General features: G+C 31.3%; 3 protein-coding genes across 8 annotated transcripts in view; 2 read left to right on the forward strand and 1 right to left on the reverse strand.

Moving 5' to 3' along the window:
• Window positions 1-45191: 45191 nt before the first annotated feature.
• Window positions 45192-49367, reverse strand: LOC131602405 (ubiquitin-conjugating enzyme E2 20-like). 6 transcript variants are annotated; one of them, XR_009284076.1, is made up of 7 exons: window positions 49135-49367; window positions 48954-49029; window positions 47765-47953; window positions 46649-47544; window positions 46141-46539; window positions 45981-46040; window positions 45192-45885 (listed from the first exon to the last, which is right to left on the reverse strand). XR_009284076.1 is itself a non-coding variant. In XM_058874510.1 (7 exons), the coding sequence occupies exons 4-7, from the start codon at window positions 46512-46514 to the stop codon at window positions 45839-45841; spliced, it is 264 nt and encodes an 87-aa protein (XP_058730493.1). In that variant the 5' UTR covers window positions 46515-46539; window positions 46649-47544; window positions 47765-47953; window positions 48954-49367; the 3' UTR covers window positions 45192-45838. The 6 variants fall into 6 exon arrangements, 1 of the variants encoding a protein (XP_058730493.1); XR_009284077.1 differs by having other exon boundaries at window positions 46649-46843; window positions 47189-47544; window positions 48954-49367; XR_009284079.1 differs by having other exon boundaries at window positions 46141-46204; window positions 46778-46843; window positions 47114-47544; window positions 48954-49367.
• Window positions 49368-56217: 6850 nt separating this feature from the next.
• On the forward strand, window positions 56218-59163 carry LOC131602407 (long-chain-alcohol oxidase FAO1-like). The gene is made up of 4 exons (XM_058874511.1): window positions 56218-56530; window positions 56632-56904; window positions 57147-58218; window positions 58336-59163. Exons 1-4 carry the CDS (start codon window positions 56327-56329, stop codon window positions 59034-59036), a joined length of 2250 nt encoding a protein of 749 aa, XP_058730494.1. The 5' UTR covers window positions 56218-56326; the 3' UTR covers window positions 59037-59163.
• Window positions 59164-66114: 6951 nt separating this feature from the next.
• Window positions 66115-72089, forward strand: part of LOC131602408 (uncharacterized) — a 7688-nt gene continuing 1713 nt past the window's right edge. Inside the window, exons 1-11 of the mRNA XM_058874513.1 lie at window positions 66115-66429; window positions 66522-66662; window positions 66766-66857; window positions 68131-68227; window positions 68862-68905; window positions 70100-70188; window positions 70429-70520; window positions 70609-70755; window positions 71423-71570; window positions 71699-71775; window positions 72000-72071. Coding sequence (XP_058730496.1) covers window positions 66319-66429; window positions 66522-66662; window positions 66766-66857; window positions 68131-68227; window positions 68862-68905; window positions 70100-70188; window positions 70429-70520; window positions 70609-70755; window positions 71423-71570; window positions 71699-71775; window positions 72000-72071 — 1110 coding nt within the window. The 5' untranslated portion in view covers window positions 66115-66318. The remainder of the gene's footprint in view (window positions 66430-66521; window positions 66663-66765; window positions 66858-68130; window positions 68228-68861; window positions 68906-70099; window positions 70189-70428; window positions 70521-70608; window positions 70756-71422; window positions 71571-71698; window positions 71776-71999; window positions 72072-72089) is intronic.

Consider the following 72089-nt stretch of genomic DNA (forward strand, 5'->3'; position numbering starts at 1 on the left):
CTTTACCTCCATGCCATTTTCAGCTCAAGCATCATTTGGACCTGGTTCTTTTTTCATTTGGTTCTCCTCTATGAAAGGAAAATTTGGCTTAAGAAAAATCACAAAACGCACGAATAAATTGGATTTGGCCTAAGCATGAACATGGTGACTTGACCTCTACATTTTGGTAAATGACCTGAAACCAAAACTCCACAAAAAGTTAACTTGGGACCACTCAAACCATGTACAATTCGCTCCTTACACTAAAATTCATTTACCACAATACAAAATGACTTGTTTCAAGACGTTAGTCATGCTTTCACCCTTGCTTCACATGCTCGGAAAATCAAAAAATTCTAGAATGGATTCACACGATTGGGATCTGATTTCACACATACCTTGACCTTATTGCTTTCCCAATAAATAGAACATAGTTTCCCCTTCATTTGCAAGCTTCAATAGCCCCAAAAACTCTCCTGAAATCTCAATCTGATACCTCTAAAAACAAGAAGTTGGTTCCTCGATTCAAGCGTGTTTTAACTTCAAATCTTCACCCAAAAACCTTCATCGGTATCATCTGAAACTACTCGAACCATTACAGAAGTTTGAAACACCTTGCAAGCACAAACTCCATTTCATCATTTTCAGACCTTAAAGCTCACTTTGAAAAGGTAGATACGAGTTAATTCACTGCAAGATAAAGCTACCACTCTATTTGTCTTGGCTCAGTGATTAAAAGCCCTCTATTACTTACCATTTATTCATCATATTAACCATTTAATTTAACTTTGAAGAACTAGGGATCTTCGTTTTTTTCTACAAATTATGTCCACTTAGAGCCACTCAATGGCTCCAATGTAGAGAGACATGAATGATGATGTGTTTAGTATGATAAAAATTAGGGATGTACATAAGCCCCCAAATCACGAGGCCTAAAAGGATGAGGTGTTTTGAGTTTATCTCGGATTACATAAACTTGACATAGGCTCATTCTGACCGAGTAAGCTCCCGTAAGTTCGTGGTCTTTATGAGGAATCAATTTCAAAGGGATTCACCCTAGCGCATACTGAAAGATTTATCACTTTAATGAAGTTAGAAAAAACCACGACTTTAATGTCCCTTGGAGTCATAGATCCTGGTAGGTTCCAGACATAGAGAAGTCGGAGAACCTCAATAGTATCTCGATCCATTAACGTCATAGAACTCGGCAGGTTCTAGACATAAGGAAGGCGTGATGTGTTTTATTTATTTGATAAATAATTGATTCATTTGAACAGGGATCAAAATAGAATGTCCGACCCTATGTGAATCTCAGTTTGCTAATGGTTTTAAGTTAATGATTCATGTGCTTCAGTGGGTTGGGCTCTATTTCCTGAGAGATCTCGGCGTATAAAACATAGTTCGGCCAGCCCCGTTTTGATCGACATATGGTCGGGAAACTAATCAAGCCTCTTAGGGTCAGAGGTATCTCGGTCGAGATGCTAGAAATATATTAACTTAACTCTTTTTACTTATCGGTCATAGATGCATTAACATAATCAGGGAAGACTAAAGGTATATTAACATGACACTTTTTTACTTATCAGTCAAAGGTATATTAACATAACCGGCCCAGAGGTATATTAACATATAACCTTTTACTTATCGTCCATAGGTGTATTAATTTAACCGGACCATAGTTATATTAACATATCACTTTTTACTTATCGGTCAGAGGTATATTAACCTAATCAGGCCAGAAGTATATTAACATAACACTTTCACTTATCAGTCAAGGTCACTACTACAAATAACACATCTAACATCGGACGCGAAGTGCATTATACCTTGGAATTAGAAGTGAGGTAAACAAGGTTGTCATAAAAAGTAAAGATTTATCACCTCGATGTTTAAAACACTGATGTCTAATTTTATTAGCGCATGAGTTCAAACCTCAGCTTCTTCACTTTTATTATTTACTAGATCTCGCACCTTTTTTATCTCAGTTTATTAAAACAGTTGAGGGGTTATTTGTTTTTTTATAATAAAACTCGTTGCATTGCTTACACATAACATTAATAAAATAATTTGTTTACAAACTAAAGTATTTATCCAGAATATTACATTTTTTACACACAAAAAATTAATTGTCCATGAAGATCATATGGTGGATTTTCAATCCCTTGATATTCTCCAAACAAAAAAAGGGTATTCTTTATGACTTTTGCTTGCTTTTGTTTCTGATATGAAGAAAAAAGGTTAGATAAATAAATAAAAAAACTGCTCAAATAAATACTTAAGAACACAAACCTTAAACCCAGATAATCTTATCCTCTTGCAATCCACCGTACAGAACTATTCATGGAAAACACTCTTGCAAACCTTACACTCTTCATGATGTTGGATCTTCAAATCCAAGATAGTTCTGGAAAACAAAAAAATGGTTAGATAGACTATTGCAAATCTTAAATTAGAGGATAGTTTCAAGGGTTTATGATGTTTCAGAATGATTTTATAATGGAAGTTATTTATGTTTCACGCAGATCACTGATGGTAATGTCTTAGACGGTGATAGTCATGAAACAGACGACAAAGATTTGATTAAGGGCAGGTTAGAATATTTATTTACAAATTAAAAATACAATTAAAATAGAGGTTCCAATGTTTCCTCAAGTTTTTGGAAAACCGACGTGTTACAACATTTATTTACATATAAAAAATACAATTAAAATAGAGGTTTCAATGTTCCCTTGGTATTTTTGTAAAACCGACGGGCTAGAACATTTATTTACAAATAAAAAATACAATTAAAAGAGAGGTTAGAACACCGACATGACGCACATGAATTAGAATCATATAACTAGAATAACAATGATCAGTTATATCCAAGTCGTAACGTCTCTTTTGGATTATTAAGGAGATTTTTGAGCTATTTAAACGTATTGTTGTGTCTTCAAACATTGTTTCAAAATGTTTTCCTATTTTCAACGTCTCATTACCAACTCTTTGTTTCTTGTTTCCTTGTTTCAAAGTCCTATTGTTTCAAAAATAGATGCAAATGTGTTGTTCGTTATCAATGAAAAGTATGTAGACTTCGATTGTTTTGACCTAAGGAAAGTTGTTAACAAACAGAGGTTGAACGGTTAATCTCACATTCTTTATGGCCCCATATACACTAATCTCGTTAAAGAGTTTTGGATGAATACCTCTGTTGTGTCAGTTGGTCATCATGAAGTCATCCAATCCAATATCAATGGCTCTCATTTCTTCATTACTCCATCACCGATTGCTATGACAATCAACTTTCAAGAGACAGGTTGTTGTGTTGAACATTATGAACATAAAAATGTGTATTCAACCCAACTTCACTAAATTTATGCCAAACAAAATAAGTTCTCTAGTCCTTCTTCTCTACTCCCAATTACAAAATTTTGGTTTTAACTTCTGAAGGATAGAAAAACACTTAGAAAGGGGGGGGGGGGGTTTGAATAAGTGTAGTCTAAAAAATTGAACGATAAAAACAATTTGCACAGTTATTTTTATCCTGGTTCGTTGTTAACTAAACTACTCCAGTCCACCCCCACGGAGTGATTTACCTCACCTGAGGATTTAATCCACTAATCGTGACAGATTACAATGGTTTTCCACTTAGCCCACGACTAAGTCTTCTAGAGTATCCTGATCACAACCTGATCACTCTAGGAACAAATGCTTAGACACAAGCTAAGACTTTCTTAGAGTATCCTGACCACCACGTGATCACTCTAATTTCAACTGCTTAGACACAAGCTAAGACTTTCTAGAGTATCCTGATCAACACTTGATCACTCTAGTTACTTACAAATTGATGTAATCAAATAAGAGTTTTACAATGCTTCTGAAAAGCTATAATCACAACAGTGATATTTCTCTTAACGTTTAAGCTTAATCTCACTAATATATTACAACAACAATGTAGTGAGCTTTGATGAAGATGAAGTTTCTGAGCTTTGAGTTGAACAGCGTTTCAGCAAGTTTTTCAGAATAAGTTCGTTCAGAATTGGTAACCTTGCTTCTCATCATAACTTCATACTTATAGGCACTTGAGAAGATGACCGTTGGGAGCATTTAATGCTTTGCGTATTCTGTACAGCATTGCATTTAATGTTTCACGCTTTTGTCAACTACCTCGAGCCTTGTTCACGCTGTGTCTACTGACGTTGCCTTTAATAGCTTCTAACGTTCCTTTTGTCAGTCAGCGTAGCCTGCCATCTTGTACTTGCTTCTGATCTGATGTTTGTGTTTACAACGTTTGAATATCATCAGAGTCAAACAGCTTGGTGCAGAGCATCTTCTTGTCTTCTGACCTTGAAGTGCTTCTGAGCGTGATACCATGAGAACTTCAGTGCTTCTGCTTCTGAACTCAAGTTCTTCTGATGCTTCCATAGACCCATGTTCTGATTCTGCCCTGACCATCTTCTGATGTCTTGCCAGACCATGTTCTGATGTTGCATGCTGAACCTTCTGAGTCAAAGCTTCTGAGCGCTGATTTGTGCATACTCTTTATATATTTCCTGAAAGGGAAATTGCAGTGTATTAGAGTACCACATTATCTCACACAAAATTCATATCCTTGTTATCATCAAAACTAAGAATATTGATCAGAACAAATCTTGTTCTAACAATCTCCCCCTTTTTGATGATGACAAAAACATATATAAATGATATGAATTTGCGATCAGAAAGAGCAGGCGGCTAAAGACAATTACACAGCTATAGCATAAGCATGTGAATATGTCTCCCCCTGAGATTGACATTCTCCCCCTGAGATGAATAATCTCCCCCTGAAATTAATACTAGAAGAATTTTATAAATAAAAGACTTCCCTGAGTATTTCAGTAGAGACGTTCACATATGCTTGATCTTCAGAACATTCACGACTTCTGATTTCTGCTTCCATAGGACAGCTTCAGAACTTTGAATTTCTTTAGATCCTCAGAACAGTCACAGCTTCTGATTCCTGCTTCCATCAGACAGCTTCAGAACTTGAATTTCTTTGATCTTCAGAACATTCACAGCTTCTGATTTCTGCTTCCATCGGACAGCTTCAGAACTTGAATTTCTTCTTACATCACTTCATGCTAGATTGTATCAAAACATTGTTGAATGTACCAGAGAATCATCAGAGCATCTCTACATCCTGAAATGTTACAGAACAAAACTAAACGACAAAAGTCAGCATGAATGAGTCAGAACATAGAATATGTTTTAGAACACATAAAATGTATCAGAGCCACATAATATGTATCAGAACACATAGGCATAATGTTTCAGAGCATATTCTATCATCAGAATATCTGAACATTCTTCCTTCTGATTCTGAAGCTTCATACCACTCAGCTTGCTTCAAGGATCCAAGAGTATAGAATTGCTTTTCCTCATCTTGTTGCTTCTTATGTTGATCTTTTAAATATTTTCTTCAATTCCTGCAACAACACAACTTAAAGCATAGAATTTTGCAAGTTCTGTTAGTAAAGCAACTGATTAAATCAAATCATTTATCACATATTTCTCCCCCTTTTTGTCATAACATCAAAAACATAAAAGATTCAGATTCAGATGAAAAAGAAAAAGAAACACACGGAAGAAAAAGATGATTTTCATTGATGTTCAAGCAAACAAGTACAGAAGTACACGAAGATAAGGAAGAGAAGATGCACAAAACAGATGCAGCAAAAGCAAAAAACAAAACAACTAAGACTCAATCTAAGATGACCCTAGCTTTGATAAGATCTTGGCCAGCATCTTTTGAACCCCATTGTTGTGCTCATTCTGCTTTTTTGTGAAAGCTTTAAACTCAGCATTGACTGAGCTTTGCTCATCCTGGTTCTTCTGAAGAACTTCCAGAGTCCTTACAAGACGGGAAGGTTCATCAGAAGAAGCTTCACAGCTTCTATCCAAAGGGATGGCATTGTGATCTGTAGCTTCCAATGGATAGATCATTTGCAGGGATTTTCTCAACAGGAACTGATTCAGCAACATGATCTTCTACATCTGCTTCTTGCATTGAAGCATCTCCATATTCTGCAGCTGGAATCTCAGAATCTCCATTCTCAAGTTCCTGGAGAATGGCAGCTAGATTCCTGGGGGCAGAAGGACCTTCAACTTCTGGTGGGTCAACAACTTCTGGAATGACCAAGCTTGGGTCTTTCTTAGAAGGGTTTTCCCTCAAAAAGTCAAAGAGAGTCTTGAAATCCCCGTTCAGAACAGGATATTGAGGTCTCCAGACCATAATTTCCCTGCAAGGATTAGCTTCCAATGCAGCAGCCAGTCTTGCTACTTCCAATTCATCCACAAAGGGCTTTTCTTCCAAGATATATCTTCCTTCGAGACGAGCACACCAGAAGTCTTCATAGCTTCTCAAAATTCCACGAGGCCGTGGAGCAGCTTCTACGCAGGCTTCCTGAAGTTCTATAAAAAGAGCATCTGATTCTCTGCGTAAGATTCTCCAGAACTTCCGCATAGCGACGTCATTCAAGCCAGAACTTTCAGCAATTCTGAGAGTATCAAAGATACTTCTGAGATTCCTCTTTAACTTTTCAAAAATTACACCAATAGGGTACAAACGGCGGGATTTTATTTTGGTTTTAGAAAAGGCAGGGTTAGGGATGGAATAAGGTTGAGGCTCTCTATCCAACCTATAAGAAGATTCTGCTTCAGTATCAGAATCTAACACTACCAATTCAGCTTCAGGACGAGGCTTGGGAGTGTAGTTGCAATCACGGAGCAGTTGCTCATGTGATGCAGAATCTGGAAAATCAGAACCACTTTGGTTGTTTTGAGAGGTAGAAGGAATGGGTTCAAAGTTGGCATGGGGAGGAGGTTGAGAGATGGAGATATTTGTGTGAGGTGGAAAGAGAGTTTGAAGGGGTGGTATATCCAGAACAGGATTGATGGTGGGTGGAGAAGAAGGAATGGTTACAAGAGAAGATGGAGGTGTAAGAACATGGACAGTTATAGGTGATTCTGATGGGGCTTTTTCTGGTTCAGGGATATGGGCAACCGCTATTGGTGCAACTTCTGAAATACCAGCAGGAGTAGAATCAGGTTCAGAAATACATATACCTTTGGTTGCTTTCTGAATAGCTTTGACCACAGCCTCAGTCTTCTTCTGCTTCTTACTCTTCGGCTCTTCAACAATCTTTGTTTTGCCGCTAGAGATCTCTCTCCTTCTGACGGTCGCCAGAACTTCCTGCTGATTCACAGCCTCTTGAACAACATTTTCTTCATCGGAGTCTTGAATTATCAGCTTCCTTTTTTTGGTTTTCTCCTTCTCAACAACTTCAACAATCTCAGCATTGTTATTTGACTTCTTCTTCTTCTCAGCTTCCTTCTTATTTTTCTCAAATTCAACAGAAACAGCCTTAACAACCTTTGCAATGACTTCATCTGGAACCACTTCTTTCTCAGTGGCAGCAACAACTTTCTGAACTACCTTCACCTGATTAACAGAAGGATGATCAAACTTTCTTTTGGTTCTTCCTTCCTTCTTGCTATTTATTTTAACAGGAGCACCTTTCTCTTGACCTTTAAGACTTTTATCCTCTTTTTGTGACTTCAGATACTTAGTTCTGACTTCTGGTACCTCACTATTGAAGAAGGTTTCAAATTCAGCTAGAACGGGTTCTCTTCTGATTCTTGTTCTAGCAAGAGGTTGGGGAGTTTTGATGATATTATCAATCACCTTCATCTTCTTTAAAGTGTGAGCATTCAAGCAACTCCCAGAGGTGACAGCAAGGTCTTTGATAATACCTTCAGTTTCCAAGTTCTCAACAATCTTGGAATGAACCAGAAGATTTGTGATGATTCTACCAAAAGGAATAGTGGTGCAACTTTTTTCTCTGAAGGCATTTCTGGAATCCTTCACAGCCTTCCACATATGGTTGAAGATAATGTAGATAGCATCAACCTTCTTCTTAGTGGCAATGCAATACAGAATGTATTTTTGCTCATTGTTGACGAAGTAAGAAGCATGTGTTCCTTTCCTGTGATAGAAACACCCAAGAAGAATCTTGGTCCAGATTTTGTAGAGGTGTCTCATGTCCTTGACATGCTTTGTTTCATTTACATCTGTGTAGAGAGTAGATAAAACATCTTTCCATTCAGCCCTCTGATCGATTTCAAAAACCCCTTCAGGGTTTCTCAAATCAAACATCATTCTTAGGATGTTCTCAGTTACTACCACAAACTTTCCATGGACGAAAGACAAGATGGATTTAGGGGCGACAACTGCATGCACCCAGAATTCTTTGACGAGATCTGGATAGACTGGTCCACAGAACTCAGCGAACAGTGAAGTCCATCCTTGAAAGATGACATCTTCTTTAAGATTATATTGGTGTTCTTCAATGTTATCAAAATCAACCATGAGTTCACATAGAACTTCCAATTCATCCTTAGGAATGGAGCACGCAACAACTGGAGTGAGTTCCTGATTTTCTTCATCTTGAATATGGAGAGGAGCAGATGAACCAACATTTTGAGATGAAGAAGCAGCCATTGAAGCAAAATGAACAAATAAGAAGAACAAATTCTGGGTTTTCGTTTAGGGTTTTAGAAGAGACTAAGAAGTTTTCAAAAGAAAGTATGCAAGAAGAAAGAGAGAATGAGAGCGAAAAAGATAAATGATATGATTTGAAAAGAATATATAGAGACGGATTTAAAAAAAATGCAATAAAATTTTGAGAAAGAACAGTTACAGAAACAAAAGAAATCAATTACATTAAATGATAAGTGACGTTAGGTGAGAGAACGTGGTAAATGAAATGATGTAACACAGTTACCTAGGTCGGCGTCTTTTCAACTGCACGCTTTGTACTAACCGTACATACACGTGTTCATCCTCAGAAAATAGATGACAGCTGTATTTTTCTGAAAGGACTTTACGCCTTCTGATTCTGATCACTGCTTCTGATTGTCATTCTTTAGAAATGATCTTGTTCTGATAGCATCATCTTTCTTCCCAAGGATCACATCTTCTGAATGAGCTGAAGCAAGTCTAGGTGATCTTCTGACTGTTGGTTCTTCAGAAATCCTGAGGTTCTCTAAAGATGCAGCAACTTGATCTTCTGATCCATTGCTTCTGAGACTTCCAGCTTCTGCAGCTTTGCTTCTTGGTTCTACAGCTTCTGATATATCAATATCTATATCTGCAAAATTCTCAAGCTGCTTTGGTTTTTCAAGACCAAGCTTATCATCAAACCTGATATTGATTGATTCTTCTACAATCAATGTTTCAGTATTGTATACTCTGTAGCCTTTAGAGCGTTCAGAATATCCAAGAAGGAAACACTTTTGTGCTTTAGAATCAAACTTACCAAGATAATCTGTAGTATTTAGAATAAAACACACACATCCAAAAGGATGAAAATATGAAATGTTGGGCTTTTTGTTCTTCCACAATTCATAAGGAGTCTTATTTAGAATAGGTCTTATAGAGATTCTATTCTGAATATAACATGCAGTGTTTATTGCTTCTGCCCAGAAGTGCTTAGCCATATTTGTTTCATTGATCATGGTTCTGGCCATTTCTTGTAGAGTCCTATTCTTTCGCTCTATAACTCCATGTTGCTGTGGAGTTCTAGGGCAAGAGAAATCATGGGCAATACCATTTTCTTTGAAGAACTCCTCAAAATATCTGTTCTCAAATTCGCCACCATGATCACTTCTGACCTTTATGATCTTGCACTCCTTCTCAGATTGGATCTGAGTGCAGAATTCAATGAACACTGAATGAGACTCATCCTTGTGTTTCAAGAACTTTACCCATGTCCAGCGGCTATAATCATCTACGATAACTAATCCATATTTCTTCCCTCTGACAGATGCTGTTTTGATTGGGCCAAACAGATCAATGTGCAAGAGTTCTAACGGCCTTGAGGAAGAGACAACATTCTTAGACTTGAATGCAGGTTTGGAGAACTTGCCCTTCTGACATGCTTCACAAAGAGCATCTGATTTGTATTTCAGATTAGGGAGTCCTCTGACCAGATTTAGTTTGTTAATCTGAGAAATCTTTCTCAAACTAGCATGTCCTAATCTTCTGTGCCAGACCCATTGCTCTTCAGAAATAGACATAAGGCAAGTCACCTTCTGCTTCTCAAGATCTGAAAGATCAATCTTATAAATGTTGTTCTTTCTCTTGCCTGTAAATAGGATTGAGCCATCCTTCTGACTTACAGCCTTGCAAGACTTTTGATTGAAGATCATATCATAACCATTGTCACTTAATTGACTTATGGATAATAAGTTATGCGTTAATCCTTCTACAAGAAGTACATTAATTATGGAAGGAGAGTTACCAAGACTTATGGTTCCAGAGCCAATGATTTTGCCCTTCTGATCTCCTCCAAACTTGACTTCTCCACCTAGTTTAAGCACCAGGTCTTGGAATGTAGACCTTCTTCCCGTCATGTGTCGCGAGCACCTAGAGTCCAGGTACCATGACATTTTGCTTTTTGTCCTCTTTGCAGCCAAGGATATCTGCAACAGAAATTATCTTCTCCTTAGGTACCCATAATTTCTTGGGTCCATTCTTGTTAGTTCTCCTCAAGTTCTGATTGAACTTGGGTTTAGCAAAATATTTAACAGGAGGAACAACATGATATTCTTTAGGTTTGTCAGCATGATATTTCTTAGGATGTGTCACATGCTTCTTAGTGTGAACAGTGTTAAACTTCTGTGTATGTGAAGTGAGCCTAATATCATGTGCATGGCCATATTTGAACGGATCATACAATGGCTTGTATGTGATCTTCAGATCATCAACAGGTTCAAATTTATGTGAGGTATCACCCTCATAGCCAAAACCAAACCTTCTGTTTCCAGAAACACCATATATCATAGAAGCAAGATGACTTCTGCCAATACTTCTAGATAAGAACTTTCTGAAGCTCGAGTCATATTCTTTCAGAATATGATTCATGCTAGGAATGGAGTTTTCTGTTTCAGAAGGAGATCCATTATCTTTGGATAGATTTAAAACTTTTTCCTTCAATTCAGAATTTTCCAATTCCAGCTTCTTAGTTTCAAATTCAAACTGCTTCTTCAGCTTTTTGTATTTGATACTAAGATGAGCCTTGAGTTCCAGAAGTTCTGTTAAACTGGAAACTAACTCTTCTCTAGATAGTTCAGAAAATACCTCTTCAGAATCTGATTCTGATGTAGATTCTGATCCATCAGCTTCTATAGCCATCAGCGCGAAGTTGGCTTGTTCTCCTTCAGAGTCTGATTCTGATTCTGATTCAGAATCATCCCATGTTGCCATAAGACCTTTCTTCTTATGAAACTTCTTCTTGGGATTCTCCTTCTGAAGTTTTGGACACTCGTTCTTATAATGTCCAGGCTCATTGCACTCATAGCAGACGGCCTTCTTCTTGTCAGATCTTCTGCCACCAGAAGATTCTCCACGTTCAAATCTCTTTGAACTTCTGAAGCCTCTGAACTTCCTTTGCTTGCTCTTCCAGAGTTGGTTTACCCTTCTGGAGATCATGGACAGTTCATCTTCTTCTTCAGATTTTGATTCTTCAGGATCTTCTTCTCTAGCCTGAAAAGCGTTAGTGCATTTTTTAACATTAGATTTTAAAGCAATAGACTTACCTTTCTTTTGAGGCTCGTTTGCGTCCAGCTCTATTTCATGGCTTCTCAAGGCACTGATAAGCTCTTCAAAAGAAACTTCATTCAGATTCTTTGCAATCTTGAATGCAGTCACCATTGGACCCCATCTTCTGGGTAAGCTTCTGATGATCTTCTTTACATGATCAGCCTTGGTGTAGCCTTTATCCAGAACTCTCAATCCAGCAGTTAGAGTTTGAAATCTTGAGAACATTTTCTCAATATCTTCATCATCCTCCATCTTGGAGGCTTCATATTTCTAGATTAGAGCAAGAGCTTTAGTCTCTTTGACTTGAGCATTTCCCTCATGGGTCATTTTCAATGACTCATATATATCATAGGCAGTTTCCCTATTAGATATCTTCTCATACTCAGCATGAGAGATAGCATTCAGCAAAACAGTCCTACATTGATGATGATTTCTGAAAAGCTTCTTCTGATCATCATCCATTTCTTGCCTTGTAAGCCTTACGCCACTAGCTTTTACTGGATGTTTGTAACCATCCATCAGAAGATCCCATAGTTCACCATCTAGACCAAGAAAGTAACTTTCCAGTTTATCTTTCCAGTATTCAAAGTTTTCACCATCAAATACTGGTGGTCTAGTATAACCATTGTTACCATTATATTGCTCAGCAGAGCCAGATGTAGATGCAGATGGATTTGTTGGAATTTCACCAGCCATCTTCTACTGAAGCGTTTTTCTCTTCCTGAATCTTTTCTAAACACGGTTAAGTGCTTGCACCTTAGAACCGGCGCTCTGATGCCAATTGAAGGATAGAAAAACACTTAGAAAAGGGGGGGGGGGTTGAATAAGTGTAGTCTAAAAACTTGAACGATAAAAACAATTTGCACAGTTATTTTTATCCTGGTTCGTTGTTAACTAAACTACTCCAGTCCACCCCCACTGAGTGATTTACCTCACCTGAGGATTTAATCCACTAATCGTGACAGATTACAATGGTTTTCCACTTAGCCCACGACTAAGTCTTCTAGAGTATCCTGATCACAACCTGATCACTCTAGGAACAAATGCTTAGACACAAGCTAAGACTTTCTTAGAGTATCCTGACCACCACGTGATCACTCTAATTTCAACTTCTTAGACACAAGCTAAGACTTCCTAGAGTATCCTGATTAACACTTGATCACTCTAGTTACTTACAAATTAATGTAATCAAATAAGAGTTTTACAATGCTTCTGAAAAGCTATAATCACAACAATGATATTTCTCTTAACGTTTAAGCTTAATCTCACTAATATATTACAACACCAATGTAGTGAGCTTTGATGAAGATGAAGTTTCTGAGCTTTGAGTTGAACAGCGTTTCAGCAAGTTTTTCAGAATAAGTTCGTTCAGAATTGGTAACCTTGCTTCTCATCAGAACTTCATACTTATAGGCACTTGAGAGGATGACCGCTGGGAGCATTTAATGCTTTGCGTATTCCGTACAACATTGCATTTAATGTTTCACGCTTTTGTCAACTATCTCGAGCCTTGTTCACGCTGTGTCTACTAACGTTGCCTTTAATAGCTTCTAACGTTCCTTTTGTCAGTCAGCGTAGCCTGCCATCTTGTACTTGCTTCTGATCTGATGTTTGTGTTTACAACGTTTGAATATCATCAGAGTCAAACAACTTGGTGCAGAGCATCTTCTTGTCTTCTGACCTTGAAGTGCTTCTGAGCGTGATACCATGAGAACTTCAGTGCTTCTGCTTCTGAACTCAAGTTCTTCTGATGCTTCCATAGACCCATGTTCTGATTCTGCCTTGACCATCTTCTGATGTCTTGCCATACCATGTTCTGATGTTGCATGCTGAACCTTCTGAGTCAAAGCTTCTGAGCGCTGATTTATGCATACTCTTTATATATTTCCTGAAAGGGAAATTGCAGTGTATTAGAGTACCACATTATCTCACACAAAATTCATATCCTTGTTATCATCAAAACTAAGAATATTGATCAGAACAAATCTTGTTCTAACAACTTCTAGTGGCAAATCTCCTCCCAAGGGAGAAAGACCTGGAAACGCTTACTTGGCGTGACAAGCATATCTTGTTTTTCTCATACCTTATGGAAGAGTTCTTACTAATCTTTTCCATAAGTTAGGGATAGTTAGGTGTAATATTGAAGTTGAGTGGACTGAGAAGTTTGAATTTGTTGAGTAGTTTTCTTTGTTGTGTTGTTTTTTTATTATTATCAATGAAATATTTATTTTTTCTATTATTGTTTATTCTTGTTTATTGATAACAAAGTTTTAACTGCGGAAACAGGGATTTGAGGCGAGGTTCTTATAGCTATATTACCTCAGTTCTCAAGAAAACCGAGATAACAAGTTTATTAATTTTTTATGGATAAATAAAGGCACTAACTTATAGTTGTGTTACCTCAATTTTTTATAACACCGACGTAATATGTTGTTTATCTTATTAACAAAATAAAACATTGCACTCCCAAGACATATCCTCTCAGTTTTTAGCATGTTGGAGATGAAAGTTTCATCATAAAAAGTATTATTCGTTGTAGTGGGTATATTAATCTAACCGGACCAGAGGTATATTAACATATCACTTTTTACTTATCCTTCAGAGGTATATTAACCTAACTGTGGTGCCCGAGGATCCTGATGGATCTTGGCGTGATGAGACCAGAGGCATCAAGTGGGTTCTCTGCTGGTGTGTAGAGGGCGACCTCTTTCACTTTGGATGTAGCTCTCTTTTCTTGCATATCTATGTACAAATTTGAAAGAGATGGGGCGCCTCCCGCCCATGTAGGAGAAAGGAGAGACATCCATTATTAACAAAGAAAAAGAGTTATAACCGACTATGACATTAACTCGTCTCATATCCCGCCTCTTGATTTTGCCAACAATATCGCTTAATAAATATTTTCTTTCAAGGCTATCTTTAAGTGGTGTAGTTTGATTCTTTTTTCCTCTTTGTGGGCGACTTTTGTAATTTTAGACTTTTGTCCAATCACTCGGTTCTTCTTTTATAATTACAATCATGCTCGACTGCTTATAGAGGTGTCATGTGATCACCTAACACACCTAATCAGCACGCCGAATATATTTGTGGGTTTTCTTGCAAAATCATGATCAATAAAATATTTTACTAGGGCAATAGTATAATCAATTATAAACCATTTGTGTACAGATAATACATTTTTTAAAATTCTTACCATTTCCGGTATCAAAAAATGCAGAGTAACTCTTGTTACTTATGTGTAAGAGGAATAAACTTACATTGGAAAAATATCATTTGCTCTATTTGCTGTTAACTGAAAAATTCATTATGTTCAAAGAGCGAGTCTAAAAGTGAATCCCAAAATCCCAATTGTTTGACTTCAAGTTTTACTATTGGGAGCTTGCTCAATAATTCAATATTTCATCTCTATATAAATTTTTTAATACACTATGTTAATCGATCGGGCATATTTCCACCCCTATCCTCGACTAATATTAATCACTGGTAATTAGTTTTACTAGTATACTATTAGGCGAGATACCACGTAACTTACGCTTGTGTACATAGCTCATGAACATTGTTCCAAATGAATCACATAAATACTCCAGAGTCATTATCTCTTGCATACTAATTTTATGTTGAAAGCCAACACATGTTTCAGTGTATATAAAATTGTGGTAAGGTGATTTACCAAACCAAAGTTTCTCTGGGCATTACTTAATTATTTGGAGATTTAGAGTAATCGATAGCAGGCTCTATCCGTGCTATCGGGTGATCACTCCAAACCAAGCCAAAAGAAAAAGGTATACTCCCTTCGTTCCTTTTTAAGTGTCGTTTCAGAAGATTTTTTTCCTATTTAAGTGTCGTTTTATAATTTAATGTTATAATTTGTCATTTATACCCTTATTTTCTCAATAACTCAACCTCAAATTTTTCAATTAGTTATTGGAAAAAAAGAGTGTATGATTGAATTTATTTAGAAAGAGAAAAATAAATAAGGGTATAATAGAAAAAGTAACTCTAATAATCCACTATCTTGGTTGAAGAGCTTTTTGCTAAAACGACACTTAAAAAGGAACGGAGGGAGTAATAAGGGAGTAATAAATACCAATTATATAATTATATAATTTATGGTTCTGGGTGATGATCCTCTATAGTTTGATGTTCAAATATCATGCTCCAAAGAATAAATCTATTCGTAATTATTCAATAATTCACACTATTTCAAAGTTCATTTACCAATATAAGGGAATGAATGTATCGATCATCAAAAACTTCTAATTTCATTTAATAAATTCAACAGAAATTTAGAGAAATGATATGCGGTACTTGTTGTTAGAGGACGGACATTCGTGACTGTATTCTACCGCGGCTAGGAGTGGAAATAGGTTAGGTTAGCCTTTAGAAGGCCTAAGCCTGACCTATTTAATAAAAGAGGTTTTTAAAAAAGCCTAAGCATGTCTTCTTTATTAAATAGGCCTGGTCTGACCTTAAGTATGCTAGGCTATAGGATCCTGTAGGCTGGCCTGACTTATTTCCAGTCCTAGCCGCGGCAGGGGCATCTGTTGACGTGTTTGTTGGATTTTTTGTTTTGTTTTTATGTATGTTTTTTTTCTTCAAATTTCTGGTTTACAATAAAGTGAAGGGCTGTTTTGAATGATGAATAAAAGAAAATTAAAGTACAAAAAATAAAGAATACAAAGATGTATAATGATTCTCCTTTTCAACTAACGATACATCTAGTCATCTCACACGCCGTGTAAGAGGTTTCAATTATTGTTAGATCTTTGTACAAGTCTCATACAAAGACTTCTCCTACAATCTTCTAACAACGACAAAGAAGCACACCACTTTCTTAATTTCCAACAACACCAACAACTATGATAGACTTTGAATCAGACCAATTCAAAGAACCTTTTTACAACAATCACCGACAACTTGATGATCACACCAAATAACAATTGTGAACTAATCAATACAAACAAAATATAGAATTTGAATAATTTGAAGACTCGACTTGAATTTCAAAAATATGACAAATTGATATTTTCTCTTTCTTTTAATCACAATCCAAACACATATACTTAAGTGCTCAAAATAATATGAATGAAACTTCTTTCAATGAAAAGAAAGTTATGCACAAAGTTTCATTTTTTATGGAAATATAAACACTTGAAAAAGTTGTTTGAACTATGTAAAAATGATGTATGAAAGAGATTATTTGAATATTAATGTATTTTGCCTTAAATACATTCTAATAAATCTCTATGACTTGATGCAAAAATTTGAGACATTTTCATAGAGATTTGCAATTGTTTAGAATAACAATAATTCAAAAAAAGACACAATTTGAATTCTGTACAGGGCTTCTTAAGTCGGTTAACGAATACCTAATTTAACACGTTCAGAATAATTTTCGAATTTCAAATAATTTTTCAAATTTCAAACAGTGTCAGATTTTGTTAAATCAGTTAATCAGACCTAGCTTAAAAAGTCATGGCAACTTTAAAAAAAAAAATCAACTTTTTATGCCTTTGCTTCAAAGATCTTTATGCATGATAATTTAGATACTTTAGAGATGAAAATGTATAAAATATTTCGAGCATATAAAGTGTATACATAATGAATTGCAATTGATTACCTTAACATCAAGATCAATTTTCTTTACTTCTAAAATATCCATAAGCTTAAACCAAGCAATTGAGTTCGAGTGATAAACGAGCTTCTGCTAAGGACGAAGTTCGGGGAATACCGAGTTTTATTCCTTGTGGGAATAATACTTGGCCAGTGCCATGACCTCTCGGCACGAACTCTGGATTACTAGGGCTCATTCCCCTAGGAACCAGAGTGCATAAAGCAAAAAAAATTCCATAAGCTTATACATTCTTAATTTTAAATTTTTTTCTTCTTTAATAAGATTTTGTCTTCTTTGATAAGATTTTGTCTTCATCAAAACTAAACTAAAATAGATGATGAAAATCTTCTTCACAACCACGCCCTTTTTTTCGTCCATGCTCGCTATCTTAAGCTTTAACGAACGCGGGACAAATAAACTCCAAAGAGGTAGTGCCCGCATAGTCGTCCCCTGAATCATCACATGGACTCACCATGATAGGCGCCTTCTAATCATTGACAAAAATCACGTCAACAAAATCAAGTTGACGGATTTGTCAAGATCAAAATCTGCAAGGGTAGTAGGAGGTGTGGCATCGCCGTCGGAGGATTTGAGTTCGCCAGAGTCACGATCACCGATGATGCATGTGAATTTCCCAAGAACTTTTGGGAACAACATGGTGGAGAATAACACATGTCTTGTGTTGGAGAATTCCCTTTGTCATGGACGATGACTTTCTGGGTTGAACTTATCATTTCCGAGAGAAAATGGTATGAAAGGTGTGGCTCGGGTTAGTTTTGCAGGGTCCCACGGTGGGCGCCTAATGTTCTTACAAAAAATATCATTTGGTTAATCCCCTGAAGCTAGTCCGGAGGGATCACAAAAGTGTGTGTTTTGGAAGGGATGAGCGACCACCATTGTTGGTGGTTCAAAGTGTTCATGTACCTCCCTTTTTTTATGTTATACATTTGTTACCATTGTTATGGCCTTCAAGGTTTTCGTATGTATACCTCGTTGTATTCCAAACAACTACCCCATTTCTTCTAGAGTTTAGTCTCTCCTTGTATACTGCATGCTTCCCCCTCCATAGGATTCTGGAAGTTCTTAAAATCGTTACTGATTCATTAACCTCGTAACGTTCTAAGTCATAAATATGCAATTAATGACGAACATTATTTAGCCACCACAATTACTAATGTAACATCTGCCACCTCTCTCATTACCATTGAATATAATGATTTCGGCGAAAGTCAAACAACCGAACAGTTTCTGGATAGGCATAACGTGTGCCTGTTTAGTGGATTCTCCAAAGATCGACCAACACGGGTCCGAGATGTGTGAAGCATCTCTTCCTGGACTGAAATACAAGAGTCAGGATATATCCCGAATAATGAAGATATCCCAGCCTCAAATTTAATAAATCATTCTTTCTAATGTCTTGGTCAAATCACTCATCCATATATGAAGAGTGATATATTTACTCCAACAGTAAGTGTAGAAGAGTTACTCCAAATCTTAATCATTGATTATCATTAATCTAACGACTTTAATTAATTTTTTATATAGAAAAATATTTTCAAATATAAATAGATTAAATTATCAATTAAAACCGTTAGATTAATGAAAATCAATGGTTAAGATTTGGAGTAATTCTTCTACACTTACTCTTGGGGTAAATATATTCCTCCTATATATGTTCTATATATGATATGTCCTATATACGAGGGTATATCATATGATGATGCAGTTTTTTATATGAGAATGTGAGAATTGATAAGTTATATGAGAATGTGAGAATGAATAAGGACCATTAGAGTAAAAAATGAATGGTTGAAATTAAATTGTGACCTTTAATAAATCATGTGTCATTAAGAGGAAAGAGAAATTATTAATCAAATTTAAAAAAATATCTTTTAATCTCAACCATTAAATATAAATCTAATGATTTTTACATTCTTTTATATATATATATATATATATAGGAGGGATCAAATTACACCCGAAGAGTTACACCACGAGTTACACTCGTTCAATAACTACATCTCGAATTAATATTTTTTAAATTCAACCGTTGGATTGAAACATAATATCGTATAGATCATACCTATAAAGTTTGAGCTTAATCTATAATGATTTACTATGTCATTGAATTACATCAAAATTAACGTTATATGAAAGCTCATTTTGACGTTAATATTTGGATATCTTGATGATATAGTAAATCATTATAGATTAAGCTCAAACTTTATAGGTATGATCTATACGATATTATGTTTCAATCCAACGGTTGAATTTAAAAAATATTAATTCAAGATGTAGTTATTGAACGAGTGTAACTCGTGGTGTAACTCTTCGGGTGTAATTTGATCCCTCCTCATATATATATATATATATATATATATATATATATATATATATATATATATATATATATATATATATATATATATATATATATATATATATATATATATATATATAAAAGACATCGGCCAATTCAATAATTGAGAATCCAAGTTAGATCTCTAAAAGACATTGGCCATCTCTAAAAGACGTTGGCCAATTCAATAATTAATCTTATGAGTGGTTCATTGGCCAAAGTTGAAGAGATACATATTATGAAATAAAAGCTTAAACTATCAATTAGACTACTATCAGTTCCACTTGCTTCTATTATTGACTAATGCTAACTAAATTAAATTAGTCTCTTGCCAATTAAGCATCAGATTTGACCTGTAGTCACTGTTTTTGTCATTCCTCCAGACTCAATTATTAATGGTCTCATTATTTAAATTTGTTTTGATGGCTATATTATTACCAGAATCAATGTAACAGGCTTTTCTAATCATTTTACTTCTTAAGATTATAATTTGTGTTTTTAATTTAATTAATAACATTAGTTTTATTAATATTAAACTTTTTTTAATTTTTCAATATAAATTTTATTCATTTTTTTTATTAATTAATTTATTAAAAATAATCAATCTTGTAAATCCATTTAATATTTATCTTTGTGTCATTTAATATTATAAAAACTAACTAGACTTAAAATATTTCTAATTTTGTTATTTTCAATTTTAAAAGTCATCTCAATTTAAATTGTTTTATACCTATAAATTGGTAGGCTGGCCCCGGTTGTTATGCCAGGAGCGAACATTATTTTAGAGGACAAGAAATTAGTTGATAGGTCATAATGGATAAACTAAGAGTCTGTTTGATAAAAATAGTGGTTGACTGATAAGGTAGCTGATAGCTTATAACTTATGACTGATGGCTAATGACTGATGACTTATAGTTTATAGCGGATGGTTGAGACTGATAACTTATAAGTTTATTGAAGTGTTTGGTAAAATTAACTATTCAATTAACTTATAAATGTAAAATGACATAAAAAAATATTTAATATATAATTATTTTATTTTAAATTAAAATAAATTCTAAAGGTTAGAAATGAATTTTAATTAAAATAATAAGGATAAAAAATGAAGAAAATATAATAAGCTATACGACATAAGCTAAAACGCTATTTTAAATAGCGTCTGGAAAATAAGCTATAAGCTAGTAAAATAAGCTATAAGTTCGTGATGAAAAGACCGTAACCAAACGGGTCTAAATTATCATATGAACATATAAGACATAAGCTATAAGCTCGAAAACATGTCTTATCAAACAGAGCCTAATTTATTAAGCTATTTATAATATTTTAAAAAATTAATAGTGCAATTAACTTATAAATATTAAATAATAAAAAATTTAACTAAAAGTTAATTTTTTTTTAAATTATGTTTTTTGTATCTGACTATCCAACTTGTCCAATAAAACATTTGGACTCTTCATTCTTTTGAATTACCCCTGTATTGGACTTTAGAGGATGGGGCATCAACTTAGTCTAAAATAGTAGCCCTCAAATCTTTGGTAAAATCGAGGTGTGGCCTATCATTTCAACTTGTTCTTCGACACGCACTTTGTATTTCACATCCTTGAAATTGAATTTGATTATGGAGAATTTTAATTGAAATCGGTTTTGGACTTTTAGTTTCTCAATTTTCTATGTCCGAGAGTATAATGGAACTTTAATGATCTTTGTCACCCTTTTGTTATATCACATCAGGCCTACTACTTTGGGGATCATGGTTTTATAAGTAGGTGTGTCGCAATTATTTTATTGGAATCGTAAATACCATTATGACTTGGTGATTTGGGTGGTGTAACATTGGATGATATGACATTAAGGTATTGGCGAGTACACATTCTCGTGGATCCCTTGATTATAAACTGTTGGGTTTCTTCTCCTTACACCTTTCAGGTTCAATCTAAAGTGTATATCACTACTACAAAAATCACATAACACCTTGGATGCGAAATGCATTTAACCTCGGTTAAAAAAACTAAGTAACAAAGTGCGTCATGAAAAGTTGTCACTTAACATCTCGATGATTTAAAAATCCAGAGGTAAAGTTATATCACATGGGTTCAACCCAACAACACCACTTTTATTATTTTCAAAACTAGCATATCTCATCTCTTGGTTTATTAGAAAACCGAGGGGTAAGGTTATTTCTTTTTAAAAAAAATATATATTACATTGTTTATCCAGACTATTGTATTGTTTAAATAGAATATTAAAATAAAAATCAAATTTCTTAGAGATCTAGATAACAACCAAGTTACCCGAAGATCTATATTTTAGATCTTCAAATGATTAAATCTTAGGGAAGATCAAATGTTGGGTGCAAGATTATTCTCTACGGATCTTGCATATATTTGTTTCTGATGAAAAAAAGGTAAGATGATTAAAATCAATATTCAAATATATGATTTTTGGCTCAAATAAATATTTAAGAAAACAAACCTTAAACCCAAATAATTTTCTGCTTTTGCAATTCATCATAGAGAATTTTTCCAAGCGTCTTTAAGTTTCAAGCGCTTCATGTTTCATTTAGATTAGAAATGTTAATATTCAACATAGTTTTATAATGGATGTCTCTTAGGTTTCACGTGGATCATTAATGGCAGAGTCTTGAGCATTTATAATTATTAAATGGACGACAAAGATTTGTTTAAGGCCGCTGAAAATCCTGAAAAACGCTTAACGTATCCCTCACTTCAAATCAAAAACCGAGGTGAATAAGCTTTTTTTTTTGTATTAATTGTTTGCACATAATATTAAAATAAATTATTTACAACAAATCTTCGATGATATCCAAATTTTGTTGCATACCCTTTGTTCCCCCCAGGAAACTCCATAACTTATCCATCTTCTGATAAGTTATTTGTTCCCACCGTGAGAATTTTTATTTTCTGCACTTGAAATTCATTCCAGAGATCTGTTTTCCAAGTTCTTAAACGTTTCTAGATAAAAAATTTTCATGGCAATTTCACCCAAAAAGATTTTTTGTAGCAGCAACTCATGAAATGGACGGTGGTAAATATTTCCTCTCTTTGGAACAATAATATATAAGTTAGTATTAGGATAAAATCTATTTAACGAGAGTTTTTATAGTAAAATCTGAATATTATACTCCTCACTTTGATAAGAAGAATGAGGTAAATTATCTTCTTATTTTAACTACCACCTCGGTTATGACAAAAACCGATGTGAATAATTCTTTTTTATATGAAATTACATTATTTACACAGAATATTAAAATAAATTGTTTACAACAAATCTTTGCTCTTGTTACTGAATATCTTTGCTGGTATCCATCTTCTGATAAGTTATTTGTTCCAACAATGAGAATTTTTTTTTTCAAAAGTTAAGCTCCCTTCTTTGTTTAAAATTTTAAAGGTTGAACCAAGAATGATTTTCTACACTTGTAATCTAGCAACTGAGTACTTTTTAAAGGTTGAGCTCTCTTCTTTAACTGAAGATTGTTCTAAAAATACAACAACAACAACATAGAAGAACATTATGTGAGATAGATTGAAAAGGCAGAAAAACTGTTTTGTTCAAAATAGAAGAACATTGTATCTATCCTTTGACATGAATCTCTAGCCAAACAATTAATTAAGACGGTTTTTATATCCAATTCCTTGGCGTATAACTCACTCTTTTAACAAAAACTCCCTAATTCCTTAGGTGAATTCGAAGCCAAAACTGACAATAACGCTCGCTAATTTATAAATCACAAACTTATAATTATTTATTCCGAAATCAATTACTTAGTTTGCACACTTAATATAATTTTGATATCAAGAGTTAGGGTCAGTAATCACTTTTAACATAAGATCAATTTATATGCTCGTCATTACACACAAGGCATTACGATTAAAAATAACTGAAGAAAAACTAAAATTTCATATCAAGAAAATAGTACAAAGTCAATTACATGGTTCAACAGGTTAAATAATCTTTATCTTCAAAGACCTAATCTAAAGAGAATTAGCCACTCATAATACAATTAACATAGCTAAGAGTTTAGCAAAATAATATATGAAATTTTAGGTAGAATTTGGTCTTCAATGGAAAAAAAACCTTCATTCATGAGTCCCTTGATCACTTTTGACGACAACATCACTCTCCAAAAAGTCCTACCACCCAAAATTCTTAAACATTTCTATTTAAAGGAGGTAAAGCGCGTCAGAATCTATAACAATCCTACCTAATCGTCTCATGATATGAAGAAAGATGTTAGAATCGTGTCACGATCCTTCCTGGACGTGTCATAATGTTCAGAAATATTCTTGAATCGTGTCACGATCCTGGTGAACGTGTCACTACTTTTTCAGTGGCTGATGGACGAATTTTTCACACTTTTTCTCAAATTTCTTGCCTTTTGACATCTTTGTTCCTTCTCCCATATTTCATTGATTTTTCCTCTAAAAAACAATATTTCTTAGCTCATAACAACTAACAACAAGTGAAATTGCTTGTACACATTACATTATGACTATTTGTCATCAATCCCCGCCCTTATATCCAATGTATGATGTATTTTTTGGGGAAATGTTAATTCATATTCCCTTTTGAAGTTTTAGAAACAAATTTTCTAGTATCGTGGAATGGTGTCGTCGTAATTGCATCCTATGTTCTGGGTATTCATGTGTTTCTAACGGATAATGTGGCTTTATTTGGAAGTCCAGGAATTTATTCGCTCCATGTTATTCTTATTTTCTCATATACGGGACACAACTTTGTTCACTCAAGGATAGATTTATTTCATATAATTCCTTAAAAATTTTGAAGTCTTTACTAAATCACTTAAGATCTTAAAATTTATATTTTTGATTGTGTGGCCTGAAACTAATGAAGCTCACTCGACCGTATTCAAGGTAGGTACCACATGGTGCTGACGTGCTCATTTGTGATGGGATATTCTCTTATATTCCGATCAAGTCACATTTTGAGAATCCTCGGGCAGAGTAATTGTCTAACGAGGCAGGTATGAATGAACTTGAAATGCATGCTACATATGCAAGAGTTTGTTTGGGGATTTGATAAAGCTATGTATTTTAAGATGAATACATGGGATATTAAGAAAAAGGAATGATACATAGAGACCCAAGATTTGGTGATGACATCCAACTGAGAGAAAATCTATGAAACTCTTGGTTTATCCTGTGGTTAGTCAAACTATTATCCTGACTCTTTATTTTGGTAACAAATTTTGTTTTTCCATGTCCAGATGATATGGCCAAGGACATAAAGTATAAACCTTACAAGAAGAAGAAAAATTTAGGCTTTATACATGTTTCAGTCCCTTGCCTTAATTTAATGTTTTGATTTAGTACCTTAACTATAAAACATTACAAGTTAGTCCCTTAACTTCACTTCGGTTATCTTATTTGATCCCTTCCGTCAATTTCTGAAAAACAAACATTAATTAAGTTTTGGTTACGTGGATGTAAAACAAGGCTCAAAGTCCAAATCTGACTAAGTATATGTATTATAAAGTAGGGTTTCCACTTCAGTAGGTGCATTATTATGAACATATTTATGGAACCTACTTAAGGGGAAACTTTAATTTATAGTAGAAATACTTAGTCACATTTGGACTTTGAGCCTTGTTGTACATCCACGTCACCTAAACTTAAGGTTTTTTTTCCATAAATTGACGGAAGAGACCAAATAAGATAATCAAAGTGAAGTTAAGGGACTAACTTGTAACGTTTTTTAGTTAAAGGAGTAAAGAGGAACATTAAATTAAGTTAAGAGAGTTGGGGACTAAATATGCCAAAAATTTATTAGGCCGACGATATTGATGTTCAGGTGGCCAAGGCCAACCCTCATTATGCGCCTGGTAATATTTCAATGGATTTAACTATGCTTGCGAAATAGTATGCATCACCTCTTACTAAAAATGTGACTTCCACGATAGAAAATTCTAATGTTTCCACATCCTTTGGAATACGAAAAATTTCCACGGCTAAGTCTCCATAGAGGGTTAACCTAAGTAAGAGGAAAGAACAATATTATTAGCTATAAAAAAATGGTTTCCTAATTCTCCTAAGGATCTCCAGGCCATAGTCCTAAAAGAGAATATGACTCGAGTATTTTATATGGGGAGGATGGATCGGTAGTGGGCCATTTTTGAATGCATCCTTACGTGGAAAAAATAATACTCTAAATAAATTAATATTTTCTATAGATAGAGAATTTTCCATAAAATAGGAGAAACCGTGACTGAGAATATTCAGCTGAAACATCATCTCAAATCTTCTATAGACTTGAGTCTTTCCTAGCACTTGTCCTTTAACTAGACCAGAATATAGAACAACAAAACAGAGAAGTTGAAGAAGTCCGATGAGGAAGTGGGCATTCTCAAATAAAAATTGATGAACTCTACAGAGGATGTGGACTTGTCTCCAAAATTATAGGAAAAAAAGAGGACCAAGAGTCAAAAGAGAAGAAGTTATGGGACATTAGAGAAAAACCAAGGTTCCTTTCTTGGGGAGAAGGAAAACTTGTTAGAGAAAGGGAGGCGTATTTAGAAGGAGAAGGGCCAGTCCATTAAAGACCTTCTAGATGTTGAAAAATAATCCTTCCAGAATCTGTTTATCGGCATTCTCCATCACTGATTATATATGGTGTCGAAGGGGATGACTTAGATAAATGTGTGGTGGATGAAAAACTTATTTTGGAGGATTAATCTTTCTTTTCCTATATGTAATATCTTTATATACTTGGACTGTAGAATTTGTCCCAGATCCTTTTTGTTGTAAATTGAACGTGGTGTCGCTGACTGTTTTTTGAGAAAGAGTCCACATCCTCTCTAGAATTTTCCATTTTACCTTTTCCCCAATTTTATAACTTGAGAAATAGTATCGGTGGTGGCTAGTGTGGATCTATGTGCTTACAGGTAATAACCAACTTTTGATGACAACAACACATCTACAAACATGAAGTACTCAAACTTAACTAACAACAAACATGAAGTACTCAAAGTCAACTGACAACAACATGAAGTACTTAAAGTCAATTAACAACACAACATAAGTCCTAAAAGTGTCTTCAAAAAGAAAGATGTGGAAGCTCGCCAAGTCTTGACAGTCTGCCTGAGTGAACCAAGTATTGTAAAAATAAAATAATACTAAGGCAACTCACACACACACACTAAAAACTTTTTCCAAAAAGAAAAAAATTTAAAAATAACTTGGAAGTAGTGACAAATAACTTAGGAACTCTAGAAATGACTAGAGGGAAAATTTTGTCTAATTTAATCGATTAAAACCTTGGTCTAATCGATTAGAAAAGATCAAACTTACACCCCAAGACATTTTTATAACTCCTAAACGATTGGCAACAAATCTACATCACAACCTTCCATTTTGAGAATCATAACGGGCATATTCATTTAAACTAATAGATTAGATCAATCGATTAAATAGTTAATGAGGCTCATGAATTATTTCTTTATTGAGTGATTTCGATTACTATATAAAGGGGTGACTTCCTCCCTTGAGATTACGCCACTTTTCAAAGTTTTTATATTTGTTTGGAATTTATCTCTCTAAGTTCTTTCCTTCTCTCTCTATAGATTTTCTTTCTTCACTTTTGGTTGTCTTAGTGCTTTGGAGTAAAATTCTATTTGTTAGGAGAATATCATTTTGTAAGTGGTCGTGCTGGTCATTGATAGTCTTAAGAGTGCGATACCTTTAAGAGATTGAGTTTTGGTTCTTGAGATCAACCATAAATCTCTGTTATTGGATTATTAAGTTAAGTCGGTAAAAAGCTTTGGTTTTGGTTAAAGAGATCATCCATAAATCTCTAAAGAGTTTTATTAGAATAATTTGGGGTAAAAGTCGTCCATAGGTTGAGAATAAGCTTGTTTAAATTCAAAAGGTCACGTTGTATTAATGTTCGTGGGCATAACCGATAAAAGCTCACAAGACAATAGTGAAAAATCTCAAGAAGAACTCTTGGGGACAGGACTAGGTCAACGTTCGGAAAAACCTGAATATCTCTTTGGTGCAATCTTTCTATCCTTATCCTCTTTAATTTTCTGCAATATATTTTATTTACTTTACTTCTGCTACGCTTTACTACTTAAAAATATTACTTACATGATCTTAATCGAAAAAAGAAAAAATTAACTAGAGTCACGACCTTTGTGTCATAGGTGGGTCGATAGGGTGTTTTTCGTTAGGAACGAGTGAAGGTTAGTCTAGTATGCCCATAGAATGTGAGGGGGCTCTTCAATGCAATTTCCCTCCGCGATTTGCTATTTTCATCTAAATCCCCTTAATAAAACTCTATATACAGACTCTATTTAGTAGTTTATTCGAGGATAATCCACATAAGTGAGGTGTTGAATTATTGTTGAATTTTCACTTGGTTTGTAATTTTCGTCTTTGAGATGTGTTGCACTTTTGTAAGCGAGTTCGAGTATCCTTAGTATTCGTTTTAGTGAATTCCTTACTTATAAAAAAAAATCAATAAGTCATATATTAAGTCATAAAATCTCATGTCAGTAAACTGTGTTTTCGTTGTCGGTCACTTTGACCATCAAAATGTCGAACCTGACAAGTGTGCTTCTTTTAAAGAAGCGAAAATATAGTGTAGATTGTAGATGGTTATTTTTTCCTAAATAAATAGCTTGATAGACACCCATATAAAATAAATAAATATGGGTCTTGCTAACCAGTGCCCTCAGGACAATGGTTAAGCATTCTAAAAAAAGAAAATATTTTATAAAAAATTTAATATTTCAATTTTTAAGACATTAAATACGTACATATAAACTTACTATTTTAAAGTCTTAACAATTGTCTTAAGAGCACTCGTTAGCATTTCCCAATAAATATTTATATTCTTTATCGCTAAAAATCACCACTCCTACCGCCTAATTACCATAGACTACTACTCCTCTAAATACCACCAAACACCTTATTACCATGCGTCAGTTGTCAATCACCACTTTTAATCAATGTTATTAAGATATGCTACAAAAATAAATATGGGTCTGACTAATCAGTGTTCTCAGACTCAGTCCACTCTTTAAATAATATTAAATAAAGAAAATATTTTTTATAAAAATCAATATTTCAACTTTTAATATATTTTTAATGCATTAAATACACGTATTTTAATAAAATCTTACTATTTTAATAACTTAAAAAGTGTCCCAAAGACACTGGTTATCATTTTCAAATAAATATATCATAGAATTGTAATATTTTAACTATGAAAAATGCTTAATATGACGAAAATGCATTTCACGAATTTCTCGCGAATGTACTACATGCCTGCACCGCTTGTATTATTTTTAATTAATTAACACCTGTTTTCAAAATGATGTTTGATCTCTCCAATCCATTCTTATAAGACTGAATGCATATTCGAAGAAGATCAAGTGTGACTTTCAAATGCACCAATATTTAAAATGCTCATTAAAGACGAGTTCAAGTGATATAGCTTTTAGTACTACATGGCCCAGCAAATAGTGTGAGGTGGATTTCATCTTTATAAAACATGTATTTCCTTTCTTACTCTTTCTATTCTATTTAATCGGGGCTTGATCCTCTCCTTCATTAATTTATTTTTCTTCAACTCTCTCCTTCATTAATTTCTCTCTATCTTTCTCTTATATTTCATCTCTCTTCTTTAATTTATAATTTTTTATTCATTTTCTCTTTATTCTTACACTTATTTATTTGAAGGAGAAGGAAGGAGGGAAGGAGAGAATCCAAGTGCATCTAATCGTAGTTATATTAAAAAGTATTTATTAAAAAAATGATTAAATATAAGTAATTCACAAAAATCTACTTTTAATATAATAAAGTACAATACATATGAAATCCTATAATTATTCTTATAATCACCAATTTGAGGGTGATAATTGGGGAAATAACGGTAATTACATCTCTTTTATTATTTTAATTAATAAATAAATATTATAATTATTTAGTAACAATAATTACACCCCTTAACCAATTAAATTACACAAACCCTAGTTATTACTAATTGTTACATTGGAACACGCTTTGTAACCAAATTCACACTTTAGTCCATTCCAATTCTTTCTCACCAATTATAAAGTAAGGCTGTTTTTCACCTTCCTATACATCTTCAGATGCTTTCAATCTTCCTTCTGTCTTTGGTTTACACATAAGTTCTACATGTTCTTCTTTCTTCTTCTTTCATAATTTCGTCATATTATTCTACGTCATAATATTGATTCTTTGCTTTTTCGTCTCCACCCTTTTGGCCGGACTTTTTCTTCTTTCTTCTACTGTCATCGTGTTTATGTTTCATCTTTTATATAATTTTTTCTGATGCTTTCATTTATTCGTTTGTGTTTCTGTTAAACGGATAATGAGCCAAAATTTGTTATCGGTTAGAAGATGGAAAAAAATAACGGTTGAATTTTTACTGACCATAGATTGTTGTTGTTTGTTGTTACGCTTAGATTGAGAGATGAGAGGATTGTTTTTCCATGAGGATAGAATCAGAGTTGGAAGAGCCAGTGCAGAAAGAGAGAATCAATGAGAAATTAAAGTTAAGAGAGAATGTTATTGTTGATTGCTTTTTCCAAATTATACTTTTTAATTGGTTTGTTAATTGATATTATTTTAATTTAATGTGAATTTTTGCATTTTATTATTGTCATGTTATGTTATATTACTGTATTTGTTATATTATTCACGTGATTGATGCAAGTGGGATGAAGACATTTTACTTTATTTCATTTTACTATATTATTCTGTGTAAATGAATTTCAATTAAAATTTATTATTTATAATAAGCAGTATACATCCATTTATTATATTATTCATTGATTTGGTTTTACATATTTTAGTTTACAAACAGTAATATGGTTTGTATCATGATTGAGATTGAGATTTACTTTGCATGCATGTCTTTTTAACTTTTCAAAACTTGCTTATTTCAATAAATTGCTTATTCCAATTAACTTTTCAAAACTGTGAAACTTACTATGCCAATACATTGATATTCGAAATTGGAATGTTCAATATTTTACCTCTAATATTAATTTTATATAAAAAATAATTGCTATGAAAATAAATAAAATAATAGAAAAAAAGAAGATTTATGTATTATCTATTTTTAATATCATAAAATAATCTACTGTCAAAAATACTTAATTACCCTAACTAAAATTAATTTAAAATAACATTTTGTGCCTTTATGATCATTTTCATTATTATTATTGTATTAATATCGGTAATTATTATTTTTTTATTATTTTTTCCACTTTAATAATAATATCTTATTATTAGGTTAAGTGTATATTTTAAAACAAAACAGTCATATTTTCTTTATTCTAAAATAAATCCTAATTAATTATTACACTTTATAAAATGTATCTCTATTATCTAGGTTGACTCAAATCAATTTTCTAAACTTTAGGTGTTCTCCCATAAAAACTCAGTTTAGTCTGCAACTTTTCAAATCTATAAAATTATTAGATTTCAAAACATTAAAATTATAACAACATTATTAGGTACACGCTTGCATGATTGGATAGTTAGAAATAGTTGAGTTACATTACATGATCAATATGTGTTATTTATATATAATTTAATATTTATTTGATAATATATTTTATAAATAAAAGTATAAATCACACATTTAACAAATATTGTATGATCTAATTGATAAAATAAAAATTAATAATTACATGTGTATTATATAAGTAGGACATTCTTAATAATATTAAAAATAGTTAGACGTGTTACTACAAATAAATGTTTTATAAATAGAATTACACGATTTACTTCAACATAATTTCACAATTTTGCTTTTGAATTTTTAATTGCAACATATTTTTCATTATTATAACTACTAAATTTATTTAAAATTTATCTCCCAATGTGTGATCCGTACGAACATACACGTGTAAATTAAATCTACTTTTAATATAATAAAGTGGATCTTTTGCCGACAACGTGAAAGTTTTCGGTGGAAGTCGTAGACGACGACAAATTCAGTGGTTGAGGGTGGAAACTGCGTGTTTAAATTTTCGACGATGAAGACGGTTCTGCGTTAGCCGACGTAATTTCCGGTGGCAGGTTAAGGGCGGTGCGAAGATCCAACAGCGGCAATCGGAAAAAGATCCTTTCCTTTATTTTTTTTATCTCTTCGATTTCTTCTCTTCTTCCCAATTTCCAATATACTGAGTTGTTTTTATTTTGTTTTCCTAGCTACCACTTGAAAATATTACTTTTATAAGTTTTGATAAATTTTTAATCGTATAAATTTTGATAATTAGATTCTTTTATAAAAATTATAATATTCAATAATTTTTTTAATATCTACGGTGTAAAGAAAAAAATATAATATAAGTTTGATTTTTTATTTTTACTTTTATAATTGTAATAATTTTAATATTAATATATTTGATTAATGATTTTCACGATTATTTCTTATTTAGATAAACTTAATGGCTAATGGTCAATACTCAAGTATATGTATACTTGATTATAAATAGATTATAAAATAAAATCAATTTGATATTATATATATGAAAAATCAAATCATTTATGATAATAAATATATTAATTGTAATAAATTTATTGTAATAAATATATTTGTTGTAATAAATTCATTATGTTTGTAATAAATATAATAAATATATGTGTTATGGTAAATATATTTATTATAATAAAAATATTTATGGTAATTAATTCATTATTGTGTAATAAATTTATGGGTAATGGTAAATGAGACCTAAATAAAGAAAATTTATCTTAAAAAAAATGATAGAATAATCTATTTATGAAATAACCATCTTATTTGTAAAAAAAAAACTTATATATATATATATATATATATATATATATATATATATATATATATATATATATATATATATATATATATATATATATATATATATATATAAGAAAAGAGAGAGTCTATTTTTTAAAAACTTACTGTTTATTATAAAATAACTATCTTATTTATAAAAAAATTAAGAGAAATGATTATTTAATATAATATTAAATAATTTTTTTAATTATAGAATTCATTTCAATTACATAAATTTTATTTTTTTTCCGAATTCAATTACAAATAAAATATGTCAACTAATAAATTACTAAACAAACCTACAATATAAAATTTCTTAAATTTAAGATAGTATATTTATTTTCAAAGTAATCATTAAGAGATAGTACCATGATTATCTATTATACGTTTTACTAGATCCTATTATACGTTTTACTAAAAAAAACTATTTTAATAATTTTATTTATTGCAGACCATTCATTACGGTATTGATAAAACCAAATTTATTATGACCGGCCTCCACAACTTGAAAACCTACACATCCACAACTTGGGAAACCTACACATCTCTTTTACAGTAAAACCTTCAAATTCCAAGATGCTTCAACAATTTTCAATTCAACTACATCGTGTTATGTTCCAATTTTTTTAATATCCCACCTTGGGAGATAATTTTCCTATTTACAATACTTCATTTCTCTTTCAGTGTGGTTCTAGCTTCCCTTCAATTGTTATTAAAAAATTCCTATACTCTTGCTTATCAAGCATCCATTCATATATCAACCGATTATTATATGCAAGACAATCACAAATATGCAAGACAACCACAGTTAGTATGTGTTTCATTTGGCCTATATTTATTCATCCGTGAAATCCTATCATTTTGATAAGGAAAGTTTTATCGTCCAATATTAATCATTTAATTTTATTATTTTATCATAATAGTTGTTGTTTAATTTTTTTTTATTTGAAGTTATGTCAATGAAATAAATATTTTTAATATTATTTATTTATTAACAAAATAATTAATTTTTTTGATAAAATATTAATTGTCTTTTTTAATTAGAATATATTTATCTCTACCTTCCATACAGTACCTTGAGATAAATCATTTTTTAGTTATCCAACGATCAATTGGAGACCTAAAAAATTATATAATCAAAATTATAAAATGAATAAAGTTTTATCGTCCAATATAATCATTTAATTTTATTATTTTATTATAATCAATGTTGTTGTTTAATTTTTTTTATTTGAAGTTATATGAGTGAAATAAATGTTTTTAATATTATTTATTTAATAGAAAAATAACTAATTTTTTTAATAAAATATTAATCGTCTTTTTAAATTAGAATACATTTATCTCTACCTTCCATACAATATCAACAAATATACAGTACCTTGACATAATTCAAATTCAAATGGAGAAATAATTAAAAATAAATGAAAAAGATTTTGTATAGAATTAAAAATTAAATAATAAATCATATTCAAAATTGATTCAAAATTTATTATAGGTTAATTGAGTAAAGGACTAATAATAAATATTTATCAATAATTGAAATGTTATGTTTACCAATATGCATCAATATCATTACCAAATAATAATATATTTGAATGAATTATTTATTGATCAACAAATCAAATAATTAATTTATTGTGAGAATTGCTTCATTAATCTAAACTACTAATAATAATACTATATAATAATACTATATAATAATACTAAATATAGTTTTATCTATAAATATTATTTATTTTTATGTTCTTTTTAAAAATATATGCAATATATTAATTATAATTAAAGATACTATTAAAGTATAATAAAAGATATTAAAAACTTCAATTATCAAAAAAATGTTAGTAATTTTTTATGATAAAATTTAGGTGAATTCTTATCTACCAACACAAAAAGTTGGATAGAGTTACCTTTAGTGTAAAATGCATTGAAAACAACCAATAAGTTTATCATTTAATAAATAATTAAAGATGATAAAATTAAATAGTATTATATGATTGGTTGAAGGTACACTACCCAACTTTTTTAGATGGGTAGAGAAGTTGTCCCCTAAAATTTAACATTTATACTAAAAAAAAATAGCTATTAATATTTTTTTTACAAAAAAAACATGATACAATTATGATGTATAAATACATAAATTTCTTATAAAACACATATTTTTTTTCGACTGACCAAAACTATTTATAAAATTACATTTAACATGAGACAATTATGATTGATGAATACATAATTTCTTATAAAAAATGTTATTCATTTTGTATTTTATATACATTTTTAACCATCACTATATTATATTAATTTACTATTTATAATGACATTGTATGAACCGTGCGAACGCACGGGTAAATGATTTCTTAATTATTTTCTTTATTCTTCTACTAAAATATATATTTTTCGACGGGGCAAAACTACTTAATGTGTATATATTTTATTTACATTTTTAACCATCATTATATTATATTTATTTACTACTGATAGATAAATACTTAATTATTTACTTTATTTTTTATATGGACATATTAACCTATAATTGATATTTTTGAAAAAATAAATCTATTAAATATATTGAAATTTTTATTTAAAATAAGTAAAAAGATTTTAAATGCTTATAATAAGATAGATGTATGATGATAATAAATAAAATTTGGACAAAAAAGTTTGGTACCTGTTACCAAATCAAATAAATATAATCACATATATTATATTTATTTATTATTCATAATATTGTGTAATCCGTGCGAACGCACGGGTAGATGACTACTCACGATAGATTTATAACTATATTGTATGATGTGTGCGAATGTACGGGTAGATGACTAATTAATTATTTTATTTATTCTACTAAATTATATATTTTTAACTAAATTAAATTAATATTTATATGACAATTATAATTTCAAATGTTTTTTATTGTTAATTTATGTATCTTTTATATATATTTATTAACCATCATTATATATTTATTTATTGTTTATATCGACTTTGCGTAACCCGTGCGAACGGTTCGCACGGGTGCTTTACTAGTATAATATAAAAGTGTATTCGTGAAGTTTCGGGAGCAATCTTTTTGGGACATATAGCATAGCTCTCTAACTATTTTGTAAAATTAATTATATGAATAGTTTGAATATAGATATATTTATTATAAATATTTTTTAATGTTTGAAATTGATTTTGCTTTTCGATAATTTTGAATTTAATTTGATTTTTATTTTTAAAATTTAAGATAAAATTATTATTATTTTAAATTTTTTTGAAACACAGCAAAAAATCAATCCGAACCAACCTTTAGACTCATAATTGAGTTGGTAAATTTCCTTGTAATAAACATGCCAATACATTAGATAAGATAAGAGGCTGTGCTTAAACTTGTCCCCTTTTGATAAACCTACCATTAAAATGAGTAACAACAAAGTCTTCAATCATTTGGTTGATTTAAATTATCATGGACCATGACACTTCACAGACTAATTATAGAAACTTTTGAGCCAGAACATGCCTCAAGAATAAAAATTGTAGACCTTTTATAGATTCCTTTCATATTAACTACTAAAAAATTCTTCTATTAATAAGGGGAGATGAGCTCAACCATCTTTGTCTTCTCATAATTATTTGTATGGTCTATTGTTTTTTTTATAAAAAATAATTAATAATTTATTTATTTATAATTTCAAATATCATTTTTAATATAAAAGAATTAAAATATGGTTATTTAACCTATTTATAATATAGTCGTCTCTTTCTTTTTTTAGGATTTTCAATTTTATTGTGTAAACAGGTTGAAAAATCCTTAATTATCCCTTTAATATTATCTTGCTTAAAAAAATCTACAAAATTGTGAAGCTTTTGGTAAAACTGTTTCACTAAATAATTTGAAACTGCTAGATTATACAAAATTTGATTTTAGTTGATTTGGATATATCAACTATAAGTTTCCAAAGTTTTCCTAAATTTTATCTTTTGGAATGGTTTATTGCAAAAATAATTACAAAATCATAACTCACTTATTCATGATAAAAAAATTTTAATATATTATTTTTGGTAAAAATTAAAATGCCTCTGTTTGGTAAAAACAACGATCGGCTGATAATTTTTGGTTGTTTGTCGTACATGTTCAGGACTTTCTCCTTGTTATTCCTTTTGATGGATTAGGTTAATATATGTCACAGATGGAGTACCGTACTATCTTAAGATACCGCCTTATGATTCCTTTATTTTATTTTAATGATGAAGTTTGTCCTGTTTGTCGTAAGGCGTGTTTAAATACATTTGGGGAACACATGATTCATTGTAGAGAGCTTCCAAGCTTCAAATACCGACATGACCTTGTTAGAGATGTCATGTTTGATATATTTCAATGGGCCGGAATATCAGTGAAGAAAGAGGAGCTTATGAATTTCTTCACTGGTGGTTTTATTATGGGACAGACATCTATCAAAGCTGCATCAAGTAAAATGATCAAACATGAGAAAGCGTGTTCCGACAATCAACATGATTTCATACCATTTGCTTTTGATATTTTTGATTTCCTAATACTAGAAGCAATTGATTTTTTATAGAAAATCAAATGACTTGTGAATAACAATATTGTATCTCCTAAGTTTATGACAAAAAGGATACTATCTGAACTAGCATAGTAACTTAATTTACGAATGTGAAATCTAACCACTATATTATTTGACCCAAAAAAAGTTACTTACAAATTCTTATGGGCTTACCCCTAAGAAAGGCATGCTCAGATAAATGCTTCAACGCCCCTGCTTATAATATAAGGAAACTATCAATTATTATTTGAGATCTATGACTAGATTAGAGGTCATGATCGGTATGGGAGAAAATGTCTCCACTGTTGGAAATTATGAGTTTAATTTCATATAATTGTGTTCCAAAATGACAAATGTGGAATAGAGTTTATTGGCAACAAATGCTTCATAAATAGTCTCACATAGAAAGTGGAGTAAACTTTAAAAGCATTTATAAAGTCCTTGGATCAATGTACTTTCCAAAGGAGCCAAAGAGGATAAGTGCCACATAGACATATGTGGTGGTCCCAAGCCTTATGCCACTTGTCTCTACCAAAAACACCCTCGCCGATATCGCCACCGGCAACACCGGCTCCGGGATCGGGTCCGAGGGCGTGGGCGTAGAGGCGCTAGTGACGGCTTGTAGACGGCACTTGAGCACTTAGGCACGCCGCGTCGGAGCGATCGGGCTATTCACTGCGTTAATGACAGGGCTGCATTCAAAACCTATTCTGAGACAAATGATGGACAAGAAGTACAAATGGGAAATGAAGTACTCTTGTCAATGTGCTTCAACAAATCTTCTTGATCTTAAACAAATCTGAATGTAACATTAATGATTTCAACAAATGTGAATTATGAGTCAACATGCCATGAAATATCCAAATATTAACATTAAAATGAACTTTCATATAATGTAAATTTTGATGTAATTCAATGACATAGTAAATCATTATAGATTAATCTCAAACTTTATAGATATGATCTATATGACATTATATTTCAATCCAACGATTGATTTTTTTAAAAAAATATTCAAAATGAATTTATTGAGCGAATGTAACTTTTAATGTAACTCTTCGAGTGTAATATATATATATATATATATATATATATATATATATATATATATATATATATATATATATATATATATATATATATATATATATATATATATATATATATATATATATATATATATATATATATATATATATATATATGAGGAGGGATCAAATTACACCAATAAGTTACACTAACTATTACACTCCTTTTTAGTGGTTGAATTTATTTTAATCTAAGCGTTAGAAAATCACATGGTTCTTACTAAAGATAACTTCATTTATTTTTGGTAACAAAGTAAAAAACATGATTTTTTTAATATTTCTTAAAAAATAATAGAATTTTAAAATATTTTTCAAAATTCTTAATAAAAAATAGCATCATTTTTGATAAAAAATATTTATTCTTATTTATAAGCAAATTTGGATTTTTTTTTCAATTTCATTTAAAAATAAATAACACATGAGTATATTCTTAAAAGATTAACTTATTATTATTATTTTTATTATTATTATTATTATTATTATTATTATTATTATTATTATTATTTATAATTAATTTAACTAACACAATAACAAAATTTCATTTTTTTCATCCATAAACTGTACTATTTTAATTTTTAATTAGTTTCTTTTAATTTTGAAATAAATTTATCATTATTTTCTTCAATTTGGTTTAAATCTAGTTTTATTCTACTCACTTAAATTAAAGGATAATATTAATATATTTTTAGTGTTTATGTTGTAAATATTTGTATATATATTTTGTTTGAATAAATATTATAGAGTGGTAACAGTACTAGTACGATATTTTAATTATAATTATATTTTAGTAAAATAATATTCTTCATATTTTAAAATTAATTTAATTTTTTATTTACAATTTAATTACTTGTACTTATTATTAATTATTAAAAAAAATTTTAAAAAAAATTATGTGCTCAATTTAAATAAAATTTCATACTTTATTTAAAAATATAGTAATTTTATCATTTAGTTTAAGTTTATATAATTTAATATAATGTTAATAAAATTTAAAAAACCAATGAAAAATTATTTAAAAATATATATAAAATAAATTTTTAATATAATATCAATTTGATTGTGTATTTATAGTAGTAAATATAAATAGTACTATTTATTGATAAAAATTTTAGTAGTGTTATTTATAATTAAAAATAAATTAACTCATTTTTATCATATAAAACTCGTGTATTATTTATTTATTTTATTTTATGTAAATATACGTTGAATTGATTATTCATGTGAGAGAAAAATAATATTTTTTTTTTGTAAGCAAAGAAAAATAATATTTTTGTTAATATATATGGAGTTAGTTAGATAGATATATGGAAAGATTAGCACTATGAAAAAAGGAAATATTTTACAAATCTGTTTTTTTAATAGCCATTAGATTTTATATAAATCAAAGGTTGTAAATGGGTGTAATACTTAGTGTAATTTATTGGTGTAATTTGATCCCCCATATATATATATATACATATATATATATATATATATATATATATATATATATATATATATATATATATATATATATATATATATATATATATATATATATATATATATATATATATATATATATATATATATATATATATATATATATATATATATATATAAGGATTACCCTAATTATTTATAAATGAAAAAAATATTATAACGAGTGTGTAAAATTATAAATCTTACATGTGTTCTCAAATTAAGTGAAGATCAAATATACTAAGAAATATGATGTAATGGACCAAAAACAATGGAAATCAAAACAAAAAAGTTCAAGCAAAGATAATTAATCATTTAGTGCAAACAAAACCATAATACTAAGAGCAAGAACACACAAATGTTTTTTTTATTCATTTAGATCCGAAAAATCCCCTCAAAGAAATAGCAGTTCATTGATCCACTACAGATTAAAAATTAGTTACTAAAAAATAATTCTTTAAATTCATATGAAAATCTCCTATCTGATTTTCATACATAAATCACATAATTTTGAGGTGTTTAGAAATGACTCTTAAAATTTTAATCCTTCCAAAGATCTTATCCTTAGTATTTTAAACTTTAAGAATCCTTTTGTCTGTGTTTCTAATAAGTTTGTTTTCTCTCGAAAAAATTACCTTTTACTCAAAAAATGACAAATAAAAATATTCATATATGAAACAAATCTCGAAAACAAAAAAAAAAAACCTTTTGCCTTAAAAAAATTAACACCCCGAATTCAAATAATTAATTAAAATTAATGTATTGCTTTTGTTTAATTCATTAAATAATTTAAACAAAAATTCTGATTATAAAGTAACATCTTACTAGTACGATATAGGTAATAAGGGAAAATGTTTTGTCAATCTACCAATAATAATAAGGGTTAATAGCATTTTTGCCCCCTGCCATATGACCTCTTTCTGGTTTACCTCCCTGTAATTTTTTTTTTTTGCAAATGCCCCCTTGCCATTACAAGATTCTATCATTTTGGACCTTCGACAGATCTGGCACATGCCAAGTGCCTATGTGTCCAGCTGAGTGGCATTTTTTTATTTTTCATTTATTTTAAATGCCACATAATTTAATTACACGCCACATCAGTATTCCATCACTTATAATATTACACAAATGTGGTTCATTTTGGTCCTTCCAATTTGACCTAGCTGATAATCACCATTGGAGCTGCTCAAGCTTGCTAAGTGAAGTATTTCGTGCCCAGAAGAAGATAGCAACTGAAGTGACGGTCATCACTAGTCTCGAAATGGATTCGCGTCCAAAGGTATGTGGATTTTTTTCCCTTTATCCTTTCGTATTTCATTTTTTAGGTTTAGTCTAATGTTAGAGTACTCGTTACAGATTCTGGGTAATTTCACTGTTGTTATTCATCATGGTGGGGAGTTTGTTAAGGAGAATATTGTGTTTTACAAGGGTGGGGTTGAGTCAACTGTGTTGAATCAAGATATAGAACATTGGGGTATAGAAGAAGTGACGGAAATGGTAATCGAATGGGGATACATTAGAGATGAATTTAGGTTTGGACCAAACTTGAAGGTATAGATGAACACTTTGTTGAACTTAAGAGTGATGATGGAGCATTGGATGTTGCTAAATTTGTTGTAGGTAACATTACTGAAGCACACATATTTGTGGAACATAATGTGAGGGACATAAAAGTCCATGTTGTGGAGCCTAAGTGTGTTGAGATGGGTCTGGGTAGGGATTCTAGTGATGCTGAAAGTGATGATGAAGCAGCACATGTTAGGTTTGATGACTCAGAAGATGAGAGAACAACTACAGTGGATGATGGTTTTGAATGTTTTGAAGTAGAAAATCCCAAAATTTGTTCACCTCGAATTGAAGTTGCTGGGAAGTCCTGCAGGTATAAGAGGTATGCCTCAAAGTAGATGACACCATGAAAAAGCATAAGATTCTAGTTGGAGCACCTGGATTAATAGCCAAGGAAATTAAGAAAAAGGAATCTGAAAAGATGGAAGAAGACAAATATGAAAGTGATCACTTGGGTAGCAGTTAGCCCAATTAATGGGATGGATATGTGGCCACCAGTTGAAGCAGATGAGTTACTTCCTCCATTGTATAAGAAAGGACCTGGTAGGCCTAAGAAGCTTCGATTCAGGGAGCTTGGTGAAGGAGGTACAAGAATGAGGAGGATTGGAGTAACATATAGGTGTACAAAGTGTGACAAAATTGGGCATAACTCAAGAAAGTGTAAGGCTACAAGTCAAAATCCGGATGCCTTGAAAAGAAAGGTGCCATTCCATTCCATTCCATTTGAATTTTAGGTTGTAATGTTTTTGAAATAATCCTGTTATTAACCTGTTTTCATTTTCAGAGGAAGGCTCCTAGGAAGAAACCTGCAGTAAACAATGATGCTGAGGCTGCAGACCATATTGATGAAGAGGTTGCAGATCCTATTGATGAAGAGGTTGCAGACCCTGTTGATGGACATGATGCTGATTAAATGGAGGAAGAAGGACACGTGGTCGAGAAAGATGAGATGCCAACTGAAGGCCAAGGTCAAGAAAATCCCACTACTGCTGCCCCAAAGGTGGTGAAGAATCTCAAGGTCAAGAAAAAATTGATTCTTACTGGACAAAAGAGATCAAGTAGCAGGCTGAGGGTTCTGAAAACTTTGACACAACAGGGACCTGGAAGTAATGATGACCCTCTTGTCATTCAAGAGGATGAACATGGTACATTAACTCAGGAGCATACTGAAGTTGGCTCAGACCCAAAGCTAGGGACTTGTCTCAGGGCTATGAAGTCTTGGAATGATATCTAAAAAAATTAGGAACTCAATTTGATTTATATTGGCTATGTTAAGATTATGTTTGTTGCAACTATAACAGATGAACAATTAGTGCTTTTTTTATTATGTATTTGGTTATGTTTTGAATATGTAACAATTATGACATATGCACTTATGGTGCTTTTTTGATTATGAAGTTTTATTTATGAAGTTATGATTATGAATTTGAAATGCTATAAGATATGGTTTAGAAACACCATTAAATTGCACCAAAAGTAAATGATACATGCTAAAATCCATTCAGTTACACCAAAATCATTACACCATTCAACTGAAATGATGCATGTTAAAGAAACACCATTACATTGCACCAAAATCAAATGAAACATGGTAAAGAAACACCATTACATTGCAAACAAAGTACACAATAGTTAACACATCTTGTAGACAACAAACAACAACATCCAAGATGCTACCAAGGCCACCATCAACCTGAAGTTTTTTTTTCCTTTCAACATTCAACAACTTTTTCAACTTTTCAACCTTCTTTGAAGATGCCTCTAGGCCAAATTCTTTGGAAAACTCCTTTCCAAACTCTTTCCCAAACTGTAATCCAAAAGCTTTCATTTGATCAAGTGTGAATTCACTGTTGTTGATAACCAACTCTCCACCTCTGAAAACTTCTTTCTTTCCACCTGTCATAATATTTTCCATGACTTCATCATCCCAAAGAAACAAACCGCATGCTGCATCACTCTACAAAGCACATTTCACATGGATCAGAATTGGTACTATACTCTATTTAGAACAAAGAAATAGAAATCACCTTTCCACGATTCTTGCATCTCCAGAACTTCCTCCGAGGGTTTTCGTGTGTGTTTGAGACAAACATCTTCATTGATTCGTTGCATCCATATCTGGGTATTGATCTACCGATTGAATTGCCAACTGACGAGCTCCTGGTAGCTTCCATTTTCGTGTCACTCAGCTGATGGAATACTGATGTGGCGTGTAATTAAATTATGTGGCATTTAAAATAAATGAAAAATAAAAAATGCCACTCAGCTGGACACATAGGCACTTGGCATGTGCCAGATCTGTCGAAGGTCTAAAATGATAGAATCTTGTAATGACACGGGACATTTACAAAAAAAAATAATTTACAGGAAGATAAACCAGAAAGAGGTCATATGGCAGGGGACAAAAATGCTATTAACCATAATAATAATAATGACTTGACTAACTTATCAAACTCCTTCATTGTCCATGTGTATCCCACAACAAAGTCCTGCCCAACAATGTCCTTCTTCCACTCGGGTACACCTAGAGGCTGCAATAGATCTGCTGACTTTCTATGGACACCACTTGCATAACTTAGAGTTCTAAATACATACTTAAGCATATTATTGAGAATTTAACACAATTTTTAATTGCATAAGATAATTGAATTTTTAATGACATGAATATCTTATTGCAAAGTTAGATTCGAATACACACCTTCCATTTTATTTTGATTATTTTTCTAGTATGAATTTTCATTAAATTGGATACATCTACAAACACCTGTGGTGTATAGGTAGGGTAGTTGCACAGAGTTTAGTTATTTGGTAATTGGTATAACCTGCCTCCATGTTAAGTAAATTTCCTATGGTGGAAGGTATAATTAAGAAAGCCTACAAAGTTGATTCGAGACTGAACACCCACCTTCTAAATACTTTATATTTTATTTTATTGGTATTAAAAGAAATATGGTTAGGATATATATTTTACATGAGGTGATTATTTATTTTATGAATTTATATATATACAAATCAACAAATCAAAATTTAATATGGTCGTAATTCATTGTTGTCATTTCTCATAATAACCAAGTGTTCTCACTTGAGTCGTCCCCTATATATATATATATATATATATATATATATATATATATATATATATATATATATATATATATATATATATATATATATATATATATATATATATATATATATATATAAGGAGGGTTATATCGACTCCAGGAGTAAGTTATAATAACTTACTCCACTTCTTAACCATTAATTCTTTTCAATCTAATGGTTAAAAATAATAAGTCATTAAATATAGAAAGAGAAAACTATTCCTTATTTTTGTTAATCATTAGATTAAAAAAAATTAATGGTCAAGATGTGCAAATCTAGACCATTGATTGTTTTCAATTTAGTGGTTAAAAATAACAAGTAATTAAATGTGGAGAAAAAAAACTATTGCTTATTATTTTTAACCATTAGATTCAGAAGAATCAATGGTCTAGATTTGGAGTGAGTTATAATAATTTACTCTTGGAGTAAATATAAGCCTCCTCATATATATATATATATATATATATATATATATATATATATATATATATATATATATATATATATATATATATATATATATATATATATATATATATATATATTTAAACTGTAAAATGTCTTAAAAGTAATGATATAGTCCACGTCTTGATTCGATAATTTTTTATATATCTTTTTTTAAAATTGATTTTTATATCGAAAAATAACAGATTTGTATTTGACACTACTAGAAATACTCTGTTTTCCTGCGGATTTACCTGCGGATTTGAGCTAAATTTCCGCAGGAAACACGTTTCCTGCGGTTTTTCCTGCGATTTTGTGTCCCCAGCTAAAACCTTCGTGGGTAATATTTTCGGCAGGAAGTTCCGCAGCTAATTCCGCAGCTAATTCCGCAGGAAATAACCGCAGGTAAATCCGCAAGAAAAATCCGCAGGTAAATCCGCAGGTACTTACTATCTCTAATTAAAAAAAAAATTAATAAATTTTTGAAACATTATAAATTATATATTAAGATAACTATAATATAAAAATAAAACTATAATTTAAATAGTTTTGAATTTAAATAAGACAAATTCGTAGAACAATAAGTTACTGTAAAATCTGCTACGAAATTAATATAAATTATATATTATATAAAAATAAAATTATTATTTAAAATGTTTTGATCATCTTATATTCTTATATTGCTGGCATTTTAGTGTTAAATTCTTACATACTTTATTCCCTTTCAACATATGCTTCATTTGTATTTAATTTATAAATTCTACAGTTATAAATTCTACAGTTAAAGTTACGCAAAACCCATATGCACATTGAGTAAAAAATTCATTTCAAGTCAACAGATGAGAAAGAACAAACTTGGAAGTCACTTCATTACCAATAAATATGTGTATTGGCTACAATAAGAAACTGATGAGGGGGACCTTTGAATTTGAATGCAGCCAGAATTCCAACAAAATCACGCTTTAATCTCACACTAGGTCGTAATAGTTATTTTTGTTCTGCTTGCTTCTTCAAGAATATTAAAATACACACTCAAAATGGGTGATTTATTTAGGTTGCAAGCTAATGGATATATGGTCCACTGGCAGTAACATAATAGATGCAGTTAATAAGAACAAAAGGTTTTGCAATATCACCTTTGCAACAGTTTTTGAACAACTTCTCTTTTCCAAACTTGACCATGCCAGGCATAGAGAAATAAAATCCATGAGAACTCTGAGATCTAAATTAAGCCACAGGGGATTTGTACAACTTCTCCACCATCTTCCTGTGTTCTGTAGAAGTAAAAACAAAAACATAACAAAATTACTTAAAAGATCAAAAGATATACTATCCAAATCATCTGCAAAACATTAAGATGCTTATATACCTTCAAGATTGCTCCAAAGTAGCGCTGCTTGTGGATTCAGCGAAGATCTAATGTTTGGCTCTAAAATATAGAAGAATAAACAAATATTGAACAAACAGGGAAGACAGAGATTAAATAAAATAATAGCTTCTCTTAGAACTAATTCAGCCTTCAAAGTTACCTCCTAGCAGGCTTTGAATAGATAGAAGAATCGTTCTTACATCATAAGCAGATGACCATTTATCCTGTAAATCAGAACAGAACGATTAATCATTATTACATGTGATAACATCAATATACAATAGCTGAATTTAAAAAAGATAAAATACATAATCATATAATTCATTACCTGAAGATTACAATGCATTGGCACTAACAACAACAATCATCTTAAAGCAATAAAAACCATTTTATCAATAACTAAGTTCCTAGCAACGCTTCCAATAACAATAGAAGCAAAACCTGAACCAGCCGGTGTAAACATTTATCAAACACCTTGTACGCAATACTTGAACCAGCCGGTTGCAAAGAGGACTCCTCTTCCTGTAATTGCATCTCTACTTAGAGATCCACCAAGATCCTAGTTTGAAAAGAAAGTAAAATTAGAAAATTGAATGGTTTATTAAGCATGGTTTTCTCTAAGCTCAGTTGCCATGGGAATGAAGCTAGAATCACAAACAACTACTTACTATCGGTTTCGTACATAGAGGATTCACGATGGTGGATACGGAGGATTTCGTACGACCATCTGTTGTGGCTGGAGATCCGGTGCATTTCACAACGCCAAGAAAAGATATCAGACAAAATCTAATACCAACCTTGATTGGATATCTAATTTCACCGCGAGCATTGGTCATCTTAACAGCTTGCACTGCATCCACAACCTGATTAAATTGCAAACAAATGTAAATTTCACAACTGAATATAATACACTCAATAGAACAACAAGCCTAAACAGTGAGAATCAAAACTATTTCTGAGAATTATATGGGCCATGACCACTAAAGGTAAACTGTTTAATCAGTAAACTCAATAGGCAGAAAAGATTCAATCAACAGAACAGGCTATTCCTTAATCCAATGCACCAACCAACCCATAAGCAAATAATTGAGTTGTGACAATAAGGATACCTATAAGGTTAAATTTTGGGATACCTATAAGGATAAAAAACTTAGAAGTATGGGAGATATTTAACTTGACTCCGTTTTCTTTGTAGTTTTCCTGTCTACCTCAGTAGCAGCATTATCATATCCACTCTCAACCTTTTCCTTCTTAGACTTTTTCTTTTTCCTACTAGAGTCGTCTTCATTTCCATCAATCTCGGCATCTTTCTTGTTTTTCTTTGCTTTTTTTGGGTTTCTGTTCAAGCTATCTATGCTCAGAAATGATGAAGAACCAAGTGATTGGTCAATTTCTCATTTCCTTCACATTATTTGGATTAGATTTATTATTTGAAGTGTCGGCAAGAAAACCATCATTTTTGGCTGATCTGGTATTGCCGAAGCTAAACATAGCATAAAAATCTTTATAAGTAGATTCTTTTGATACTTGCTTTGACCTCCAATGATCTGGACTTGCAGCAAATCTGTTGCAATAAACCAAAGGAGACAGAATCACTACATCAGTTTGTCATAAGTGAGACTGTAGTTCATAAACTTAAGGTATGAACAGAAAAGGCCTCAACCCTGTTATATGATCTTGTTTCTATATCTATTTATTTGGAGACCAAAGGGTCAAAATTATTCAACGGAAAGTAATAAATAGATATGGAAATTCCACAATATAGAAAATAGCCAACATCATACCCATCAACATATAATCTCAATAGGTAAGACTAAGAGCCCTGCTTTGCCTTGGAAAGCTCACTTTGCACAGCCAGTAGTTCAGACACTATAGTCTCTCTTAGAGATAGAGAGTGGGTTCTATGACGAGGTGGAGATCAGGAATAGCGAGAATAACGTGGGGGAGACCTCCTTTGATCAGAATACCGACCACTATGAAAACATAAACATAAAAAAGTATACAATCAGAATTTCACCTCACCTCATAGCTCTTAACAAGTTCATGATGGTATAGTAGTTGTCATTATATACAGTCTGAACTACGAGGTTCAAATACAACCTATATCATTTATACAGTCTGTTCAAACCCTATATATATATATATATATATATATATATATATCATTTATATGCAACAAGTATATAACTAATATATGAAACACATGCAATTAAAATGAAATGTAACTAAGATGTGATGAAAATGACACGTGGATTGAAACAAACAAAAAAAAAACAAATAAGATGGATGAATAAGTATAAATAAAGAGTGAATTTATTTGTTTCCTATACGTTCTATATTCTTTGCTTTTGTACTTTCATATGAGCCCTTGTTCTTCCTTAATCTTGGCAAGTTTCTTATTTTCTTTTACCAATTACACAACAATTCTAAGTAAGTTCCCATCGAAAACTAAATCAACATAAACCCTAAACTATTTCTAAATAAGCAATTCTGAATCAAGTACAATAATCTATTGGTTTTCTAAACAAATTTTCCATCAATATACCATCCAAATTTACTAAGCACTCACACAAATAATAAAAAACTTCCATTCTAAAACTAATCGATTAAAGCGAACCACTCGAAGAACGAGACGCATTGCTAGTCGGACTCCCATTGTAATTGGTATGAGATTGATGGACTACCATTATAATTCATTTTTCTTTAACAAATTGAAACAACTTTGAAAACACTAACATCTCTATTAGACCAATTCTCACGATTGCAGCCTATAAACCCTTATATTGTTGTAAGATACAGACAAATGCATCCCCAATCGCAGTTGAAACCGAAGCATGAATACACTATCATTTGAAGTTAGTGCTTCGGAAAACTGAATTTGTTCAAAGCGGGAAAGCATAAGTTGAAATTGAGAATGAAACCATTGAACAATACATAAGATAATCAGCTGAAAACAACATTATTTTGCCTTACCTAGAACTGAAAAAACTTGTCAATTTCCACATGCTTTTCAACCACCACAGCAGCAACACAAATCACAAAAAAAAACCTAGAATTGGAAAAACAACAAACACATCACAGATTCAGCGAGTTGAGAAAATAAACAAAATCAACAAACAATTTATCGATTTAGCACCGAAAAATGAAGCTCAACTAGTAAGATGTTTGCGAGGACAAGTTGTGTTAGATTTGATTTGAACATCGTTGAAATCTGGGTGGAGATACTGAAGCCAAGAGATACTTGAAGAGTGGAATGTGATCTAAAACCTGCATTGATGCATGGATTGAACGCGAAATGATGGCGCAGAAGGAGATTGGATTGAAGCGCTAATGGGAACCATGGTCGTGGAACTGGAACGATCGTGAGAAATTGAGAACGAAAACCCTTTTTCCCCTTTACTAGATTTTACTTTTAATTTATTTTTACTAATTTACCTTTTATTTTATTCTTACTAATGTAGGGAGTTATTTTAGTTTCACGGTTTAAGTAAAAAATTATCATTTATTTTAAAAAGATTTTAGTTAATTCATAAAATCAGAAAACAAAATAAAATCATATTTTATAACTATTTTTATAAACATTATTCGATAATCATTCATTCAATTATAATTATAATTCTAAATTTGAGTTTAAACATTACTCAACAATTACTCATTCAATTTTAAATATAACTTTAAATTAATCAAAGTTATATATAGTTGTCATTAATTGACAGTGTAAAAATAATTGACAGTGTTAGTGTTAGTGCACCATCCATTTTTAATCAAAATATATTTAATTTTTTAATTGATACCCACAAAGATTTTTTTTAAAAAGGGTGTTTTCAAAAATGCATCTACGAAAGTTGGGGTGCATAAATGAAATTTTGCATGGTGTATAAAAGATCTATGGATGCATTGAGAAATCGTTAACCATGTTTGTGGGTATTTTTCATGTAGTCACCATTCCATATGGCACCACCTACTTTTAACAAAAATCAATTATTTGTGGTAAAATATTTTAAAATCGGATCTGCAGGTAAATTCGTAGGTAAATCCGTAAGTAACAGTTACTGAATTTTTTTTAAAAAAAGAGGCGCTATATAGAATGGCCAAAAATGATTATTGAGGTAATATTTTTAAATATGAGTTACTTATGTATTTTTTTAAAAAATTGATTATTTTAAAAAAATCTTTGATAACCATTCTCAAAATTTTTATATCTTTTATTAATTTTATTTTTCAAATTTTTTATACCTTTTATTTCATTAAAAAATTAAGATGAAAATTTAAAAATAACACAATTCACATTAAAATATTAATTAAAATAATAATATTAAACAATTAACCATTAAATACAATGATTAGTTTTTTAAAAAAATTTAGACAAAAATTACTATTATTTTAAGAAATAGTTAAATTTGCAGCAAAATCCGCAGGAAAGTTTCCTGCGGAATTACCTGCGGATTTTGTATAATAGTTTGGTTTTAGTAAAACAGATTTCCGCAGCAAAATTCGCAGGAAACCTTCCTGCGGATTTTGCATTATAGTTTCGTTTTATATATGAAGTATATAAGTCGCAGCAAAATCCGCAGGTATTCCTGTAGAATTTTCTGCCATTTCTCAATCCGCAGGAAAATTTATTTTATTTAAGAAAGTCCCAGGAATTTCCGCAGGTATACCTGCAGAATATTTTCCGCAGGAAATTCCGCAGGTAATACGTGTATTTCTAGTAGTGTGATTATATTGATATATGCAATTCTTGTTATGGATTTGTTTGTATTTTTAAAAATTAATTGTTATATAATCACGTATCCTTTGATAAATGATATTTCTAGTAAGACACTGCATGTTTTTGCGATGTCAAATGCATTTTAAAGTCAAATACTACAGATTCATTATAAAAAAAATTAATTTAACTCAAAAAAAATTGGAAAAATATATAAGAGTCTTTATGATAGTAATTATAACTGAAAATGAGTTGCGTTGAATTGTATTTGTCTAAACTCATTTTTTATTTTTTTTGACAATAACAAATTTAATGGATTTCATTCAACAAACAAGATTCAATACAAGGAGGTACAACATTAAAGATACTACGCCGAGGTCAAGAATTGGCCGCCTTTGATGTCTAAACTCATTTAATTTGATAAGAAATTGCTGAATTTAAAATTTAACTTGAATTTAATGCAGCTTTTTTTTTTAATTTAAATTCACGAATAATTCGTTAAGTTCAACTTATTAAATTTAATTTTACTGTTTAAAATATTAAATAAAAATATATACCTATATGATTTAATTCAAAAGTTCATCTACCTCGATAAACAAAAATTAATTTTTAGTTGCTTGACATTTTATTTTTGATTAATTTAATAATCTTTTAGTACAAATTTTCCTTAAATTGGATATATTCAAAAACACCTAGGATGTTGTTGGTAGGGCAATTGCAGATAGGGATGTTAACTTGTCTCCGTTAGTGGGGATCTTCGTGGGGATTTCCCGTTTGGGGCCCCAAAGACGGAGAATTTTCTTCCCACGACGACGAGGATGGGGAACAAAGTCTCCCCGCGTAAATATCCGCCGCCCCCATAGAGTTCCCGCCACGCCTAAAATAGCATAATGCCCTTAATTTATGTATAATTTTAATTTATTATGTAAGTTTATTTTTCATTTCATATAATTAATCTTATACACAAATTTAAAAATTATATATGTATTGTTAGTAAAAGAGTGGGGATCTAAATTATTATTTCAATATTTTTTTAGTTTGAAATTTGTGTGGTCATGACACTCAATATTATATATTAAATATTGTTAAAGCAATATATTTATCATAAAGGAATAATTTTTAAATTTTTTGTGGTTAGTTTTTAAAGCTTTTACTATTAATTTAATTTAAAATAATAAATAAAAAAATTATGTTTATGGATCTCCCCATGAACCTTGGAGATCCATGGGGACCCGCGGGGATCCGCGGAGACGGGATGGGAAAGAAAATTCCCCCGAAACGGAGATGGGGAATAAATTTGAGGGCGGGGATTATGATGGGAATGTATCCCCCGTCCCCGCCCCGCCCCATTGACATCCCTAATTGCAGAGAGTTAGTTATTTGGTATAACCTGCCTTCAAATTACTAATTGAAGGATGGTATAATTAAGAAAGCCTAGAAACTAGAAAGTTGATTTGGGATGGAACATCCACCTTCTAAATACTTTCTATTTTCATTTATTTTATGAATTCAATATAAATATTGTAATTTTTAAAGGGAGAAAACCATACAAAATAATAATACATACTTCTTGTATTATAAAAAGAAAAAAGGACAAATAATTCCATAAATAATAAAATTTATTAGTTTTAAACCACAGCCAAAAGGTACAAAAATGAATAATAATAATAATAATAATAATAATAATAATAACAATAATAATAATAATAATAATAGTAATATACCAAATATACTCTAAAATATGATATGCATGCGAGAGATAATTTAACTGTGGAGACATCACTTATACTGAGGGAGAATCGAGAAGTGAAGTAGTTGTGTGGTAGGTAGATTATCTGGGTGAAGGTAGTGTAGGGAGAACCAGGTGGTGGGAGCATGACTTGGAAGCATAAGGATGAACAAATGAGAGAATCGTATCCGACTCTATTTTTCTCAAGTAATTTTTTAGGCCCAAATTTTCTTAAGTGAGAGAGTTGTAACATCCCAAATTCAATTAATTTATTTAATTGAATTTAGTTGCGTTTTATTTTAATTATTAAGTGTCTTATATATTTTTATTCATATAATGGGTGAACATACATACATATATTATGTGTTATTTGTGGGTGTTGGTGGGAGTATATATAATGTAGACATTATTTACATTTTAGTTGATTTTAAATAACTAAAATAAAAGAGTAATATTTAAAATCAATAGAATAAAATAAAACGGTGAGATTTAGTGAAAAAGTAAGATGTTTGTAGAAAAATAAGAGAAATAATAGAATTTTGTAGAAAATTGATTTAAGGTCTGTTTGGTAAAATTAGCGGTTGACTGATAAGCTACCTGATAGTTTATAGCTCATGACTGATGACTGATGGCTTATAGCTTATAGCGGATGATTGAGACTGATAGCTTATAAGCTAACTGAAGTGTTTGGTAAAATTAGCGGTTTAATTAACTTATAAATGTAAAATGGCATAAAAGATATTTAATATATAATTATTTTATTTTGAATTAAAATAAATTATAAGGGTTAAAAATGGATTTTAATTAAAATAATAAGGATAAAAAACGAAGAAAAAATAATAAGCTATAAGACATAAGCTAAAACGCTATTTGAAATAACGTCTAAAAAATAAGTTATAAGCTAGTAAAATAAGCTATAAGCTCGTGATGAAAAGACCGTTACCAAACGGGTCTAAATTATCATATGAGCTTATAAGACATAAAGACATAAGACATAAGACATAAGCTATAAGCTCGAAAAGATGTCGTACCAAACAGAGCGTTATTAGAATAAATATTAAGATAAATAGGAAATAAAGAAAATTAGTAGAATAGAGCTTAATTATTTAATTTAATAATTAGATAATTAGTCTATTTTAAATAATAGAAAATAATGAGAATTACTATTAAATAAGAGAAAATTAGAGTTAGTAAGAGGAGTAAGGGTATTATGTTGAATATAAAGATAAGTTGGAGGTAAATTCGGAATCCTAATTAGAAGTAATTAGTTTTGGAATAAAATAACGGATTTGGAGAACCAGAGAGTGTCAGAACGTATCTTTGAGAGTTGGAGCAAATAAAGAGGGATAACAAGGGCTTGAGGTTGAGGAAGAGCTCTAGGAATCAAATATGCTTTTGCTGGAAATTAGGTAAGGGGGAGAAAGGACTTTCATTATGTGTGTATTGCATGATGGGGTGAAAAGAGAGGTCATTACTTTCCTGAGGGTTATGTCTTTATGATGATTGAATGATGATTGTTGTGTTTTCTTATAAATCTATGATTGTATGATGAATTGTGTTAAAATTGGATGTTTTAAGGTATGAATATGATTGACTAATTCATGATGAAATAAATGGATTTGTGCTAATTAGTGAATAATTGATTCGTTAGTCATGATAGAATGTGAATTTGTTGAATTTTGATCAATGAAATTGTGACTAATTTAGGGCATGGAAGGTAGAAGATTAACATGCTGAAAACTAGAGTTTTTAAATTTTAGAGTCAGTACAATCAATTGCAATTCCAGTGCAATCGATTGAATGCAGTCTAAATGAGATTTTTGAATTGGCGGTAACGAAACAGGTTGGATGTCAATCGATTGACGCTATATTATTTTTGAAAAAAAATTGTTTTACCCTTGTCGTATTATCCGACGATTTTGACCATAACTTTTGATCTGTAAGTCCAAATGATACTCCGTTTAAAGTATTAGAAAGCTAACGCTCAGATCTACATCATGGTAGTGCTTGGTGAAGTAATTTAGTGATATTCAGGTGTATTATAGGGATGTTTATGATGGTTTATATGATCGATTAGCGAACCATTGAGTTATCATAATGAAATATTGATGTTATTATAATGAATTAACATGATTGAATGTCTATGATTATGCAATCGATGATTTGTTGTTCTTGACGTTGATTGTTGATTGTCCTATCTTTGAATTATGGTTATGAATGGTGAATGATATTACATACGGTGATGATATATGTATGGTGATAATGCATAATGCATGTTATTTGTCATGCATCATTGTTTACAAACTATGTTTGTTTTATATTTCTCTACGTTAATTGTTGATTGTCGTATCTTTGAATTATGATTATGAATGGCGAAGGATATTATACACGGTGATGATATATGTATGGTGATAAATGATAATGTATAATGCATGTTATTTGTCATGCATCATGGTTTACAAATTATATTTTTTTATATTTCTCTACCTTAGCATTTTTTACACTATTTATAATGAATGTTGACTATGTTTGTTTTATATCAGTATTTGAACACGAGACCTTGAGGGGAGAACACCCTCAAGACCTAAACTTTTGCGACTAAATCACACACACGCACACATGTAAATCTCACTCTGAAATCAACTTCTTCAAAAAAAAAATCTTTGATGGTATCTGTTTTACAAGTTCTATGAGTTGATTTTGAAGACTCAAATTGTATCTATATATTAATTATTGGATTGGTGGTCTGTATTGATAAGATATCTTTGATACATTGATAATTCATGCGATAGCGTGAATACTTTAATAGCTATAAGTGAAAATATTTCATCAATCTATTAATAATTTGACTATAATCAATCGTTAGTTGGTTTAGTGGTGATTAGCGCTGAACTTGGTAGGGAGGACCACGGCTCGATCCCCCGCAACTACGATCGGGAGGGGGCTGTAATCACTTGATGACAGAACTGACCCCCCAACCGAACTACACTGGTGGTCCTTCTTCCACTTGGAAACACCTAGAGATTGCAATAGATTGGCTGACTTTCTATAGACACCTTGACTTGTATAATTTAGAGTCCTAAAATACATATTTAAGCCTATTATTAACAATTAACACATAAAATAAATTAAACTTGCAACCAAAAATGAATGATATTTTAATCCAACTAAATTAGTAATTGCACAAACATCTCATTAAATATTCATAGGATTAAATTCAAAAACTCATCTAGCTCAATAAACAGAAACAATTTTCAGTTTTTGACATTTTGATTTTATTTATTAATTGTTTAATTCAAATTTTTCTTAAATTGGATATAGCCACAAACACCTATGGTGTTTAGGTAGGGCAGTCGCACAGAGTTAGTTATTTGTTAAAACCTGCCTCCATGTTACGTATTTCCTATGGTGGAAGGTATAATTAAGAAAGCCTAGATAGTTAATTCGTAATGGAATATCCACCTTCTAAATAATAAAATAATTCCATAAAATTGAATCAATATAAAATGGTTCGTTCCATAAATAAATGTTTATTGTATAATAAAAAAAACAAATAATTCCATATATAGAAAATTTTATTGGTTTTAAAAAACTTTAAAACCACAGCCAAAAAGTACAAAAATGGAGTAATAATATACCAAACAGACTCAATTTGTAGTTAATTGCATATCCCTTTCTTTCATTTTCCTCAGCTTCCATCCTCCCACATTTATTTCACATAAATAATTAGATACGTTCAAGGTAATTTATTTCTTAACAAAAATATATAATACTATAAAAATCATATATACCACATATTAATATTAATTCTTCTCATATTTGTATCAATAAATTCTTATATAAGGTGCTGTTGATCATCATTCGTCATTCATCATTCATCATCAGTGATCACAACACAGAGAAAGAAAAATGAAAAGAGAGTGTCATCCATTGTTGAGAGGTGTTAGAGATAATAACAAATACAAACATGGTTTTTCTGTAGCTGAGATGGATTCACTCACAAGTATATGTGAAGCCGTGTTTCCTTCCTTACCAGTGGATGATGATGAGTCGAGCAACGATGTGAAGTCATTTTTCAACCTTTCTGCTTCTCGGTATCCATTGCCTCACGAGGTATAGTTTCTTGATTTGTCTTCATTGTTGAATGATCGAATTGATGAATTCATATATATTATAAGTTATAACACTGTGATTCTGAATTTTGAATGCAATAGGTTGCTGAGGCCTTGGTAAAGAGAGGTTTAACAGAAGCGGTGATATTGATTAGAGTGATTCTATGGCTTCTATCGACGAGGTTGGGGACTTTTTTGATTTGTGGTTTTCTCTGTCTTAGTAAGAAATGGCCATTTATCAACAATTTCTCAAGCTTGTCTTTGGATCAAAGAGAAAAGATTGTGCAGAGGTGTCTCAAGCTTAGGTTCTTAACTCCTATTAGACTCGCATTTGTTTACATCAAAGTCCTATGCCTCTTCGGTTTCTTCTCTCGGGTATAATTGATTATGTCTTTATAGTTTATTCTAAAGTAAAGATAGAATATAAAGTTTTTGATTCCGGAATTAATCTTTAGACTCGAATTTTCTACTCGCTTTTAGTCAAAATCAATTTTGCAGAATCAATACATTTAAAATCAACTTTTGTTGCACTGAGACATATGATATGATTGTGATGTTACTGTATATGAAAATCGAACTTTTATGAAAGTTGTAAGCTTAAAGTGGAAGATTTGCAGGTTGATGAAAATGGTGATAATCCAGCATGGAAAGCCATTGGATATGAGGTATCATCATCTGATGAGGAAATGAGCAATCTCTCAGACAAAAAGAGGCCTTTAGAAAAGGGAATTATAGAAACCATGCATGAACATGACACAACTCTTCAACAATCTCTATCTAACAAAGGTCTCAATGTTACATTTGATTCCAAAAACAACATCCTCAAAATCAAATGTGATGCAGTAATTGTTGGTTCTGGCTGTGGAGGAGGAGTAGCAGCTTCTGTCCTTTCAAAAGCTGGCCACAAAGTCATTGTTCTAGAGAAAGGAAACTATTTCGTTCCTAAAGATTATTCATCGCTCGAAGGTCCTTCAATGGATCAACAATACGAATGTGGAGGCATGTTAGCTTCCGCTGATTCAAGAATGATTGTTTTAGCAGGTTCAACCGTTGGTGGCGGTTCAGCTGTTAATTGGTCAGCTTGTATAAAAACACCAAAAGAAGTGTTGAAAGAATGGTCAAAGGAACACAAACTTCCGCTCTTTGAAAGCTTAGAGTATCTATCTGCAATGGAAACCGTGTGCCAAAGAATTGGCGTGAACGAAAATTGTACACAAGAAGGGTTTCAAAATCAAGTACTGAGAAAAGGGTGTCAAAATCTCGGCTTAGAAGTTGATTATGTTCCAAGAAACTCGTCCGGGAATCATTATTGCGGTTCCTGTGGCTATGGTTGTAGAAAAGGAGAAAAGCAAGGGACTCAAGTTACATGGCTTGTAGATGCTGTTGAAAATGGTGCAGTGATAATAACAGGATGCAAAGCTGAGAGGTTTTTGTTTGAAAGTAATAAGAGGAAAGGAAGCATTAGAAAGAAGAAATGTTTGGGAGTGTCGGCGAAAATTTTAAACAGCAGAGTCACAATGAAGCTAGAGATTGAGGCTAGGGTGACAGTTTCTGCAGGTGGGGCACTTATGACACCTCCATTGATGATTTCTAGTGGTCTAAAGAATAGAAATATTGGTAGAAATCTTCATCTTCACCCTGTGTTAATGACATGGGGATACTTTCCAGAATCAAATTCAAATCTCAAAGGTAATATTAGAAATAAAAAAAAAAGTATTAGATTTTAGTTAGTGATTTTTTAGCAAGTTGGTTTTTACAGGGTTTTGGAGAACTGCTTCTATATTTTGATCATGTGATTTGTAACAGGTAAAGTCTATGAAGGAGGAATAATCACATCTGTTCACAAAGTAAAATCATCAAGTGATGATTCGAATTCATATACAAGAGCGATAATCGAAACACCATTACTAGGACCAGCATCATTTGCAACACTATGTCCATGGGAATCAGGCCATGATTTCAAACAAAGAATGCTAAACTATCCAAGAACATCACATTTAATAACAATAATAAGAGACAAAGCAAGTGGACAGGTAACAAGAGAAGGAAGAATAAGCTACAAACTGAATTCATCAGACAAAGAGAATATGAGAAGTGGTTTACAACAAGCGGTGAGGATCTTAATAGCGGCCGGAGCGGTTGAAGTAGGAACACACAGAAGTGATGGACAGAGAATCAAGTGTTGTGATGAGAATATTAGTGAGAAGGAAATTGAAAAGTTTGTAGATAGTGTTTGTCCTGTGGAAGGAGCATTGTCACCAGGTGAGAATTGGAATATATATACTTCTGCTCATCAAATGGGAAGTTGTAGAATGGGTGTGAATGAAAAGGAAGGGGGTGTTGATGAAAATGGGGAGAGTTGGGAAGCTGAAGGATTGTTTGTTTGTGATGCAAGTTTGCTTCCTAGTGCTGTTGGCGTTAATCCTATGATTACTATTCAATCAACTGCTTATTGTATTTCAAATAGAATTGTTGATTATCTTGGAAAGGGTAATCAAGTATCATAAATTTGTTGATTTTGATTTTATAATTGTTTGAACATGTAAAAATTCCAATACGGAGATGAATTGAAAAAATATTCTTCACTTGCACTTTTTAAAAATTATATGTATTTGTGTGTTAATAGAGAAAACTCTAATATATTTAAGTTAAATGTTGAAATAAATAAAATGTTTCTATTTATTTATTTTTATTATGTGATTTTATTGTTTGTCATGTAAATAAGTGCTTTATTTTATTATTTTTATTGATGTTTTTTTATTATATTATTGTATACCTAATGACAAATAAATGTGAAGAATTTTGTGAATGAAATTGAAGATCAATTTAGCACAAAAATTAAAAGAATTTGTAGTGATAGGAGAACTGCGTATAATTCTAGTTTATTTAATAAACTTTATAAGTAACATGAAATTGTACATGAAACAATTGCACCATATTCTTCTAAAATGAATGGTAAAATAAAAAAGAAAGAATAAAACTCTTATTGAATTAGTTGTTGTTAAACTCTTACTGAATTAGTCGTTGTTATTATGTTAAATTTTGTATTGCGTTTCATTAGTGGGGGAAATTTTAATGATTAGTTGTTATGTTTTGAATAGAGTTCTCAATTAGAAAAAAAGAGATCTCTCCTTATGAGATATTGAAGAAAAGACAACCAAAATTGTCTTATTTTAGAACTTTGGCTATTTGACGTATATCAGATTTTTGAATCTAAAAGAGTTAAACTCGCTAGTAGAATGAGTAGAAACAGAACTTTGACGAAGTAAGAGAGTGAGAGTAATTAAAGAATATGGATCCAATTATGCGGGTATATATTAGAAGAAGATCCAACAAATTTTCAAGAAGCCTTGTCATCTGATCTGGATGCAAATTTGTGGCAAGAAAACTATTAACGATGAGATAGATTCTCTAGAATCTAACAAACTTGACACTTAGTATACTTATCTCCTGGTTGCAAATCAATTGGTTGTAAATAAATTTGAAAAATAAATTAAAATATGATGGAACTGTTGATAAGTACAATTCTCTTCGTGTAGCTAAATGTTTTAGGATAACAAAAAAATATAAATTTCTTTTATTTTTTCCCTAGCCACTAGAACTACTTATATTAGGTATTGATTTTAATTGTTGATAATTATTTTTTAATAGTACATAAAATGGATGTTAAAAAAAGATTTTTTTAAATAACAATTAGTGAGATATATAAGAATTAGAAGATATATATATGAATTTTTATGATAGTAATTAGAATTGAAAATAAGTCGAGTCGAACTCGTCTCAATTCGGTTTCGAATCGATAAAAAATGATTCAATTTGATACTCGACTCAAGTTTAATATGAACTTTTAAAGCTCAAAGTCAATTCATTGTAAATTCACGTACAACTTTCTTTTAATGCGCTAAGTTCAGTTCGTTTGTTTCAAAGACTTAAAAGTCGTTTTTTTAAGTCTAATTTTTCTTATATATTTAATATTTTAAATTAATATTTTTTAAAACAAAGATATTAAAATAAAATAAATGTTATAAGATTTGAATTTAATTTTATATCAAAAATCTACAACATCAAATACAACACAACTTTCAAAAATTACATTTGAAAATTCAATTTAAATATTAATCAATTGTAGCTTTGTCTCAAATTAATATCAACAACTTCATTTAAATTTTTAAGAATCACATAAATTAAATGAAATAATACAACAAAAACTATTAGAAATTGATAAATTCTTACAACAGTTGCAACCTTTATTAGGGGTGCTCGCGGTGTGGTTTGGGCGATTTTGACGAAAAAAATCATCCGAACCGCAAGAGAAAAAATAGTGCGGTTTGGTTTGGTTCGGTTGACTTTTAAAAAAAATCCGAACCAAACCAAACTAATGCGGTTTGATTTGGTTCGGTTGGTTCGGTTTTTTACAAATATTTTATTGAGCCATACATACACATATATATGACAACATAATTTTATGTTTAGACATTCATACACTAACAAATAACAACAAAACTCGTCATATTTTGACAACAATTTTTCATGTAATATGTAAAAATTAAATTAGACAAAAGTGGAATATTAAACATAAAATAATAGCATAAAACAATATAAAATTATTATAATGAAACAAAAAAATAGAAGAGACGAAAGATTAGTGAAGGTGAAAAAGAAAAAGAAAAAGTGTTGAGAGATTAGAGAAGAAGATGTGCGATAAAAATGAAACTGAAATACGGAACATTTACATAAAAATGAGAAGGTGAAAAAGAAAGAATATAGGAGAGTAAAGATTATAGAAGAAGAGGGAAGATGTATGTGGCAAAGAAGGTGAAATAAGGTTATTAGAGATTTGAGAAGATCGGGACTGAAATTATATGTGTAAGGATGAGAAAATTGTTCGTATTCATAAGGCTAATGTATAATAGGTTTAATTTTGGGTTGGATGTGAGTTAAGTAAAATTTAGGTTGTAACATAATGCAGTTTGATTCGGTTTGGTTCGGTTTACAAAATACAAACCGCAAACCGAACCGAACCGTGCGGTTTTGTTAAAAAATGACTCAAACTAATCCGAACCAAATGCAGTTTTTTGCGGTTTCGGTTGGTTTGATTTGGTTTGCGGTTTTCTATTGAGTTGGTTTGGTTTTGAGCACCCCTAACATTTATCATACCGTTTATTTTATCAAATGTCACTATACCTTCAATAAAGATGACTCTAAATGCAACGGTCCCCTTTAATAGTCATAATTAATACATATTGATTCATGAATTTAACTAATGCAATTATATATAATTTGAGTTTAGTTTATTTAACTAATGAGTTTAAGTTTTTTTTCATATTTAACTCACTTAATTCATGAATTTAGTTTAATTATTTAAAATTTAAATTATATTCGAATTGGTTCAATTTATTTGAACCTTAAATTTATATAAAAAATGTGAAACCACCGGTGACCTTTTCAAAATAGGTTAGGATGTGAGTGGACATTACTCATTAGTGGGCAGACCAGATGGGATACTATTGAGAGTATTGATACCTTATTTTTAAGAGGGTATAATAAATGCTGAAATGTTTACAAACCACAACTCACGCCTTATTTTCTATACCAAAATTATAGGTAGAAATTTTTTAGGCTGATTTGTTTTCATATATATTTTGTTGGAGTATTGTCCCCTCCCTTTCATGAAATCTCAGTTTAGTTGGAAAAAATTTGCACATGCCATTTTTAGGTTTTCGTTTTGTTTTATATTTGTATTTTCTAAATATTTCTTTATATATTTATAAATTTAAATATTTTCTTTTTTAATTCATTTACACCTTATAAAATTAGTGTGCTTTTATCCACACGATTGGCGTCAAAAATTGAAAACTACTTTCTCTGTCATTATTTATATTAGTGTTCAGAAAGACATTTACGTGTCCGTTTTTTCACTTTTTTAATGCGCATTCAAAAAAATATATGTGATATTTTTTATTTAAATTTAACTAAAAAAATATATATCTTGTAGAAGTTATTAGTTGAAAGTTATGTGGAAGTTAATAGTAATCAGGGCCGTCTTTTAGGGTGTGCAAGGCGACCTACAGCACAGGGCCTCGCATTTTTTCATGTTTAAGTTATGGCAAAAAGGGCCTCCAGTTATATATTTCACTGCTAATTTACGCTTAAATAGGACCCCTTAACAAATTTTCACGATTAAATTGAAGATAACTTCAACTTCTTACACAGGGCCTCTCAAAAGTTTGAGACGACTCTGATAGTAATAGTTTTAATGAAACATATTATGTAAGTTACACAATAAATTAAGGGTAAAAATTGTTAGTGCGTGAGTATGGGCGGATATAGACATTATATATTAGTGTGGCTAAAAGTAAAATAAATTATATTAAAAATAAAAAATTATATTATTTAAGAAAATACATTTTTAATAAAAATCGTTTATTAAATATGAGAGATTAGCAAATATAAAAGTGAAAGAGAAATTTGAGAGGTGGTGATAGTGTTTCAAAGATCAGACTGAACCTGCCAATCAAATAAAAAATCAGAAGGGTCATCGATCTGATTTGATTTTAGATCGGATAAGATATTAAATCAATGAGAATCAGTAGAATCGAACTAAACTAGTAGAAATCGACGAACCGACAATTTTAAAAAACGGATGGATTAAATGTTTATTTTTTTCTCAAACAGAACGACGTTATTTTGATAAACGAAATTTTAAAAATTAAATATAAATATAAATAGACTCTGTTCAAAATTTATTTGGAACAATTTTTCCTTTCTAGAATTAAATTGATTAGACATTACACTTACTTTGTTATTTAGTTTACGTTGCAATTAGACTTTATTCAAAATTTATTTATTTTGGATTTTATATTATTTTGTTGTTTGTGGTGATTATGCTTAAAATTTGAATTTAAAGAATAAATTTGTAAAATTATGATATTTTGGAATTTGGTCGGTGTCGTGATTTTTATAGGGATTGAATCATTTGGTCGATAGATTTAATAATTATATAGTTTTGTTAGAGAGACCGGTTTATTCAATTGAGTTATTTATTTTTTCAATTAAATTACTCAATTTAATTTGATTTAGTCATACAGTTCGATCAGTTACTAAATAATTCGACTAATAAATCAATGACCTACCCTAATTGATTTGGATCTATTTTTTAAAATATTCTTGTTAAATGGCTTAATTGGAAAGATAATGCATTAACTTGTAATGCTTTGGTCATACACACAGGCACATGTTACAAAATTTAATATTAGAAATTTGGTGTGGCTATAGCCACAGTGAGCCTATACATAGACCTGTCTATGTGCATTAGGCACTTTTAGTGAGTAGAGAATAAAGGAAATAAAAATTATATTATATTATTGAATTGAATTGTACAAATAATGATACAGACTAGGACTATTTATATACAACCATGATTGGACTTACACAACTTGAATTATATTTGATATTATTATATTAGATTTGATATTATATGAATAATATCAATCCCAATAAGATCTCAACAAATCTCAATAATATCTCAGCACACCCTCATAATCCAAGTTGTCGAAAAACTCTAAAAATAGTCAATCTGAACTCTTCCTAATTTGTTTCTCAAATTTAGGAATCTGTCGATCTTCAATCCTTTGGTGAAAATGTCGGCTAACAGTGCTTCGCTCGAGCAATGCCTAACTTCAAGTTCACCTCAATTTACCTTTTTCCTCAGGAAGTTAAATCTAGCTTCGATATGCTTACCCCTTCCATGTAGAACTGGATTCTTCGCCAAATTTATGGCTGACTTGTTGTCTATTTGCAACACAAGATGTTTATTCACTTCGACCTCCATTTCTTCAAGTACTAATATAATACAAATTGCTTGACATGCAGCATATGTTCTTGCTATATATTCAGCTTCACACGATGATAATACCACCATAGGTTGTTTCTTCGAACCCCATGAAATTAGGGCACCAAATACTTGAAAGAAATATTCAGTTGTGTTTCATAATGGATTGCATAAAATGTGCACCTTAAGTCCAACACAAAAAATGAAGCTCTAAAAGGAAAACATAAAATTAAATAATACATTGATAATATATCCCTGGAAGGCGTGGTTACAAATGCCCTAAAAGTAGGATTACAAAATCCCAAAAGGCAAAGACCCACATATGGGAAAAGCTATAAAGACGATAATAATGATGAGATCTTGATGACTTTCCTTTTATTCAACAGGCCCATTGACACAAACATGGAAACCTTCATTCTTCTTAGAGGAAGCCTATACATCTTGAGTAGGAATCACTATGGTAAGTGGGACTTTTTCCTCTTCCTCTACAAGTTGGCCATCCTTGACCATCTTAGACAAATCGAGATGGGCTTCTCTAGGGTCTCTTTCAGCTTTTACTCAGAGTTTCTTGCCTTATTGCTCCTTTTTATCTTTAGGATCAACATAGAAAATCTCTAGCTCTTGATCATGTTCAAGATGAAGAGGAATTCAGTCTTTCTTATCCATAATGTGACATAACAATTTGTTCATTGATTCTTCAAAAGGAGTTAATATCTCACTATGGATCTCATCATGGATATCGGTAGGGTGACTGAACACCTTCCTTTTGTGCTTGCACCACGTACAACAGTTCTTTCAGGCAATTGATCATCATCGCTATCTTCATTTGTACACTGTTGAATGATTCCACTGATTCTTTACATCATAAAAATAACAGGAACACAAAACAGAACTAACTCAATGTATTTTATACATTTCATACAAAACAATATTCTTACATACAACATATAACTCTTTCATGTCTTCCATGTCTTTCCTTCAATTTTCCCGCTCCTCTGTTGACGCATCTTCAAATTCTTTCTTTTGACTTTCCAACTTCTTCTCAAACTCTTTAATCGTTTCTTTTTGCGCCAGTTCAGTGCTTTTTTCTGGATGTACCATAGTATAATCTCAGGATAATGTCATCTCCAACACTAAGGGCATGCCCACCATGCTCCTTTGTTCCAATTGCTTCTATTAACATATCATGTCGTGGTTGTGGAACAAAAGAACCGTCGAAGGCCGACACAACCAACAAATCCTACACAACATGAAATGTAATAGGAAGCATAATCTCTATTTGGTCTTTGTCGATCCCTCTTCTACTTCTAATATCGTGACGGTGGATATAAATTATTATTATAATAATACATCGATATAAATAATTATTATAAAAGTGAAAATAAAATTTAATAACTATTCATATATTCTAACTTTAAAAAAAGTTTTAAAAAACATATTCCTGTAAATTTTTAATTTATGAAACAAACACCTCTTAACCTCTGATCTTTAAATCTAGTACTTACTTGAAAACAAATGCCATTAGGATAAATACTATTTTTTGTACAAACAAAATTGAAAAAACAGGTATAGTAGCAAAAGCTAGATGTGCCAAAAGTCATTTCAAATAAATAGTATATTAGTTATTATATAAAAAAAATAGAAATTACAAAAAATAAGTTTTAATCATCACCGTCCATAAGTTTTTCAAGCATCTAACGGTCCCGTTGCAAAGAAAATAAGATGCACCTTTCTAGCTAGAGGGAACACTAGAATCCCCCTCCACCGGTAAATGTAGTTGAACTCGGAAGAGCACGGATAACCAAAACTCGTCGTTTTGGTGACACTTGGCCTGTCACCGTTACCGTCCCATTCCGAGAGCATCAATCATTCTGCTCCGTGAGAGAAGAACGAAGCGCTCCTCTGCTTGGATCGCCACAGTTCAAATCGATCTCATTTTTCACACAATTTGCTTAAGAATGCCGGAGCGAGAAGCAGGTTGGGATTTTTACCTTCGAACTCTATCTGCCAGTGCCAGAGATTCCAACACCGCTAACGATCCTGCTTCCGATCCCTCTCTTCTTCAATCCGTACAATTTTCATATTTCCATTCCAACGCATTCTCTATCAATCTATTTTTTTTATATCTATGAATATGATTTTGTAGTATTGTTTTGATTAGGTGAAGAAGCTTCATGAATTATGTAAGGCAGAGAATTCAGAAGACTTGGTAGCTAGGGTTTATCCGCAGATTAATAAGATTTTTCAGCGTGCTGTGGCTTCGCTCTCTCAATCTCAAACCTCCAATGGCCTTCTTTTACTCGTATGCTTTTTTTTTCTTCCTTTTCTCAATAGTTAATACTGATTTTATCGTAATACATGCTTTGTATTCAATTCAATTCAGTGAGTTGTTATTTGGTTCACAGGAAATTCTTCAGTTTTACCTGGACTTTGGGGATGTTGTTCTTCATGATGCTGATCCTAGTCTTAGGACCTTTTTTCGATCATGCTTGAGCAGGTACTTACATCAATATGTGTGTGTGTGTGTGAGAGAGAGAGATCATGAAACAAACTAGGATTAAATGATCAAGTCATAACCAACTTTTTCACTTAAGACACCATCGTCTTCCGTGTGTAGTTTATTAGATAGTTGTATTAACTTCATATTCTGATCTAGGCATCTAGCAGAGCTTGTTCTCTTGTTCCTCTGTTAGTCTTTACCCTATAAGTAGAGTGATAGACTGGTTTGGTGGTTTGAGAGGAGAAACATAAGGGTTGGAGTTGGACAGATAAGCATGAGTTCAACTCCCCTACAGACATTTCTAACTACAAGTTAGTAATTACTTACATTTTCCTGTGAAAAAAAGTCTCTAGCCAATCCTTATCAGTGCTACCAAAAGTGGGGAGAACGAGATGAGGTGTAAAAGGACTACCATAAGATTTTTAAGGACTTTAATGTTTAGTACATGTTTGAAATCAATGGTTTAGAATTAAAATTTTAAGGAATGTATTATTCCAAATATATGAAACAGTTGTCAATCTTGTTTTCAAATACTCAAACCAAATACTTAGCAGTAAAAAACTCAAACCAACTACAAAATGCATTTTAATTATGAATTGGAAGTGCAGAGTGCACAACATGTCGTAGAAATCCAAAAGTTAAAAGTACATACTAGAATTTAAATTGTCGTTGTCTATTCTAGACTTCTACTGGAGTGAGATTATAAGGCACGATAAAACATTACATCTAGTGGTTGATGATCGTGAGAAGAGCAAAATTTCAATATTTCGCAAGTATATGACGTATGACTATGAACATAAGTGGAAGACCGAGAATATCTAAGAAATGGGGCAAGAGGCTCTTTGTCATTGTTCTCTCATGTCACCATTACAGGGAAGTGAGAAGCGAGAGGAGAGGTGTGAGCCACAAGTCAGGGAGTCTTGATGATTTACTGGGCATGAAAAAATCTAAAAAATCTAACCTACTCAATCTCAATCAGGATTCATGACACTGTTTACCCTGAGATCGTGAGAAAGGTTATTCCAATATCAGTAACATCTTTCCTGACCAGCCAAACAGTAGTTAAATGGGGAGTTTTTGGATTTTACATCTAAATTGTTTATCCCCGAAAGTACTCCTGTACTAATCACACCTTAAGAAAAGTATTTTCCCCCATCTCCGCCTACTCTTATTTGAGGATGTTAATATCACTTGTATGTTTTTTGTTACCTCCAAAAAACCAATATCACAAGCGTCGCGATTCTATTAAATTATTTGCATCCTGTTTCAGGGAGTTCGCTGATCCTGTGGTTGCAGAAGCAATGCTTGAATTTCTTATTATCAACAAGAAGAGGATTTTAACTTCTTTCCCTAACTTAATGCCTCAGGTAAAAGCTATGTTCTGCTGCACTGGCCATTATTAAGAATGTAAGAAGTAATAAACTAAGGAAAAACTTTACAATTAATGTGAGTATACTCAAGGTAGAGTATATTGTTTAAGTATTGAGGTGATAGGTAACCCGATTAGTTATCCCGTCAAGAATTTAGTTACAGAAACAAATGGATAATGAAAGGTGGCATTTTAGAGAAGTAAGACATCATGATGAATGCAGAAACTTTTCAGAGCTGAACAAAAATGAGAGATTCGGTTCCTTTAAATTTGATAGGCTGATATTAATGGATAAGCAAAAAAATGAAACTGAGATAGACACCTGTTTTGTTTGAATTTAAATTTAAAATACGAGGAAAAAAATAAAACACAAGGCCACAGTGGGAGCCCTAGGGATCCTCCTTTGATATATTATAAAGCACAGACACCCCGAATACAACATCGACATCGACACTGACACAACGACACAGTTAGTAATTTGAAAAAATGAATAAATTAAACATAATCACAAGTGTCGGCGCCGGTGTCCGACACAGACACGCCTTTTTTCAGAGGTGTCGGTGCTACATAGATGCATAATGAGATTAGAGTACATATCTATCTGATTTGATCTATGTTTTTTCTATTTGCAGTTTTTTCCGTTGTTGTTAAAGCTGATAGCTTGGAATGGGGAAAGGTATGTACTTTTTTACTTGGGTTGATTTGGGGGTGGGGGTAAAGGGAGCCAAGATGATACTCCCCTTGTCCTTAATTATAGGACTCGTGTGGAACATTTTTGTTTTGTCCCTACATATTAGACCCTCTACAAATTTCTAGATGCATTATTATTGTATCCTTTATTAATACTAGTAATTTGTCTTGGAATATGAAAAGACAACAATGATTGCATTTATCTACAAAAGGTAATTTGGTAATATATTAATTACACTATCAAAATTTGTTAATTTGCATAAAAAAGTGTCTAAGGGTATATTATAAATAAGGATGGGGTAGTACTTTTTTTCTGCCATATTCTGAAGCAGTTAGTATAATCTTTAGGCGATTGTGTGATCCCAATCTTAAAATCCATAATTAGTATCAACAACAGGGATGACCAAACTTGAAAATAAACTTTTGTACAAGGTTGGTCATTATTGAAAAGGAAATCTGTTTAGTTATTTATTGCAAGAAATTTGAAGTTGAACTGTTTGTGATAATCAAGAAAGAATATTTAATCACTGTTTAATGGAATCAAATATAATTTGTTCTTGGTATCGTAATTTCTTTTATTTTCGAATTGATATTACACTGTTCTGTAGCTATTTCTTTATGAAAGTCTTTGTTTGGCTTTTTTTAAGAGTGTAAGGCGTGTCTCAGGAACTTGGACAATATTTTGGGGACTAAATTTGTTGGATTTAGTAGAAGTACAAAAGTCAGAGTTTGGGGATTGGATATTGTTCTTTATAATTATTCATGCTTTTTTTCTTCTCTTTTGTTTGTATTTTCATTTTTAGGAAGATATTTTATTTTTGTATTTTATTGCGTTCATCTTTTTATCTTAATGATGTTGTTCATTCTTTCAACTGAAAAATGAAGAAGAATATTTTGCTTTTCTAGCTTACTGAATATTTGTACTTCTTGAACCATTTTTCACTTACAATGTGTTAGTATTTGATGCTTGTATAAGCTCCTAATTCCTCGTACCAACATTTTGCCTGTTTTTCCCTTTTTATTGCATAGCATGAGGATTCCAAAATTAGCAGCGTGAAATGAAACAAAACATAGATATTTCACAAGATTTGCATTATGTTGAATTGTAGTGTTAGAGTGTTCCTAAATCCTAATAGATCACATGGGATATTGCCTGAATATTTTTTATCTACTTTTGCAGATTAGAGAAACAAATTTTAAAAGCCTTCCCGGGATTGATGTCACCTGGTTCATTTATTCCATTGTTTCCATCTTTACTAGACTTGCCTAGTAAGTTAAATTTTTACTACCATTTCTGTTTTGTGTACCATTTCATGATCAAAATATGTTCGGATATATGAAATATGTCTCATAGCATGGTTAGTAATAGATCCTAATAATATTACCGTGAATGCCACGTGTATTAAGTTTTAGGATTTCAGAATATAATTATAAATTGATAATACTTTTCGTCTTACGTTCTCTAACAATAACTTAATCAATTCAACATTTCCTGTCCATCTATGCTAGTTTTGGTAGTGGCATTGGAGAAGGTGGAAAAAAACTCTGGACCACTAATTGGAAGCAGCATTGCTTCAATTCAAAAAAATACAGCTCCTAAGGTTATCTTTGTTGCTATGAATTTGATTGTTGTCTAGCCACTGTTGCATTTATGTACAGTATAACTGAACGTAATTCTTTTTAATTTAGATGCTACTTGCCCTTATGGATGAAGCATATACTGGTTCAACTATAGAAGATGGTGGAGGGGATTCTGAAACTGAGGATAGCAGTGCAATTGATGTGGCTGATCCGTTGTTTCTTGAGATCTTAAAGGATGAAAATGATGGTATCGCAGTATGTTTTACCTTTCATGTTATTCACCATTCTAAGTTCAAATTGTTTTAATTCTCACATTTAAGATCAAAATCCAAGTTACACATATTTTCTAAGCCAACATATTTACCCCATGTCAATAATCACTAGCACAAAAGGATTGATAAAAAGTTCATTATCAGTTTATCACCAATAAATAATAACATTTTCTAGTTTCAACACTCTTAAAGGTTAATATCTGCCTCTAATATGAGAATCCTCTTAATGAGACACTCACTAAACTTTTATACAATCATCACCCACATGACATTTCTTATTTTCCAAGTACAACTTCAAATAATTGATTATCCCAACATATTAAATTCAAATTAAATCCTTAATAACCATGTTCATATATAAAACACATTCCATGAAGTTTCATTTTCTTTACTTTTCAAAAATATAATAAAGGCCAAGAAACTAAGTTTCAAATTTGTAAAATTTGTATATGCTTAGTATATTTAAATCTAATATATACAACATATGATATTTATTTACTAAACTGTATGCGGACTACAAACCAGTTCAAGGTAAATTTATGAGCTGCTTTTATTATGTTTGAAATTATAACTCGATTACAGTTCGACATTATTTTTTGGGATATCCAGCTCAACTTGGGATATTCAAAGTAAATTCTATTATATGTCAGGAACGGCCCTGGTCATCATCAGTGATGACCACAATATTACAGACTGCAGTCAATAGTGCTTACTCTGATAGGTTAAAGGCAGTACTCCGCTTAACACCTTGTCTTCTTGACGTGTACTTTTCCATAGCACTGCGCGACGTGAATGATTGTAAGTTTTGTTATTACATATGCTTTTTTGACTTGGCATTAGTGAATTTTCTTGAAAATTTAGCTGTGGAGATGTATTCGTCACCTGTCTTTCTTGACATTTTTCCCCATTCTTTTACACATTTTCAGCTTTGATCTGTGCGCTGGTTCCCCTGCTTATGTCAAGGTTTGCGACAATATTTCCAGACAAAATATTCTCTTATGAGGTATCAAATATATCTTGTCATAATTGTGAATGTTATGCTTGAGTAGTTCGTGTATATGGAAAGTCAATGCAAATTAGTCAAATATTGATTAACTGTTTTCATTTTCTATTGTTAATGCTTTCTGTCAGTAAGGTTGCCTAACATGATTTGTTATAAATTCAAACTTTTAATTATGACTTTTGTAAGTTGTTTCATTTGTAATCTAAGTTCTCTTGTGCTTTTAGGTTCATAAGCGGCTTTTGGAGTTTATGCTCTCCACATTTCAGCGCTACCCAAGCTTCATTGCTCTTTTAAAGGTATCTTTCTGGCATTTA

This window comes from Vicia villosa, linkage group LG5, assembly GCF_029867415.1.
Source record: "Vicia villosa cultivar HV-30 ecotype Madison, WI linkage group LG5, Vvil1.0, whole genome shotgun sequence".
Lineage (NCBI taxonomy): Eukaryota > Viridiplantae > Streptophyta > Magnoliopsida > Fabales > Fabaceae > Vicia > Vicia villosa.

Bases quoted from the DNA above. Each gene is read 5' to 3' on its own strand.
- LOC131602405 (XM_058874510.1), bottom strand. From the start codon at position 46,514: ATGCAATTACAGGAAGAGGAGTCCTCTTTGCAACCGGCTGGTTCAAGT. The intron at 46,205-46,421 runs GTTTTGCTTCTA...TCTGATTTACAG, and splicing joins GTTTACACCGGCTGGTTCAG to GATAAATGGTCATCTGCTTA. The intron at 45,886-45,980 runs GTATATAAGCAT...TTACTTCTACAG, and splicing joins ACTTTGGAGCAATCTTGAAG to AACACAGGAAGATGGTGGAG.
- LOC131602407 (XM_058874511.1), top strand. From the start codon at position 56,327: ATGAAAAGAGAGTGTCATCCATTGTTGAGAGGTGTTAGAGATAATAAC. The intron at 56,905-57,146 runs GTATAATTGATT...GAAGATTTGCAG, and splicing joins TCTTCGGTTTCTTCTCTCGG to GTTGATGAAAATGGTGATAA. The intron at 58,219-58,335 runs GTAATATTAGAA...GATTTGTAACAG, and splicing joins ATCAAATTCAAATCTCAAAG to GTAAAGTCTATGAAGGAGGA.